The 71,557-nt window shown below is 41.1% G+C and overlaps 4 protein-coding genes across 4 annotated transcripts in view; 2 read left to right on the top strand and 2 right to left on the bottom strand.

Annotated features, from left to right (window-relative positions):
- Positions 1 to 19,076, top strand: part of LOC134193434 (phospholipid-transporting ATPase ABCA3-like) — a 21,053-nt gene extending 1,977 nt beyond the window's left edge. The window contains exons 3-28 of the mRNA XM_062662266.1: positions 1,241 to 1,339; positions 1,397 to 1,493; positions 6,157 to 6,347; positions 6,418 to 6,776; positions 10,480 to 10,664; positions 10,715 to 10,820; positions 10,887 to 11,011; positions 14,849 to 15,111; positions 15,172 to 15,348; positions 15,408 to 15,499; positions 15,570 to 16,014; positions 16,070 to 16,186; positions 16,241 to 16,411; positions 16,480 to 16,691; positions 16,750 to 16,818; positions 16,880 to 17,018; positions 17,102 to 17,185; positions 17,236 to 17,325; positions 17,387 to 17,474; positions 17,537 to 17,828; positions 17,886 to 17,952; positions 18,014 to 18,117; positions 18,187 to 18,279; positions 18,356 to 18,485; positions 18,543 to 18,668; positions 18,734 to 19,076. Of these exons, the coding sequence (XP_062518250.1) occupies positions 1,241 to 1,339; positions 1,397 to 1,493; positions 6,157 to 6,347; positions 6,418 to 6,776; positions 10,480 to 10,664; positions 10,715 to 10,820; positions 10,887 to 11,011; positions 14,849 to 15,111; positions 15,172 to 15,348; positions 15,408 to 15,499; positions 15,570 to 16,014; positions 16,070 to 16,186; positions 16,241 to 16,411; positions 16,480 to 16,691; positions 16,750 to 16,818; positions 16,880 to 17,018; positions 17,102 to 17,185; positions 17,236 to 17,325; positions 17,387 to 17,474; positions 17,537 to 17,828; positions 17,886 to 17,952; positions 18,014 to 18,117; positions 18,187 to 18,279; positions 18,356 to 18,485; positions 18,543 to 18,668; positions 18,734 to 18,778 (3,966 nt within the window). The 3' untranslated portion in view covers positions 18,779 to 19,076. The remainder of the gene's footprint in view (positions 1 to 1,240; positions 1,340 to 1,396; positions 1,494 to 6,156; positions 6,348 to 6,417; positions 6,777 to 10,479; positions 10,665 to 10,714; positions 10,821 to 10,886; positions 11,012 to 14,848; positions 15,112 to 15,171; positions 15,349 to 15,407; positions 15,500 to 15,569; positions 16,015 to 16,069; positions 16,187 to 16,240; positions 16,412 to 16,479; positions 16,692 to 16,749; positions 16,819 to 16,879; positions 17,019 to 17,101; positions 17,186 to 17,235; positions 17,326 to 17,386; positions 17,475 to 17,536; positions 17,829 to 17,885; positions 17,953 to 18,013; positions 18,118 to 18,186; positions 18,280 to 18,355; positions 18,486 to 18,542; positions 18,669 to 18,733) is intronic.
- Positions 19,077 to 22,575: 3,499 nt separating this feature from the next.
- Positions 22,576 to 27,125, top strand: LOC134192979 (delta-like protein 4). The gene is made up of 7 exons (XM_062661740.1): positions 22,576 to 22,706; positions 23,168 to 23,458; positions 25,529 to 25,844; positions 25,904 to 26,017; positions 26,089 to 26,202; positions 26,260 to 26,337; positions 26,393 to 27,125. Exons 1-7 carry the CDS (start codon positions 22,611 to 22,613, stop codon positions 26,887 to 26,889), a joined length of 1,506 nt encoding a protein of 501 aa, XP_062517724.1. The 5' UTR covers positions 22,576 to 22,610; the 3' UTR covers positions 26,890 to 27,125.
- Positions 27,126 to 29,885: 2,760 nt separating this feature from the next.
- LOC134192736 (splicing factor 3B subunit 1-like) lies at positions 29,886 to 55,118 on the bottom strand. Its single transcript, XM_062661480.1, has 23 exons — positions 55,065 to 55,118; positions 54,964 to 55,009; positions 54,805 to 54,903; positions 52,116 to 52,233; positions 51,538 to 51,611; positions 49,926 to 50,001; positions 49,772 to 49,842; positions 44,749 to 45,237; positions 42,804 to 42,998; positions 41,783 to 41,884; positions 41,620 to 41,721; positions 41,250 to 41,414; positions 41,113 to 41,195; positions 38,348 to 38,535; positions 35,313 to 35,458; positions 35,107 to 35,253; positions 34,924 to 35,049; positions 34,479 to 34,604; positions 34,326 to 34,421; positions 32,630 to 32,991; positions 31,823 to 32,281; positions 30,262 to 30,553; positions 29,886 to 30,195 (listed from the first exon to the last, which is right to left on the bottom strand). The coding sequence occupies exons 3-23, from the start codon at positions 54,838 to 54,840 to the stop codon at positions 30,112 to 30,114; spliced, it is 3,537 nt and encodes a 1,178-aa protein (XP_062517464.1). The 5' UTR covers positions 54,841 to 54,903; positions 54,964 to 55,009; positions 55,065 to 55,118; the 3' UTR covers positions 29,886 to 30,111.
- A 6,308-nt stretch (positions 55,119 to 61,426) lies between these two features.
- On the bottom strand, positions 61,427 to 63,398 carry LOC134193495 (uncharacterized). Its single transcript, XM_062662322.1, has 2 exons — positions 61,583 to 63,398; positions 61,427 to 61,521 (listed from the first exon to the last, which is right to left on the bottom strand). The coding sequence occupies exons 1-2, from the start codon at positions 63,015 to 63,017 to the stop codon at positions 61,427 to 61,429; spliced, it is 1,530 nt and encodes a 509-aa protein (XP_062518306.1). The 5' UTR covers positions 63,018 to 63,398.
- Positions 63,399 to 71,557: the final 8,159 nt, after the last annotated feature.

Raw genomic sequence — 71,557 nt, forward strand, 5'->3', positions numbered from 1 at the left:
CGGTACCTTAATCGCTAGCCAAAGCGACTTCGTAAAGGAGAAATTGTATTTCGAATGCTCTCAGACGAGTGCATGCGAGGTATGATGTCACTGGAAAAAGACCTGGATCGTTTTATATTGGAAAAATCTCAAGTAGGACGACACAGCTTGTTTTTGTCGTTTGGTTCAAGCACACTCTGGTATTTTCTGTGGTGTTAGCTGTTGTTTGCAGCTAGCATGGGTCTCTGGATGTCCTCACTCACTGGGATGACTCTTAACACACACACACACACAAACACACATACACACACACACACACACACACACACACACACACACACACACACACACAATTTTATTATATTCTCAAGCTAAAAATCTGACAAGTCGTGTACTTCCAAAGGCAATCTCCCCAGGATCATGCTGTCATTGTGTACCCACAATCTGGCTGGGAGCCACTCTTGGAGGTTAGTTACAACTTTTTTTCAAAATCAGTTCTGTAGAAATAGTCGTTATTCTAACTATGTCTTTCGAATGTTCCAAACTCTTTGGAGACCAGCACCAAGTATTCCACAACCAATGAGAAAACATTCCATCACAATTGCGAACTGGAGTTTCATATAGTTTGGTCTTTGCTGTTCTCGTGCTTCTGCTGCTATGCCTGCACGATTAGCAGCCTCGTTAATGAGAGCAGATTATAGATGATCCCAAACTGAAACATCAAATACCCATCATGAAATCAGGGTGATATACGTCTCCTGGTCTGCTGCTATGTTCACGTTGAGTATGTGAACAACAACGTCTGAACAACAACGTCACATAAGGCATCATGGCATCGTATTTTAGCGTTTCCCTGACCACGACTCAGAGGGGTCACCAATTCATCCTGTACTTGTCTTATAGCTTTTGGGAAACATGGTAATGTACCAAGTCATAGCGTAGAGCAACTATCATCTCTTGTGATGTAATGACGAGGCCTAATTTCAGATTAGGAACTACCTGCAATTATGAACCAACTTTAGCAATAACTGGTCTTTTGAATGAAACTAGAATTGTGCTGGCATTTTGGTAACCTTGACGTTGAGTAACATTTTGGCAAAGATTATATTTGCTAACACAGCACTTGCCTTATTGGCATCATTCGAATGTATTATTTGTTGTCTATGTATTGTTTGTTGTTTATGTATTGTTTGTTGTTTATGTATTGTTTGTTTTCTTATACATGTAGTCTGTAATGAAATGTTTGTTATGTTTACAATAGATTGCAATGAAGGACATGGAGTTAAACTCTTCACATGAAGCTGACCCAACAGATCTGCATGTTGGTATTAGTATCAGACAGCTAACCAAGGTGTATGCGGTAAGTTTCGGTACCTTGTTTTTATCTCTTTTTGGGGCTGTATGTGTATTCCCTTAGAAACATGGTGGTGGAGCTCACAAATTGGCTGTAGATGGGATTTCATTAAACATGTACAAAGGACAGATAACTTCACTATTGGGTCACAATGGAGCAGGCAAGTGGAGCTTGTATTCTGTGTTACATTATGTGTCAAAACGTATTAGAATGTACACGTACTATACTGTATATTTTTATTGATGTTGACCATTTGTTTTTTATTCACTCTTGTTTTGCACACTGAGGCTGCTTGGTTTTCAGCCTGTTTCACAGGTAATAATGCAATGTGATGCTGTGTCTTTCATCCTTGCGTGGAACTCTTGTGTCCTGTTTTGCATACAGAACAGCAAATGACTCACAGCGTTTGAGGCAGTATTGCAAGGAACACGACACAAAAATACAGAACTGTTTTTTTTCTTGCATTTGGGTTTTGTGACTTTCCCCATGCATGCATTGAACTCAATTTATGACCATGGAGGAAGAGGAAGAATGCAACTTTCATTGCAAGAGTCAGTCATTATTGAACAAAGTGCTTCTTCTTCAAACTTGGTAGCGGTGGTATGTTGTTGACATCATTAAAGAAGCTTGCACAGCAACTACAAAGATGCAGAAACTCATGTGTAATGTAATGTAAATGCGTTATGGAAACAATCCAAGACTCAAGACATAGAATGCTGTGTATTTTTAATTTGAAGTCGTCTTTAGCTTGCATATGCACATCGGTGAAGCCCCATGTATCATTTCAACTTAGTTTAAAGGGTAACTCAGTTACTGCAATGCAAAAAAACCTTTTGTGTTTCATTTTTTAACGTTCATATGCCCCCAAGAATAGAATTTTTATTTTAGAAGGTACATTTATGAAGATATGGTGGCACAAAGCTGCTTCCTGTTGTTTGTATCCAGCGTAATAGGCGTACGCACCATGACGTATATTTAGCAGGAACAGAAGTGGTGATAGTGCATGCAAGGCAATAGAAATGTCTTACAAGAAGTAAACCTCTGGTGGCTAGCTGGCTGAAGTAATGTGATCAGAAAGAAAGCGTGCCTTTGATTTGCTTCTCCAATAATGCCAATATGTGAAAGAAATGGGCAGAGCGAGTGAAACAAGCAAGAAATCGGTAGAATGGGGCAACCGCGTGTGCTGACCCTTGTGTGTATATTCAACAACTCCATAGTTAGAGGCAACTCAAAGGCATGCTTTCTTTCTAAGCACATTACTGCAACCAGCAGGCAACCAAAGGTTTACTTCTTGTAAGACATTTCTATTGCCTTGCATGTGCTATAGCCACTTCTGTTCCCACGAATACGTCAAGGTGTGTACATCGGCTGTACCAGATAGAAACAACCAGAAGCAACTTTGCACCTCAATAGCTTCACAAATGTAACTTTGAAATATAAATTAATTATTTTGGGGTCATACGGACGTTAAAGGGGCAGTCCCATGGAAAAAACGCTTTAAAATAGCTTTCAGCAAGAGAATTTGGATGGCATTAGTGTTACGTCTGTATTTGCCTCCGTTGTTAAACTAAAAATGATTGCTTTCTGCAATAAATGACGTCACTGATTTCAAAGTCAACAAAAGGTGTGTCTTCCGCCCAAACTAATGAGAAGCGTTTAGTGGCAAGTGTGGAAAGTGACATCTGTTTGTGTTCTTGACTACCGTCGCTAGAGTCAGACTCGCTGATTTCTCTTCCTTGCTCATACCTAGAGGGTGAGAGCTCTATCTCTTCAAGGCATCAGCAGAGTGGCACAAATGAGATCAGCCATGCTATTGTTCTTTGTTCGGGAAATGCCCACCCCATGCACACAACGCAATAAACTGCTAGCATACATACGATGTACGGTAGCTCGCGTAACTAACTTGTGAACATTGTCTTTCATTGCTTGTGTTTGCATAGTGAGTAGGTAGAATGCATTTTAGATCCTGCCGTGTAGAAGAGATCTGTGCATGAATCATGACTACAGTTTCAGTAGCTTGTTCTGCCTAGAAACCCGAGTCGGAGTGGATACATAAGTACCACTTACCAGTAAACGTTCCCATGCGTCATGTGAAAGACACTCCTTGTTGTTGACTTTGAAACAGGGGTTTCAAAGTCCTTGAAGAGCAATGATTTTTTGTTCAACAATGGAGGCAAACTGGGACGTGTAACTAATGTCATTCAAATTCTCTCACCAAGACCTGTTTTTAAAGCCTAGTGTTGTTTTTCCGTGGGACTGTCCCTTTCAGAACTAACGAAAATGCAATAAAATATCTTTTTGATTTTTGTGTTGCAGGTACCCTTTAAGTTAATATCTGGTGCCACATTAATAGCTTTCTGCTTACAGTGATGCTCTAAAGGATTCCATAAAACTCTTAAGGATTTCCAAACTCCTTAGCCACTAGAAAGTAGTGTGGAAGCTTCAGTTGTCTTCTAGTTGAAAAATCCAAGTTTCACCAATCAGCCTTGTTTGCAGAAGTGTGTGAACACTCTATCAGTATTTGATAACTCTCCACCTTTTGCTGCCAAGTATTTCATCAAAACCAAGTGAACCTCCTACAATTTTATATACTTCCTGCACCTGTTTAAAGTATTCTGTGCCCAGTCTTCAGGAGTGACTGTTTCAAGTTCTGTGAAGCTGTTTGGACTACAAAAATGAACTGTCTGTTTCAGATCTCTGTAAAGCATCTTGATCAGATTTAAGTGTGAGCTCTGGCTTGACCACTCTAAAACAGAGAAGTTATTTTTCTTTATTTAACCTAGAACATGTTGATTTGCTCATATTCTTTGAATCATTGTCTTGCTGGAAGACCCAAATTGGGTCAAGATGAAGCTGATGAACGGACAAAGCAACTTTTGAAGTAGAAACTTTGGTATTGAACAGAATTTATTTTCCCTTCTACTATAGCAAGTTTTCCCCATGCCAGATGCAGTGAAACAGCCTGAAATCACAATGCTGCTGCCTCAGTACTTGGCATTTAGTACCCCGCTTTTTTGCTGAAAAAAGTCCATATATACACAACGGACTTTGTTATGGCCAAATAGTTTAGTTTTTTTGTCTGTCTAAGAACATCCTCCCACAATGATGTTGGTTTATTGACTCGCTTTCTGGCATACAGTACTCAAGACACATTTGATGATGTTTTTCGATAGTAATGGCTTTCGCCTTGTTACCCACTGATTATACCCCTGTATCCAATGCTTGCCTGACTGCAGTTTGATGCACATTGACGCCAGCGGCATTATGGCAATTTTGCATGTCTATTGATGACACTGAGAAGAAATCGTAACTTTGCATAGAATTTTTTGGATGTTTCATAAAGAAATGTTTGATGGAGAACCAGATCAAGAGCGTGTCCCCGTTCCCAGAGCCCACCACTTGTGACCAATTTGTCAAACCAATTTGTCAAACCATTAAACAATGGATCCAAACATGTTTTGCAAGTCTTGTAGCCGTCTCTGTCAATGTGACACTGAACACTGTTTCCGAAGGCAATGCGAGAGCTTCTTTCAAGGCGTTCATGATGGCTGGGACAGGTAGTACGGGACAGGTAGTACAACACACACAATGATTGTGTGTCCCACATGACCTTTCTATAAACTACGTCTTCTCTTTTAGTATTGTAGGCAAGGCGGTAAGACAAACACTAGTAAGCACAAAAATAATTGCTTTTTCTTAATCAGAGTGATGCTCATAAGGGTTAATATACGTACTTTGCTAATGAGGTTGATCACTGAAACTTGATTTTTGTTAACTACAATGGCAAACTAAAGCTTTCATGTTATTTTCCTGAGAGGCTAACGAGTTTGTAAGTCTTTCAGCTTCATGGAATCCTAAGTCTTTGTTTCTGAGCTCTAAAACCCAGCACTTTGTACGTTTTACTAAGGAGTTCACAACCTTTTTGTCATCCCTGTATGTGGACTGCATGAACTTCTAGGTGATGTCTGTCTTTGAGCAGATTATATTTGCTTTATATTCATCGTGTCTGACCATATGCAAAATTGGAATTCTAATGATGGTGCCTCGATTTGTCTTCTCTTAAATCAAGGTAGTGAAAGTGTAAGTTTAATGAATTTGAGCAGTAGAAATGTCAGAAACAAGGGGAAATTGCAGACTTTCTGGAATTTCGTAATATAACTGCAGATAAAATTTAACTGCACATTTGTGGATATTGAAGTGTTACAGCAACAGCAAACTTGGATTTGATATCACTACAATGTCAACAAATGTATTGTTAAGTCTGTAGTTTGGTTTCTTGTGTTGTATCGTATGATTGGCTATGATTATGTAAGAGACTAGCACTTATGTGAGACCTAAATGGAATGATGGCACTACCTTGTTTGGTTATTACTTAATCAAAGCATGACACTAGCTTTAGGTAGTTAACTGCACACTGTTTTGGTCTTGCAGTGACTTTTGAGGAAATGTTTATAGTTGCTACGTTAGACAGAGTAGACTGTGAGCAGTGTTCATACATGTAAATGGCATGTTGAAAGGATAGACTCATTTCTTTTGTATGGTGGAGTTAGCAATATTTTGAATGTATTGAATGTCTGACTACAACTTGAGATGATTGACAAAATTTGATAGTTTAGACAGTGAAATTAGAAGAGAACCGGATGCCTGCTGTAGAGTAAAGGAAGCTAGTAGTTTATGGTTTATGGTTGATGGTTTGTGATTTATGGTTTATGGTGTGTGTGTGTGTGTGTGTGTGTGTGTGTGTGTGTGTGTGTGTGTGTGTGTGTGTGTGTGTGTGTGTGTGTGTGTGTTTGTCTTTTGTACTAGATTTGATGCTGTTATAGGCAAGACAACAACAATGTCAGTCATTACTGGTTTATTTCCTCCTACCAAGGGTGATGTTCTTGTGAATGGTCATTCTGTGTTGACTAACATTGCTCAGGTGAGGGCATCTCTTGGACTCTGCCCTCAACATAATGTCTTGTATGATCAACTTACAGTTAAAGAACATCTTGAGTTCTTCATTCAGTTAAAGGTTTTGCTAATCAAATGGTACATACTCAAAGTTGAATATAATGATTATATCTTGTAATTATTTTATGCAGGGAATCAAGAAGGGACCAGAAATGGATAAAGAAGTTCGGGAGATGATTGAAGACTTAAAGTTAGTTGACAAAACCGACCAACGATCCAGCACTCTCTCTGGAGGAATGAAGCGAAAATTAAGTGTCGGTGTTGCATTAGTTGGTGGTAGCGAAGTCATTGTGCTTGATGAACCAACTGCGGGAATGGATCCATCTGCTCGAAGAGCAACATGGGACTTGCTGTTGAAACACAAGGCTGGAAGAACAGTGCTGCTTACCACTCACTACATGGATGAAGCTGACTTGTTAGGAGATAGAGTTGCAATCATGGCAGAAGGACAGATTCGATGTGTGGGATCTTCTCATTTCCTCAAAGAAAGGTTTGAGGTTTTAGTCATACTACAAGCTATATAGGGTAGCTTCAAATCATGCTAGTGCTTAAAAGCCAGCTGGCTAACTAATATCCCGTTCACACTAGCAGCTGGGTAAAATTCCAACCTTTCTGAAATGATGACGAAGGTGAATAGTATCGACCAGGTGTGGACTATTGTGTTCCCAATTCCTTTCCTCCCATGCACAATCTTGGTTACATCCGGCACTTTCTTAGTACACGGGGGAGGGGGGATGGCAGGGGATGGCAACCTTGTGGTCAGATAACAAGATGCTGCAACTCGTTTACCTGTCCCATTCTTTCCTGGTCCTAATTCTAATACTGTACTCGGAAAGCATCCAATACACAACACGGTTTGCGATGCCATCTTGAAAGCACATCACATGGCTCTATTACGTGTTGTTGTGTTTTGTGACGCCATCTTGGAATCCCTACAGATGTAGAACTGTCGTTTGACTCCTTACCTTCACAAAGCTTTCAACTAGTTGGTCGGCACTCGGTATCCATCACTAGCTGATGGGCGAGAGCAGAGCCTGAGTCTCGGCGCATGCAACAAAACATCAAAACTGCGATTTGGTTTTGTGCTGATAGGCAGGGAGGGTCAAAGACCTGGACTCCGACTCATGGGGGTCCACGTAGTGAGACACCCACCCAAGTACCAAACCAACCACAGCAGGGGTCGGAAACAAACCACACAGCGAGAGCGTAAACAGAACACAACGGCACGTGGTAACCCCGCGGTGCTAATGCAACCTAGGTTCAAGACAACGCAAGTAATGAGGTCTATTACGCTGTAATAGCTAAATGCTATATATGCTGTCTACTTTACTGTGACACGAGTTGGAGAGAAACGCCGGCCAAGTCAAGTGAATATATAGCTGAAATGCGTTACTTTTCCACCGGCCCAAGGTTTTTAGAATTGAGTCAGCAACTGCCTTGGCCTTCGCCGTGGTGGCTACGCCGATGCGAAAGCTGTGACTGGTAAAACCTTCACAACTCATGCTTTCTGAAGCAAGCAAGCACTGAACTTTGGACACTAGCATTTGGTGAGAAAGAGGAGATTTGTCAGAGAATGTAAACAGTAGACCCGACTTTTTCCGCGTTGCATTAGGTAGGAGAGCAAAGCAGATACTGGACAATGTCCTGTTGAGTGCAACCCAAAGTTATGACTGCGCCGTGACAAAACGGATCGGTTTTAGATTGCTTCAGCCGAAGATGAATCATTGTAGGAGAGGTGACGGAGTCGATGCTGATGTCCTGAGGGGTGATATGAACTGCCTCGTGAAAGTTCGCTAATGACTCTTGTGAATTCTCCCACTCGCAATAAAACCAAGAATCCAGTGCAAAACGCGTCCCAGAGCATACTAGCATCTCGTCGAGAACACCACTTAGACCACACTCGTTTTGAGAACGTTGAGTTCAACTGACGTAATGGGCAACCGGGGCTGTCGTGCAGCAGATCCTGCAAGTCGTTGAATGCAGCGAAGGACATATGGCAGCTGGCTGAGCTGAGCAGTGAATGGGTCGCCACCACCCAACTGAATATGGAGATGCCGAACTGCTGACAAGTAGCACTTGATTGTTTTGTGACATATTTTCCGATCTGCTAAGTAAGACACAAAGAGGGAAAGTGCACGCTCAGACACAGGAAGAGGAACATAGACACTTGGTTGCAGAAGTTTAAGTAGCTTGATTGCCCAGATTAATAGACCCGCTTCGTAGAAGGCGCTAGACCCGAGGAAAGATTTGACGAGCAGAGGTCTTCAAGCACGAGAGTTCCAGTCGATTTCCGACGACATGACGGAACCGGGGTGGGAGTGCTTTTGAGCTGTGAACACAAGGAAAGCACTCTTTCAGCACGGTTTCAAGATAGAGCATCCACGATAGTATTAGCATTTCCCGAAATATGAACGGCTTGCCACGTAAAGGAAAATGTGCAGCTAGACAGTGTAAAGCTCGCAGAAGATGCCTAATCAGCAGAATGCGGCTGTTGCGTCTTTCTAGCGCAGAAACCAATATAAATTTGTCACATTCAAACAAGACCCGCTGCCCTCACCATTCCTTACCTCACACTGCCGTGGCCAAGAGCAAAGGAAGAAATTCTTTTTCTACGATTGACCGTGAGCGCCACAGGTTGCTCCACTCCCACTGTAGCCAATTGTTTAACCAAGTTGCACCGCACCCCCACGTGCTCGATGCGTCAGAGCGAACAAAACTGTTGACAATATGTCAGGACAAAGGCAGGCACAAAAAGTAGACTACCACAAACAAGAAAAGAGCAAGAGCATCCACACATGAAATGTGGCCAAGCACTAATGACTTCACAATCAGACGATATAAACCACTTTGGCCACCATTTGTTGCATAATAAATGTGAGAGTTTTCTTCAAGTGCATGTAAGGCAGGCAGACATTACCATTATCAGTGGCAGATCTAGGCATCGGCGCAAAAGGTGCTCCCCCTGTTTTGAAAATGACACGTGACTAAAAGACTAAATTGCGCATGCGTGTTCTATTATACAGCGTACAATGCGGCACGTTTCCTGCCATGAAGAGGAAGAAGCGACAGTTAGAACATTTCTTCGAACGTAAGAGACGTCACATAGATGAAGAACAACAAGATCCAGGAGAGACTAACTCTAGATATACAGATCCCTCTACCAGGTACAGAAGTGTGTGGCTACTGCTATCAATTCTGGGTGACTGAGATTACAGCACCCAGAATGGCTGAGAGCGCTTCTAAAGGAGGAACAATCTCTGCGTCGCCATATAAATTCAGAGCCGCAGTCTTCTGCTCTGGTGCAATACTAACGTCATCACTGTTTTTAACACAACTTGATCTTTTGTTTGAGGGAATGTCACTAACTTCAAGATTGTGAACTGTTACTGGTTCATGTAGCCATCTTTGAGCAAGGATGCTGCTTGACTGTCCTGTGAAGCATGTGTAACAGTCGTGTAATTGATTTGAGTTACCTGGAGATTTTTCAAATATGAGTCAGCTACTTTGATTGATATAGACAAGACTTGACGTAAGCAAATTCTGCTTACTGTTGTCTATTTACACTGTTCCGATTAGCTATCAGGCAGGGGCCATACCGGGAAATTCTGAAACAGCACCCAGCCACAATGGGCGATCTTTGGAAACTGTTCTCATTGACAGCCCATGATCCGTTATTGAGCATCCAAGATTGTGGTTTGTGATTCAATCTCACGGCCTGAAGTTGGTCGATATTTTGAGGCTGGTTGATATTTGAGGCTGCGTAGTAACATGCGTTACTATATTACAGTGTACCAGTATGGCAACTAGACAGTGGTCTTACACTGTGAACCAGAAATTGAGCTTTGTCAGAAGACTGAAAGGAGTATTCAGAAGCAATATCAGCCTTGCATTGCGTGATCTATAGGTATTGATTGGAAGGAGCTATGAGAATGGAGAGATAAAGAAGAAACTTATTTAGAGTTTTTATATAGAGTTTTCTACGAAGCACCTGAGCACTTATTGAGAATGGATTTTCTTCTATAAAAATTCCATTTTCATATTGCTACTGTTTTGGAAATTCCCACTATGCCTGCTTCATGTTATTCAGAAGTTCAGGATAAGCGAGTTTGAGCTATGTGGACTTCCCTGTATTTGCTGTTGTGTTTGTACCAAACATTGTTGATAATTTGTTGCACTTACTTGTTTGCTTGTAGATATGGTGTTGGCTACCATCTGACGGTGGTGAAGGGTGAGCATTGCCAACCAAAACTCGTCACTCAGTACATCCAGAGGAGTTTTCCTTTTGTTAAGAAACACAGTGATGTTGGTCAGGAGCTGTCTTACATCTTACCAAGGGAAGAGTCATCAAGATTTGATGAATTCTTCAAACAGTTTGAAGGTCGAGAGGTAGCCTGTTGGTGTGTCAGATAATCTGTGAAATTGTTTTAGAGGAAATTGGAGCTCTTGGAGTCCAAAGTTTTGGACTGTCTTTGACTACAATGGAAGAAGTGTTTCTCAGAGTGGAGGAAGCAGTTGACGAGTCAGCAGAAGCAAGGTATTAATGACGTGTTGCAGTTAGAGCAGTGCCAATACTAATGTTGTAGTAATGTTTTGATTAAAGAGAAAAGCGAAGAAAGGACATTCTTGTAGCTCGTGAGTCTACTCGTTCATTGAGTGTCAAGGGTAGGCCATCAGGAAGCAGTTATGGAGAAGCTGTGAAAGCTGGCCACCAACAACTGCTATCAGGTAGGTTGAAATATGCAGGTGAGGTGTGCCAACTAACAAGTAATATACAATGTTGGCATGTCATTATGAAAACTAGCAAATTATAGTAATGATCTATGTCAATGAATAATTAGTAAAAATCAGTTGATGGTTTTTCGTAAATGTGGAGCATGACCCAGTGCCACACTAGTGAGCTAATTATCATAGTATGTTAAGGACATGCGAGTACAGTGTCCGGGATAAGAAATCACAAATGGCCGGTCACAGTTTCAGGCCATACTGAAAGAATGGTTGGCACTACCTCAGTGTATGACAAATTGGTTGTGCCCAGAACAACCAAAAATGTGTCAGATGTAGTATGTACGATCATCTAAAGTAAAAGCGACCTTGGTTAGTAAACATGAAATTAGATAAAGACGCTTTGCAGACCTACTGAAAGCCTTTAGGTGTCATTTCATATCAGATATCTCTCATGTGTCGTTTCTTAATTAATTAAGTGCAAGATTAAGCTTGACCTGTACTGTAGTGTCAAGTCATTGCTACTTCAAGCTTGTGCATGCTTGCCTTTAATTAACATAAAGTACCCAAAACTGAAATTGCAAACAAACGTCCTGTCTTTATCTGGGTTACTCTATATCTGATACAAAAAACATACTGTAGCAGGTGATGGAACACAATAATAGTAATACTACTACTACTACTACTACTACTAATAATAATAATAATAATAATAATATTAATAATCAAAGCCAATCGTTCAGACATCTGTCTCAGAAATAGGAAGACAAACACTTGTCTTTGTATTGATATCAGCTGTCCTGCTGATGGCAACATTGGCAAGAAACATGCCGAGAAGTTGGCAAAGTACAGCGACTTACGAGTTGAGATAAGCCGCATGTGGCATTGTCGAACACTGGTGGTTCCAGTGGTCTTGGGAGCTTTGGGCACAGTGCACGCAGGTATTGCACGGTGGCTGGACATTATTCCAGGTCATCACAACCTGCAGCACTTACAGAAAACAGTGCTTCTGGGATCTACTCGGATCCTTTGTAAAGTCATGTCTTCTTTCTAGACAGCCGTGATGGTCTAAGTACTTCTGAAGCAGGGTTTGCTTCCGGTACTTGTAATAGACTTTACAAACCAGACTGATCTGGTTGAGCATGACACAATAATAATAGTCACCGCCGTGGCTTAGTGGTTAGCGACAATGGCTACCTCTCCATGGTTTGGGGGTTCAAACCCCAGTGACGATAGTAAATTATGAAACTTGTCTGTCTTTCTTTCTCATGTTTCTCTAGCTTTATCCACGAGACTATGACTCGTTTCAGTCGTTGGGGAGTTTCTGTGGTCTGGCGAACGGTCCGTTGATGATGACGTTCAGTGCTTTCCTGGTGGTTGTTGATATCCACTAGGCGTGCTGTTCACGAGTTTGCGGTCACCGTAATGCCTGCAATCTATATCGAATTGGCTAGTCATTGATCGCCGTATGGACTACATGGAAACATGTACCCTGCTGGGCTCACCTGCCCGGTTGGTGGGCACCCAGATGGGAGTAAAGACCCCACTTGCCCATTATGGAGGGGCATAACAACACATAATAATAAAGATACTGTGGCTTAGTGGTTAGCAACAATGGCTACCACTCCATGGTTTGGGGGCTTGAACCCCATTTGACGACAGTAAATTATGAAACTTGTCTGTCTTTCTTCTCATGTTTCTCTAGCTTTATCCATGAGACTATGACTCGTTTCAGCAGTTAGGGAGTTTCTGTGGTCTGGCAAACGGTCCGTTGACGATGATGTTCAGTGGTCATTGATATCCACTAGGCATGCTGTATCGAGTTTGCGGTCACCGTAATGCCTGCAATCTATATCGAATTGGCTAGTCATTGATCGCCGTGTGGACTACACAGAAACATGTACTCTGCTGGGCTCACCTGCCGGGTTTGTGGGTGCCCAGATGGGGTAAAGACCACACTTGCTCTCATTATGGAGGGGCATAACGACACACATAATAGGCTCATGTTATGAATTTTGCATAGCTGCTATAATCTACCTGCCACCCTGTTTGGGAAAAAGTAGTAAGCACAGCAAAAGTAGAATTAGTACAATTATGCAGGCCAACATAGGTGAACAGCAAGAATTACAAATTTATTTGTGAATTCTTTGATTTTCTGTACACTTCGGACTTGACTACTGTACAGTACATGTAAGAACTGCCCTTGAGGTTAGCTGGGTATGCAAGATTAGTGGCACACACCCAAATCAACTTGTGACATCTGTCTCAGTTGAATGTGCATATTTGACAACTACCATGCAAATCTCTACTGATCAGACACAATGAAAAAGTGGTGATTTTGTTATTTCTATCTGGAAATTAGCTAAAACTTTGCTTTACCTCTGTTCGAAGAAGCTACATTTGGAGAAGAAATGGAAATTTTTTGAGATGATCCTTAAGGTTCTTTTAAAGAATAGCCTTGCTTTCGAGAAGTTCAACGGTACACCCCAGTCGCTAGCCAAGTGACTCTGTAAGGAGAAATCGCATTTTGAATGCTCCTAGACGAAGAAGGTGTGGGAGGCATGACATCACTGGAGGTCAACCTGGATCGTTTTGTAATGGAAAAATCTTGATTAGTGCAACGCGACTGTCTTCGTCAAATCGCTTGATTGGAAACAACACTTGAACATTCACCTTCACTGTGAAGTAGGTGCAGCTTCGTAGCGATGAGAGGAAACGCTGGAGGCATTTGTTATGACTTCTCATGCACGTAGTAGGTCTGGAACCTCAAGGATAGGATTGCATCAACTTCAGCTTTGACGTGTAGTGCTGTAAAAAGACTGGAACAGGCAGGGTTTTTACAATGATCTTACATCTGTCATAACCCTAACCCTAACCCGCTCACTAGCTCTGCTTTGAAATCTCTCTCAAAGTAATCCAACTGAAAATGATGTACGCTTACTGTGGAATGTGGTCCGACTGCCTCCCTTTTAGCCTCAAATGCAGAATCCACTCTCTCAACCACGCTCGATTGAATGGAAATCTAAACTGACTTCTTTCTTTGTTCTCGGCACGTCTACGACAAACTTTACAAGTCAGCGGCATACTAATGAACCTTAGATATCTCAAATCCTGAGTTAGGAAACTTCAACTCAACTAGAAGAGATGGAAACTAGGGAAACACAGCACAGCGGAAGTTGATGAAGTGTCCCCAGAGTTCCAGATCTATGCGCATGAGAAGTCATAACGAATGCCTCCATCGTTTTCCTCTCATTGCTACAAAACTACACCTACCTCACAGTGAAGGTGAATGTTCAAGTGTTGTCTCCAATCAGGCAATTTGATGTAGAAAGTCTTGTTGCACTATTCGAGATTTTCCAATACAAAACGATCCAGCTCGACCTCCAGTGACGTCTTACCTCGTGCGCATCGTCGTATGGGAGCATTCAAAATGTGATTTCTTCTTTATGCTGTCCCTTTAGCTGGCGACTAGGGTACCATTGAACTTCTCATAGACAAGGCTATTTTTGAAAGCAACTGGTTTTTGTGTGCGAATTCCCCTTTAAATTAATGAACATGAAAGTAATGCACTTACTACAAAGTAGCTTGTGTTACTGTGTGCAGTGTAACGTAATACCGTGTACAGTGTACATGATAATCTGCAACTATTGGCCTTACTTACAACTCACAACTCCGGGTTTTTGATTGACCCTACAACTCATCATCATGCAGTCTCACACTGACATGAGTTTTGTACGATACATTTTCTACATAGTCGATTATGCGTACTGAATTTACAGTAAATATTGACAGTAGATGTAACACTTGTGAATGTTTGATTACATGCTAGTTTGCTTGCAGATCGAAACCAAGGACTGAAGTTGTGGTGGCAACAGTTTGTGGCTATGTACATCAAGCGTTTTATTAACTCTAAGCGTGATATCTATGCTGTCATATGGCAACTTATTTTGCCAGTTATCTTTACTGCTCTGGCGCTAGTAAATGTGCTGTTTATTGATTTTGGAGGAGATGATCCTGCTCGCAAAATGACACTTACTGATCTTGGAAAAACAACAGCATACATAGCTGACTTTCCTCAGCAAGTCAGTGTAGATGCACTTCGAGTAAGCTGTTTGATGAATCTTGTTATGAGAAACAATATTAACTGGATTGTTTGTATATAGTTTGCAAATGACTACTTGGCAAGTGTTGGCGTTGTTGAAACTGTAGATGTTCTCAATCAGACTAGAGAACTGAGGCTACTTGCTTCCCAAAATGCAACCAATATGAAACAGTGTTGTAGAAACAACTTTCTCGTTTTGCAGGATAACTGTATTGAATGGATGCAGGAACAAGGCGAAGTGAGTCTGTTCTGTAATGGCCTTAGTTGTACCATAAGCTCCTTTGTTCTCACTGGCAGAGCTTTATTGATAACAATAAATGTGGTGATGAGTTTGGGTATCGTCTATGTCATGGCTGTAATAACATCGATACACAAAACTGTCTAGATTGGTAAGCTGGGTGATGTGATTGTATATTTTATAGAAATTGAAGCAGGGTGTAACTTGTTGTATTTGAGCAGTGCCAAGTTGGCAGAGAATGGTGCCGTTTTGATAAATCCAGGCTATGGTGATTGCCCACTTCTGCCAAGCAAAAATCACAAGCAGTTTGACGAAACTTTCTTTTTGGAGTACATCTTGCAACAGAGTGATGATGAAGTCTTTTTTGATACCCATGCTAGTGGCTACACTCTGGTTCATCGTCTTCCAGAGTCATTTAAGACATACTATGAATTAAGGGGTATTTACGTCCCAGCTAATGCCTCTGCAGTAGCCACTGTGTGGTTTAGCAACCAAGCAATTCACACATCAGCAGCAGCTCTGAATGCTTTCAGCAATTTTGCAATGCGATTTACATTGTGGCAAGCTCTTGGAGGGTCAAACATCACAAAAGAAAATAATGGCAGAGTGAACATGCAAGAGACTGTAGTCATTAACCATCCACTTCCTAAGACTGCTGACTCTCAGGTGTATACATTGCTTTGGGCTTTCGTGTGACTGCTAACAATCTGTTCTCGTATAGAGTGATGATGCACTAACTGATCCTAGTGGGTTGGTTCTTGCATTTTTTATTTCTCTTGGAGTTGGTTTTCTGGCTTGCAGCTTCATCTTGTTTCCAATTCAGGAACGTGAAAGCAATGTGTGTCTGTTTTGTACTACTGGCACACCATTGCTGATATGATTTGTTTGATAGGCAAAACATCTTCAGTTTTTGAGTGGAGTATCACCTACAAGCTACTGGGCCGGATCATTTTGTTGGGATTTCACAAATTACTTACTTCCTGCTGTTGTTATTCTTATTCTCTTTGCTGCTTTTCAAATTGATGCGTATACTGACAACTTAGGGGCTGTGTTTGTTGTTTTGGTAATGTGGCTTGAAAGAGTAAGGATTTATGGTTTGTGTATGTCTATGTCTATGTGTATTGCATTTAGATTTTCTATGCATTTCCTGTTTTGCCACTTGTGTACTTGCTGTCGTTTCTCTTCAAATCTCCATACACTGGATTTGCTGCGTCTGTTCTCCTGATTGTGCTGACATCATGGATTGGGTTTATCTTTGTCTACGTTTTGGCTCTGCCGGGAATTAATCAGAAATCTTTGTCTGACACCCTTGCCTACATCTTTTATCTACAGCCTAACTTTGCGTATGTTGAAACTGCACTTGTGTTTGGTGATAATTTGCTATGCTCATCTGGTGTGCAGTGTCAGCCAAGCTCTTGCAGATATAAACACTAATGCACTTGTGAAGAAAGTGTGCGCTGTAGATGACCAGTATGTTGTAATGGTGCCGTGCCTATTTTCTTTTTATTTTATGTTTTCTCTCATTGTTTAGCTCCGAGGTTCGTTGTAAAATGAATAACATCAAATATGTTAATAACATATTTAGCATGGACAGACCTGGTATTGGACTTGCTATTCTGTACATGGAATTGGAAGGACTTTTTTTCTATACACTCTTAATCTTGGCAGAGGTGAAGAACTGAGAATCTGATCAGTGATGAGAATGTGTGGTGTTGTAAAATACGTACATAGTATGTACTGTACTTGTGTGTAGTATGGGTTCTTCATCAGCAAGTTAAAGGCACTGTTTTCTGACAAATCAACAACCACAGAGGGTTACCAGCAAGAGGGTGTTGAGGTAAATTGCTTTTTAAAGTTAGGAATTACCTAATTGTTCCCCCCCTGTAGGATAGTGATGTTTTCAATGAGAGACAGCATGTCATGTCAAATGACTTCAATCCTGACGATTTCATTGTTGTTGTTAAGGATCTAGTGAAGGTTGGAAATCTAACTCTAATGTTGTGCAATAGTTGACTATAAGATTGACATCTGTTGGTAGAATTATAAAGGTTCTGCTAGGAATGCTGTTGATCACATGTCATTTTCTATTCCTCGTGGAGAATGTTTTGGCCTACTTGGTCTGAATGGTCTGTTGATCCTTGTTAATGCGTGTCAGATAATGCAATATGGTGATGGGTGGTGTTGTCAGGTGCTGGCAAGACTACTACATTTCGTATGCTGACGGGAGATCTCAGTATGAGTGGTGGAACTGCATTCATTGAGGGACTTGACATCCGAGAAAATCTCCATGAAGTACAAAGACGTATTGGCTACTGTCCTCAGTTTGATGCTCTTATTGAGAAGTTAACTGCACGAGAGCTGCTTACTATGTATGCTCGTCTTCGTGGCTATGTGGAGAGAAAAATACCGGAGTTGGTTGATTCAACTATTAGGCGGCTGGATTTAGGACAATATGCGAATAAACCATGTGGTACCTACAGGTACTGAGAATGGAGCCTGAATCACTCTTGATTTTTGCTGGTATTGTGTTAATATAGTGGTGGAAACATGCGAAAACTAAGCACAGCTGTTGCACTAGTAGGAGAACCGTCTATCATATTCTTGGTTTGTTTATGGAGTGTCTACTATGGGTGGTAACAAACCAACGCTATGTCTTTGTTGTTAGGATGAACCCACTGCTGGCATGGATCCTAAAGCGCGTCGTTTTCTGTGGGATTATCTGGTTGGAATATTAGAAGAAGGTCGCAGTATTGTCTTAACATCCCACAGGTGTACATGTTTGACAACATCCGTGTACAAACTGGTTACTGTTAACTGTGATTCTGTGTAAATCTGTAGCATGGAAGAGTGTGAAGCTCTATGTACTCGCCTTGGTATAATGGTCAATGGGCAATTCAAGTGTCTGGGCAGCACACAACATCTCAAGAACAAGTAAAGGAGATTTGATATGTGCATGTATTGAAGTTTTTGTTGTCACTACTTTTGTCTTTTGTCTTTCACATGAAAGATTTGGTAGTACTTATTCTCTGACCGTGGTAGTGCAAGATGAACCAGACACTGGATATCCACAAATAGCACAATTAACTGAGTTTATTAGCCAAACTTTTCCTGGAGCTCGCTTGGTGGAACAACATCGTGTATTGATACTTAAGATGTGTTTGGCTTAAATTCCTCTAATACGAATGCTGTGTTAGGGTCAACTAGAGTATGAAATTGCTGGTGAGGGCACTGCGTGGTCTAAATTATTTGGACAGTTGGAGAGTGCCCGGGTTCAACTCAACCTTTCTAGTTATTCTGTCAGTCAGACTACCCTGGAGCAGGTATATGTTGATATATCAGTGTACATGGTATCTAGCAATCACAATGCCTACATCGTGCTTGTTAGGTGTTCTTGCACTTTGCAAGGGAACAGCATGACCAACATGCTTGATTGTCACTGTCAAGGATCTTTAATATGTCTGTTGATTGCATTGTTTCTTCTGTGCTGCTGCTAAGTGAGAGGAGTGGGTTGGTGATTTGTTGTGCTTCATTATACACTATGATGACAAGGGCATCACGTATTGGTTTTAATGATGCTAGGGTACATCTTGTTAATTGATGCTTAGAATGACTGGTCAATGTGGAAGATCAAGCATTTCGATTCCCAATCAAAGAAACAGGAATTGCACAATTTAAGAATTATGTGTTTAAAAGATTGTTGAAATAAAGTAGTAATTGTTTACACCGTGGATTACACAGCTATAAGCCTTTATTGTCTAATTATGAAAATCACGATAGGATTGTTCGAAGAAGTGTGAATAGACGCTGTGTCCTTTTAACTTATAGAAGACACATTAAAAACAACTCGACCAATTTCACATCCACTGACCCACGCACCCTGTGGGGTTGTGAACGAAATAGGAGCTGTGAACAAAATACAAAATAGAACAAAATAGGGACTGTGAACAAAATAGGGCTCTGTCTCCACTTGTCCATTTATTCCGGGCTATTAAAAGAATTATCCGGGACTTTGTTGTACCGCGCGAATTCGTTTCTTGTGCACCAGACAGTCGGAGATCGTCTTCTTGTCGTCTGAAGAACAATCACAGACACAAGTCTCTGTCTTCGCCAAAATGGCTCTCTCCTGACACTCTGCATCAGTCTAAGCACTCTCTGACATTGCCTAGTTTTGTCTTCTTCCAATAGTCTCCAAAGAAAGAGAAAGAACAGCGTGAAAGAACTAACATCCACCGTTTTGGAACGCGCGTTTATATCACGTGACTGTTAAACCTAAACCATTTTCGTTAAACTACCTCTAAAACATGTTTAGCAAAAGCTGTTTAGGTTTAGAGTTAAACAGGTTTAACGCCAGTGGAGACGCATTATTCGTAAACATGTTTAGACTTAAACAGGTTGTAAACATGTTTAGGCCCTAGTGGAGACGCGCCCCTAGGAGCTGTGAACAAAATAGGGGCTGCTCTAGCAGCCCCTATTTTGTTCAAGGGCACTATTTTGTTCGCGTGAAAATGGACAAAATAGGCAACTTGCTGCCCAGAACAAGGTTACTTTTCTCTATTTCTATGTAGTTTGACGTGTCTAGAGTACATTTGCTAGGAGAAAAGAAATTTGTGACACCAAAGCGCGAGTAGAGAGGAAGAAATGTGCGTGAACAAAATAGGGGCAGTGAACAAAATAGGAGCTGCTAGGACGGGTTCAGAACGCGTAAACAAAATAGTAACCGGTGAACAAAATAAGAGCAAATATGAACAAAATAGGGGCAAATATGAACAAAATAGAGCCCTGAACAAAATAGGAGCTGTACAGCTTGGCCAGATAATTTCCCCCCCCCCAGTCCAATTGATCTACGCAAAATACTTCATGAGAATTCTGTCCTGCAGCTAATTCTTCAGAAGAGAGTACCCGCACTTCATGACAGATTCTCAGAACGGGATACTCAAGCAGCAACTAATAATCTAATCTGCATGCCCATGGGAAGAACAGGTTATTCAGCTACTAGTAGTGTGTGTGTGCGCGCGCGCGCGCGCGCGCGTGTGTGGTGCGCACGCGCATGTGGTGTGTGTGTGTGTGTGTGTGTGTGTGGTATTGATCACAAAAATTATTGATCACAAAAATTGGGAAATGATAGCATGTGACCGTTCAATGTGGAAGAAAAATATAATATTAGGTTTAGATCGTTAGGAGGAAGGTAGAATTGACCAAATTGAAGAAAAGAGACAAATGCGTCACAACTAGACACCACAAAACTTGACTACTTGTACAAAGAATGTTTGCAATATCTGTCATCGAGTATGTCGTTCCAGAATTGGACTCTGCACATGAACGTGCTCATCAAAGACAAATTGTAAACAACTGCTGAACGGAAGTCGTGAACTCATTGTGGAGTAAGAAGAAAGAAGTGCGTGCTGCGTGTGTGTAAATAATAACTATCTACTAGTAACAACATGTATTTGAATAGATTTGCACTACATCCATCTTGCTACATTTGCAATGAAATACTTAAGTACTATAAAACTTCAGTGTTGTGCTAGAAATTCTAGCATCTACTCTACTACATCTTTGGCAGGTGCAATAAGATACTAATAACTAACTAAAGAATTTAGAGATAACTACTTTGTTAGCAAAGAAAATTACCAATGAGCTAAGCTGCAAAAAATAATATAAAGTCACCACCTTGGCTTAGTGGTTAGCGACAATAGCTACCACTTCATGGTTTGGGGGTTCAAACACCAGTGACGACAATAAATTATGAAACTTGTCTGTCTTTCTTTCTCCATGTTTCTCTAGCTTTGTCCATGAGACTATGACTTGTTTCAGTCGTTGGGGAGTTGCTGTGGTCTGGCAAATGGTCAGTTGACGATGACATTCAGCGCTTTCCTGGTGGTCATTGATATCCACTAAACGTGCCTGCAAATCTGTATCAAATTGGCTAGTCATTGATTGCAGTGTGGAGTGGACTACACAGAAACATGTACCCTGCTGGGCTCACCTGCCATGTTGGTGGGCACCCTGATAGAACCCTATTAGCCCATCATGGAGGGGCATAACCACACAGTGTCTTGCTATCCATAATTTAGTATCATAGGCTGGTCTTGGAGGTATACTTTACCATCCAACCAACTACCATTTTCTTAGTAATCATTTACTATCATCTAATATCTGCAGTCAACACAATCTTCGTACAGCATTAATTAAGATATTCAAGAGACTTACGATCAGTCACTCCAAATTTTGACCTCACTTTAAACTTTAAACTAGTATGAATCAGACCATCGGCACCAGACTCTCTCGAGCCGTCTTGCCTGCTTCCCAATAGCCGGACGTCCTGTTATACGGGAACAGGGCAAGACGGCGGGAGAGGGTCTGGTAGGAGACTACCTTTGGTGTGCCCTAGTATTAAATACCAAAAATATTTCGCATGCATAGACGTTTTGTTATTTACAATACAACGTGTATGATAAAAGAACTAAAATATTGTGTACGCACACACTTTAGTTAGAGATACCAAAGTGCATATTTCAAAACAAGGGCGTGTACATTTTGGCGCAGGTTGTTTAGTCCAGAGCGGTTTGTTTCATTTGCATGCCTATGCCTAAGACGATTTCGTGAATCTTGCTATAGCTGGATGAATGCCTACTAAGCGACAAAGTATCTTACTTAAAAGTTACTGAACTGCAGGAAGAAAGAATCAAATTGTTGCTACCCTGATCCTGCATTTGGATTCAACTTCGTTGTTCTGGTCAGTCTTTAGCTAGGCTTCGACAATTCTGTAACGAAAACAACCTCAGAAATGTACTGCTTGGCAATAATTGCAGAACACAGTCGGAACGTACGTACCTAGATAAGTAATAACCTAATTCCCTATCACAATCACGTCGGATACCGATCACCGAGAAGCAAATTCTAGCAACGGAGGCTTACACGAAAGCAGTTGGTTTCAGTTCGGGGTGTTTTCCAGTAAGATTGCCAAGAATTTAAGTAATGAAAATAACGCAGCCCGGCTAATTAGACCAAATAAGCTCTAGTCTTCCCAACGAAGTTCCCAACACCTTGTTCTTGGCTGTGTACATGTGTAACTGTTCAATCTATTGCGTACGTGTTATCGGCTGGTCTGCAACGTCATCAGAACTAACCTCTGTCCTCATCCGTTCTGTCAGCACCGCCGACGATGGAGGAGTACAGCATACCAAACATTCGATATATCAGATGATACGGGAGCTCAACCTCCCAGTCGCTCCGCGCCAAACGTACTAGACGTTGTCGGAATGTCGCTCCTCACCGAGAAGTTGATGGACATGTTCTGGATTGGATGTAGCTACTTGTTTATAACTTGTGTATTGCTGCTCCTACATCCAATTCAAGTAAGACTTGTTTTTCATTTGTGTACTACTCTAGGTGGAATCGTTCGAACGCTACGTTCTCTCTTTTTACCGTATTGTGTATGCGAACTGCGACAGTGTACCGGTTGTGATAGGCGGCCTTGAATTCTCTCGAATGGGACGAAGAGAAAGTCCATACATATTGGACTGTTTAGTGTCGCTTGTGGCTGCCAACTTATCACTGTCTATGACTATGTGGCAGCTATCAGGATTCTGTACAAACAGTTTAGTCAAACCGCGCTTCCGGTAACACAGATTTGGACAGACTAGCGAGTCAAGTGCGATGTCTACACTGTGGTTACTGCCTCACTCACTTCACTTGTGGGAAGTGAGGTCATGCGCCAGTTTACGAGAGTTGCACGTGCGGTTCTTCAGAATGCTATTTCTGTTCAGCGCGAAATTGCAAAACAATCCAAATTCATTTTGTTTTTATGATGTTGTAGGTGTCAGGAGACGGCAATGTTGAAATTTTGCTACTGACATACAACAACAGTGGCTCACTAGCTGACGATGGGCGTTGCTGTGATCGAGAGCCTTTTTGTGATGTGTGTGAAAACTACTTTGATATCTGCTACCGGGAAGGCACCTCCACACGTTCCCCCTCGCCGTTATGCAATTCCAGAGTAGTGACGCAAACCAGATTCGGCGACAACGTCAATTTTGCGTCTGGCCCAAGTGTGTTTGGAGATGGAATTGGGAATCCTCTCAGATTTCCTTTTGACAGGACATGGACGGTAAACCAAATTGTTGAGCACAAGCTCTTGCACTGTCTTTTCAATTGTAAGAAATTGGAACAGTTAATTGCACCACTGTAGACCTTTCTTTTTAACAGTTGCAAGTGCATGAGGAGAATCCGAATGTGGGACAGTGATTTTATATTGTACATCTATTGTGACACGCTAGAGCTAATAACTTTCAGTAGTGACGTAACAGCCTCAATATCTCTCTGGACACAGCAAAGGGAGCCTGAGACCACCATGGCATGCCACTTCATAAGCTAGCACTTGTTTTTGCACATAATTAGTTCCAACACGTGCTAGGCAGGCTAGGTTTCACGTGCATAACCTACGCATGTCGTCATTGCTCATTGGTTACAGAAACAAGGTAGTGCCTACTAGTAGGTTAGCAGAATGTAATAAATGATGTAATATGTCACATTGCACTTAGTAGGCACTTCCCGCCTGTCTTGTGGTGTAACAGGTCACATGACTTTGACCTACAACTTGGACATGGTTATTATCCGAGGCCCAGATATCTGGGCTAAGGGTACAGTAGTCTGGACCAGTGGTGATGACCGATCCTATTTATACTTAATTAGCTCAGAATCCGATGCACATGAACCTATTCCAACCAATAGACAACGTGATGTCATCATAATTATGGCTCCACCTCTTTGTTTTTTCATGTGTACACTAGAGCAGTAAGGTTAGGATTTTTGTAAAGAAACTTTTGGTGTGATGGCAGCAAAAGCTGTCAAATTTTGGTTGATTACCCTACTACTTCCTATAGAAGAAGGGTATGTTAGTTTAAAGAGACATTTCGGAGATTTGCGTTAACGCAACATTTCAGAGACGCGCGCTAACGTACATTTGTGGTAAAAAACAACAATCAAAGGTGTATGCTGGGCGCAATTACTAGCGCATGTGGCCGAAATGTTCCTTTAAGGGTGTGTTCAATTGGGCTCTTTGGCCTCTTCCAGAAGAGCCTGGAAGAGCACGCCCCTCTTCCAACTTTTTCCAGCTCAGACCTGGTAGAGGATGGAAGAGGGGTGTGCTTTTCCAACCAGCAGCTGAGTCAGTAGAGTTGGCTCTTCTGACTATAGCGGCAGAAATGCAGAAATTGGAAGAGGGGCGTGCACACTGAGCCTCTTCTGGAAGAGCCCAATCGAACGCGCTCCAACTGACTGCCCGTACACACTTACGTATACCATGTACCTGGAGGTACAACAACGACAAATGAAGAAATAAATCATCACAAATCATTGGTAGCCCATTTCTATACTGTAGTAGAAATTTTTTAGTAGTAGAAATTTTGTAGTAGTATAGATGCATAAGTAGATGTAGTATGCAGTGCCCACTAAGACACATCTACTGTGTCAAACTTTTATTTCCTAAAGCTTATGTTTCAATTCACCAAATGCTGTTTGTTGTCTCTTACATTTTCATCACTGTCTTTCTGCCTTTCTGTCAGGGTGTATTGATGTCTTTCATTGCTATAACTTTTATACCTGCACACATTGAAACTTACTGTAGAGTGGCTAGATATTGTTTCTGAAGTTCTTCAAATTATTCTAGAAAATCCAATTCTTTTGCAGACGATGTTGTGTTTATGTTGCTGACTGTACACACACTAAAGTGGTAAAGTGAGTCTGTAATACCTTGTTACATGAGCACTTGTATCCAGGTCAGCTCGGTTTTGAAACGTCATATAAATGCATGCTGAGACATGCTAAGTCATGCTGACTGTCCTGGTAATTCTGTTGAGCCAGCATGCCCAGGCCAGCTGTGTCATGTAAACCCTTACATGTCGGGCTAAGGGCTGCACAATAAAATAGCAGTCTTAGTTACCGACAGTGAACTGCGTGCTTGTGAGCATGTTTTGTTTCATAGGCCAGCTGTTAAGCCTGTTCTGACTTTTAACTATACTGACCTACTTTAGTCATCGTGTATGCACCTTTGTTATTTTATGCCAGTGTTCTTTAATTCATTCTGTAAACAAAATTTTATTAAAGTAATAGTTTGATTAAGAAATAGCTTGTTTTCAGAGATAACTGGATGTGATTTTTGTGTTTGACTACCCATTAGGGTCAATTTAGTTTGGAATTATCTGTTTGGGACGATGATTCAGACCAGTTGGTGTTGGGTCGAGATCCTGATCTTATCGCTTCTGAGACAGTGAACGTTGATAGTCGACAGGGTAACAGCACAAAACCAATGACTGTCATGAGTTCATATGCCATAATGACACTACGGTGGAAAGTCGTCTGTAATGAAAATTTTTATGGAGACTGCACTGTGTACTGCAAAGCAGAAGATTCGGATGCGACGGGACATTACGCTTGCGATGAAGCTGGCAAGAAAGTGTGTATGGCGGGTTGGACTGGAGAAAGTTGCAGAATTAGTGAGACTTTCACTGTTTCACTGATGGATCAGCATTTTTTTATCTCTTGTCTGTGTCAGATGTGTCTGTTTGTAGTACACAACCATGTCAAAATGGTGGGGGGTGTACCGCAACTGAAGGAGGATTCAGTTGTTCTTGTCCAGTTGGCTTTTTGGGAACTCGGTGTGAACACGGTCAGTACAGTGTTGATACTTATTGACTGTTGATGTGTCTATTTACAGCAGACTTGCGTATTTCGTTTCAGATGTAAACACTTGTCGAAGTCAACCATGTCAAAATGGTGGAACATGCCATAGCAAACAGAATGATTATATCTGTGTGTGTGCTGATGGATTTAATGGCAAGCATTGTGAAAACGGTATGTAACAACAGAAGTAGTAATGCTTGGGTTCTAAGTTTGTGCCTGGTGTCTAAGATATTGATGAATGTGAGAACAACCCTTGTGACAGTGGACTGTGTGTTGATGGAATTGCCTCATACTCTTGCAACGAAGGTACATTGGTGTTCTAGTCCTTTGTAAAATGTGGCTAACTGCTATGTCCTGTCAGGGAGCACTGCCGAAGCTGTCAGTAGTAACAAAAGTGATAACAATATTGCTTTGTATGCTGGAGCTGGAGCAGGTGGTGGTTTGGTGCTACTTTTTGTTATTGTGGGTATAGTGATTCTGATTCGGCGATCGCATAGCCCTGTCAAAGCTGAGACTGTTTCTACTGTTTCTGTGTCTCGTGTTAACAATGAGGTCACACCACCAAAGTGGGTGAATCTCGGTGTGGAACCAGTTTACGAAGTAATTGCTGATTTAGAAAATTGTTATGACCAGCCACGTGCATCTGCTCATGTGAATTCGGGTAATCCCAATTATGGAGTGTCGAAAGGATGCGTTGCAAGTCCCATTGAAGGCAACAGTGGAGGCATGGATAATACTGCAACTGGTACTGTACAAGTAGAGAACACATCAGGCAATCAACATTTGGAGGAGTACATGGTAATGAGTGGAAACACTGCAAACGTTGCTTACAATACACCCAAACCAGCTGCAGTCTAGGTTAGTTGGGTTAGTTGCTGGATTTGTTCTAGTGTGATGATGCCATAAGAAACTTTGGTGGCTTTTGTCCAACTGGTCATAATGCTACTATTTAATTCTTGTTGTACAGTAAATGTGTTGACTGCAAATTTACCTCATATTGTATGCCACCTTATTGAACTTATGTATATATACAGACATCTCACATGGATGGTATATTTAGGTTATGAAATATGAAACGTTGTTGGGTTTGACTACATAGAGCACTAGTGGCTTGTATCTCTGATCTTTGTTATTTCCTTGTTAGACTTCACAAGTGATAATTAGACAGGTCCCAACCTACTAGCACATCTGATCATGTAGTTTGTGAAGTTTTTTGCTTTATGCAGAAAGTGTATTATAGAAAAAACATTTGGATACTGATGATATAAAAGGTAATCACTCTTTCCATTTCTAATGTCTGGGTTCTCCCAGAAAATATGAGAAGGGATATATTGATATTATATATTTTATATAGTACTAATATTAAATAATCATGCAACCAAAACAATACTGTCAATGTTGTAAATCTCTTGCACAAAATATATAAATACTACACCCAAAAATGAGTAAGAGCAGCCATATGGCTTATGATGTGAAAATAATGTGGTAGTATGCTGGACAGTTAATGAGTGTTATATGTAGTAAACTCTGTTAAGACAATGGATTTCCTTGTAAGTCTGCTTCTGTCAGTAGATTTGAGTATACATTTGATGAGTACAGTAGTTGTGGAGTTCCATTGACTTGCATTGGTAAAGAATTTTATTACATTAGACACTGCAGATTGACAGTGTATGGTTGAGATGCTACCCCACTACATAAACCAACACCCTATGCCCACACTCTCATCTTCAGCTATACTACTCCTGTTGCTACCTTTCCACATATTGTGTATTTAGTTTTATTCCAACCTGCAAAATCACTTACCTGCAAACCAGTGCTAGTCAACTTTGCTAGCAACTCAACGTGGTGCCTAAGGTGCAGCTGCACAACTGTTTGTTTGTGCAAACAGCTGAATCTGGGTAACGAATCCAATAAATGAATTTAGCTGAATCGTATTGTGACATAGGGGCTCTTGGCCCTGGTTAGTTTCTTGTAGACATATATCTGTTGTGATGGCAATATCTCTCAAGTATATATGAATGAATGATATATTTCTGTTGCACCTAAAAAGGTACAGTTCCCTCTTGGGGCAAACATAAAAACAAGTAAGACATAAAACGTACAGCTAACAGACTACACAATACACCAGCTACAACAGACGGCACAAACTACAATATATCTACACCATTCCTACATGCAACTTTTTATCTGCAGCTAATATAAATAGACCTCTTACTAGATAATTAACCGACTGTCCTGCTATTTGTAAATATTTAATTAAGCTTCATGTCCTTAGCCCTTGTCATAGCTTCTTGGAAACCATCCTTCAGCCTATTATGACTGGATTCATATTTCCTCATCCCAAGCCTGCGTCTGACGCCCTTTGGAAATGCTTGATTAACCATGTATGATACATTAGATCTATCTTAATCCCAAAGATGAGAGCCAAATGCCAGTACCGGAAAAAGTTTCATGTCCATAATTTTTAACCATACTTTGTCAGATCAACACAGACAGCTATGAGTTGGAATGAGAAAAGGCCAACAGCCTGTTTGCCAATTTCACCAATTTGGTCTGGAATACGGACCCACATTTGCAGATGCTTCTACTTCATTGTCAATGTTCTTTAGAATCTTTTATCAGGAGGTCTTGGACTTTGAAGATGGATATAGACACTGTGCTGCTATCATTACTGCAGCAGAGACACAGAAGTACTGGAAACCAATGATGGCAGTGGAAGACATGCTACATGGACATAATCATCGCCATGGTCTTATATTTTAGTAAAATAAATAATAAATTGATATTTATTGGCAACAGAAATATCGATCATTGCCTGTATAGTGTATTGGAGGTCATGTCTACAAAGAGGTTGACAGCTATGCCTTGGTGCCTGCACTTCTGCAATAGACAGAATTGACCATTTATAAAGCAATGAATACACAAGAGATAGCCAACAAAGTGTATCTAGAGGTCTTGACACTCAGAGATGTAGACAGGTTTATCTCTACCAGTCAAGGTTACACTTATAAACTCTCATTGAGCAACAGCAGCGACTTCTTGCTACCGTTCAATGTGAATGCTTCATCATCAATCACATACTTATTTCAGTCACTGTAAGCAGCATCAAAATTTAGTACTCTTTCTTATCGCCAGGAAACAACATTGAGAGTTGTTTGAATGCACTATTGAGTTTATCCAGCTAGTATTTGAATGGCAATATATCATTCAACCACCTACAACATATCAATCTTTCTCAAACGAACAACAATGCGGTGATGTAGAGTGGAGGACACAACAAGTTCGAGTTGTCTTGCAACTGCATGTTCTGAAAAATCTCATAACCTTAAGTAACTCATTGATTTCTACTCAGCTGCTGAACAATTCCTTTGCTCCAAGTCCAGAGCACTTTGCTGATCGACACTGCAAAGTAAAGAGAAACTAAACTGTCTAGTGATGAGTCAACAAGAATTAATGATTTTAGTAGGTACTGTAGATAAGGGACAAGTATGGGTATTGTTAATAGGTCCACATGGAAGTAACTTCTTCAAAAGATACGTAGCCCCCACACATTCACCTCCAACCGGCTATTACCCCACATTCACCTCCAACCGGCTTAGAGACTGGTGAAGAGAAGCAGGCTACTAAATAAAACTCAAATTTGCTACCTAATTTGATACAGACAAGGTGTCCAGAAACATTCCACTGGGCAGGCGCTAACTACAAGGCAGCTCATTATGTCATGAAGTCTTTGACATTCATTTTTCAGGTAATACAGAGCTAATGATCAAGAGACACACATGAGAGTGGTAGAAGTTATTTATTATTCACAGCATTTCTCAGGTACACCACCACATCAGATGTAGGGCAAATACTTCAAACTTCTGCACCTCACAGACTGTCAATAGTTTACTATATATGTAGTACACAAATGCAACACATTCAAATCATTAATCTCGGTAGTCTTAACGTCTGCATGCACATACTGGAAGTTGCAAATGACATAATACCACAACTACTTGACTGACTCTTCAGCACTAACGGAAAAAACAGATATCACACTACAGTGCTATGTCACTGTGTCAATGAAGTACACCACACTTAAAGAAAATAGTCAAGTTCATAGCGTTCAAAGCAGTTCACTCCAGAGATATTGGAACGAGGATAATGTGCTACAAGTGCATCCTACAAATAAATCGACACATAGTCCACCAGAAATGAATCAAAATTGCTACTTTAATTAAGTTATACCTGTGATCCTATGTACAGACCATTGTAAACCTTCCAGTAGACATCTCTCACCTTCCTGGCTGGATGGAACAAGCCCTGCAAAGTGTACTGTAAGACCTTGCATGCTCCAAGTGAAACACGAAAACCATCAGCGGCATCATTGAAAGATTGGACAAGATGAGGAGATGTTTCAAAAATGTTGGGCCAAACAAAGTTGATAAGATGTTGAAGAGCATCTTCACAACCAAACCCATAAACCCCCAAAGCCATGTGCTTTACTGCCCAGCATGCAGTCTGCCGATGAACAAGATCTCTAACAAAAACAACACGAAAATTAAAAAAATGCAATTTCAGCAAAACATTCTGAAAACTACAAAAGCAAAAGCAAAATGCCAACGGCGACTAGTGGGCAACTCAGCTAACCATTCTCTGACAACTACTAATGTCTGTCATACACAGACATCTTCATCTGATTTAACACAAACTCTGAAACTCCTCTGACCTACTCACTTTACTGAAGACTAGCTGTTTCTGTTTGCACAACAAAGTGGAGTACAATGGTTTGACAAGTTACAGTATGTCAGGTTCAATACAATAGCATTTTACTCTCCTGATAACAAGCTTTGTGGCAAGTAAATTAGGAGACATATTTAGTCTAAGGAAACATGTCTGGCGAATGGTGCAACTAATTAAATGTAAGTCTTAACAACGGTCATCCGAGATGATGCTCTTGCTTTCCTAGAATGAAGAAAGCCTTGAAGGCTTAGCTGAATGACACAGTACACCCTAGATTATCCGGACCTTGATTATCCAGACTTTCGAATATCCGGACAAATCCTGTGTCCCCCCTCCCCCCCGGACTTCTTGCATTCCCAGATAAAGGAACTATACATATATTTCACTTCATACTAATAAGCTGTAGATGCGGTCTCTCACAAATAAGCGAAACATAACAGAGTACGTAATACTCTAATAAATAGGCAGCTGTTGCCTACTCTTCTAGTGACACAAATGTACCATACGTGTGGAAACAGAGTGTGATGTGGTAGAGTAGAGGAGATTAGTTGATATTTATCAACTTTTGATTATCCGGACACTCGATGATTTGGACTTCTAACCTGTCTCCGAGAAGTCCGGATAATCGAGGGTGTACTGTGTAGTAATTACCATAATGAACAACCAAAATCTTCTTGTACACAAATGTCTTTGATCATAAATGGCATGGAAATTAAGCAACTCTTGAGTTCATGGTGTATTCTAGGTACTATGTTCTCAAATAATCCCAGTAATGTACCTGCTATCATGACACCACGGTCTTTTTTGTTACGACCAGTGCAAGTAATGAACTAGAAACATCACCTAATCTATCGTTCATGCATACCGTTTTATCTTTCCACTCGTGTCATGCTGCTTTTTACAGAGGCTCAAAACACGTTTCCCTATGGTACATTAATCTCACTAGCAACTTCCTTCAAGCAGCTATTCCATCCTATCTAACTTCACGACACTTGTAACCGTAAAACCATATCACATGTGCGCACACACGACACATAGAAATGACATACAAAAACCAATAACTAACCTGTCCATCAGTGCATCCTCAAGCAATGGTGTAACAGCATATACATAGTCTTTTCCCATCTCTCCAATATATTCAAACATGAATGAAAGTGACTTGAGCACTCCATTCTGTACATTCAATTCAGGTACTCTGTACTCATTCATTAATGCAGGAAGTACAGTGAATGGAGCACATGTCTCGGCAACAATAGCTATAGCGACGGTAGTACAAACACGATTCTGACGCTCTTGGACTTTGAGATTGTTGAGTAATACAGCTAACACATCCTGGGGACCAATTGCTTTAGCAATGTAACCAAACGTGTTAACAGCAGCACGACGAATTGCTTTCTTATGGGCTTTTAGCAGTTCTAGCAGCTCAAAACAAATCCTCATCCACTCACGTGCTGACACGAACTCTGAACCTCGATCAGCAATTCGACCAACTAAATCAATGCAATTTTCTTGAACTTTCTCGTGGCTAAAATTACAAGAAAACATTGAAACAGTTATCAGACAATTTAAAATCTAGTACCACACAGTGCACAAGCAACAGGTGCATGCTACCAATCAAAGTCAATATGAGATAACCTGCCAGCACAGTACTGTTTACATCAGTAAAACAGTCTTGTCATAAAACGTAATAATATTTAGCCTGGCCCTGTTCTAAATTCTGAAATTGGTGTTTCTCAAGTAGACAACGTGTGAACAAATAGACAATTACAAATATTCTTGCATAACTTAAACCACTATCATCCAGTACTCAGCAACTATTGCTTTACCCAGACACATTACAGTAACAGATCCATGTTCAACACACATTACCTACCGATTCTTTAAAATAGGAGTTAGTCGTGGCAATAGGTCTTTGATCGGAGGAGTCATCTTAGTCATTCCAATTACATTCACAATGGCCTTCAGAGCTCCAAGAATACTGCCCAGCACTTCTGGGTATTCTTCTCCCAGATATTCATACAGTACTACACCCAAATGGCCAAGGAGCTTTTCTTCTCCACATGTCATCATCACTTGGGCAATACGTGAGATCAAATCAGCTGCTTGTTGCCGAACTTTTGCGGCTTTGTTATTGAGCCTCCACAAAATTGTTCCACAAATCTGTGGCAGGTACGGTTTGACACGACCACCCAGAGCATTGACAACCACACCAAATCCATTCAACATAACAATGTCCTGAAACAATAAAAATAAAGTCATATAAAGTGCAAATCTAGAACCTACTGAAACGGAATTCAGCTGGGGAACTGAAAAAGCAGATAAAGAAATAAACTACCTCATTCTACAATACGTGTAGAGATGTACCACTTCCAACTACGTGTACACCACACAGAAGTACAGCACTTTCAACTTGCATTCATATGACAAGTATAAACGCAAAAAGGCTATATACAGAACCATACCCATAGCACTTGTCTTACTGACAAGGAACTCCAGCCAATTCAAGTAACATTATGATGGATAGTACTAACTGCCCTAAATTCTTTAGCAGTTTTCTTACTTACTTAACAAAACTCCTGGCTAGAAAATTAAGCGTCTAACTAACGCTACACTCCAAATCAGAAGCTCAATTTCTCCATCCAGAAAGAGTTTATTACTTACCAAAGAAAAGTACTAATAGAATCAAGGCAGTTAGTAATGCCATCAGAACGTCACTTGTATTATTATGAAAGTTCCCCTTTAATTTAGCTACATTTTAAGTCATTAAACCTGGATTACAATAGAAACATATGATGTACGCATGTTAGAAAACTGTGACAAGAATAGCCACAACTTTACAAATAGCCTTAAATTCCAGACCATTTCTTATTGCATGACAAAATGTAAAGATCAAAGCACCACTCTTGAGAGATGAAACAAAGATGCCATTTTGTTATTTGCCTTTAGTAGATCAAATGTTGCATGCAAGCATTGGGTGGTCCAGTTAGGCCAAGCCAAATATTGTGTGGCCGACCCAACTTTTTGGAACATAACACATGTGTCTTGCCTCAGCAGCTAAATAGGTGCAAGAACACACCCTTCAAAGACTGCATGACAAAACTGTCAAACCCAAGATCTTGAGAAGCGTGGTCGTAAACTGGAAAGCAACATGCCAATTGTCACAATGCTTGTTTTGGCTGCTGGATAAGATGACTGGAAAAGTGGACCTCTGTTTAGATTGTATTTTAAAACAAGCTGACTAGTACACGGTACCCAGTATTGTTTTTGGATCAAGCATAGCTTGCATTAAATATGTTGTACTTGGAAAAATATACAGAAAAAGTGGAAAAGTTAATCCGACCGACCCAAATTTAAACAGGCTGTTGATGCAAAACACTAATACATTTGGTGTGGCCTCAACTAGAATAAACATTGCACTAGATGTGAACAAAACCCAGTGCAAAGAAGGTCTAAGAAACAGAACATAGAAGTGATACTTTGTAACAGATAATAAATTAGTGGTTGCTCACTGTTGCGAACATATTATCTACAGCTAGCAACTTACAGTGAAACCACTGTCAGTGCCATACCTCAGTTGTCTGTTCCTGAAAAGCATATAAAATGCCATCAATGAGTTGCTCTTCGAGACGAGAGTCAATCTCTGCTGCTCCTAATGTCCCAAGAATCTACATACAGTAGCATAAATATTCAGTTCACCTTAATGTCAAGTCAGACCGGTTCACCTTCTCTATGGTCTCCATTACCATCTTTCTGTACTGCTCTGATTCATCCTTGAGATCGTCTACCACACGACTGACAATGTCAGCAGCACCAACTTTGCCAGCAATTTCAACTGTTGTGTCAACAAGCTACACCAATACAAATAAGCTCAACTCAAATTTTCCTGTATCTGCTGTCGCATAACAGGATGTGACACAGAATTTTCTTGTTCTAATGGAAAGTACTGCATGAACAACACAGTCAACACTCACAGAGTGAAATGTTAAGTAGGGACACAAAAATTCATCAAACGTGGAATTTGCAAAACCAAGAACATTACAATATACAATATCAAGTCTGTTTGCAGTTCGCATTGGTCTGCATGAATTGACATCACATGAAGATGACATTACAACAATGTCCACGCTGTCAAAACTTACAAAACCCGATACACTTTGTAGCTCTTACCTGTCTATAGTTTCGTCTATCCATTGCCATGCGATGGTTCCAAAAATGCTTGAAAAACTCTGGTAATATCTCACTTCTAATGTAAGCGGGTTCCACTCCATCTGTTGCACAACACTGTTTCACAACCTACCAATACACAGTTACACAAAAGTACAACAGCAGAAACTGTCTCTCTTAGTTTACTTTCAACACAATTTTCTTCATTTCCTCATCAGGGCTCTGAAATTCTCTAATGAGAATGATCATCACTTCCCTTGTGTAGTAGTTGGCATACTCAGCATCCATGAGTGGTATTAGATAACCAATAGCTTTCAAAAATGCAGCCAAACCCTACACAAGAAATTACCAGATGACGACGACTAAACAGACAATATTTTTGTTATTTCTACCTTTCCTCGATGATTTCTGATACCTTTCCAAAGAGGCTTGAGAACACTATCAAATGCTTCAATACCATATGGTGTGGCTGCCTCAGCAAGGGCTGCAAGGGCAAGAGCAGTGATTGTACGAACCTTCTGTTGTTCGTCAATAAGACCTAAAAGGCAAAGCAAATATAAAGTTAGAAAAACAGAAATGCATTTGCAGCTTAGTTGCTGAACTTGATTCTGTCTATAGCTTGACAGCAACGACCACGTGGTGACAGAACAAAGTCTTGAGTGTCATCAACATTACAGTGCAGAGACAGCCAGGTATTAAACCATTAGGTCTGTGCAGAATACATGCAGCACAGTGTTATACTCCCCAAAGAGTCTCTTAGATTAAAACAAAAAAAATCATGGGGTGATGAAGCTTATACTACGTTTCTACTAACGGACTTTAGAGTGCAAGCACAGTATGGCACGATTCAGCTCAGATCTGTTGCATAGTGTCAACAATTTCCATGCTGTGCCAAGAAAGCTGAATGCATGCCGGCCGGCAAGCTTCAATTTGCCGTCCTGACATGGCTTGGCACAGCTTTGCATAGATGTGTTGCGTAGTGTGACCGCTTACCGATCTGCAAGCATGCCAGAGCATGCATAGAGTTTTTCCAAAATGGCATGGTCAGAAGATGAAACATTGTACTTAATTAATAGATTTCCCAAATGTAAGAAGCTGGATACAATCGAACTGGTCAGCAGTGTATAGAGAAAATTAAAAAAATTAAAATTAGAACAAAGAAAAATAAAAGACAGCAACAATGAGACAGGAACATCACGTCGGTCAATGACTATGCAATAAATGTTTGCTGAGATAACATGAATTAACGAGAAACTACCTCTGGCTTGCGATTGGTACATGTAGTGTGAATGGATGCTAGCACGATTTTCATTGTGTGGGCTGGCTCAGTCAAATCTCAGACCTCTTGGGCACAGTTTGTAAACGTGTTAGTGTGAATGTGGTATTAGAGGGAGGTGACAGAAGCAACATCTGTTTCCACTCTTATCCACTATTTAAAAAACCAGAATGAACAAGTCTACAAGCTGTACGCATTCTGATGTGCGAGCTGCAGGCCATTGATGCGGCTGTCTACGAAGTGATTAAATAAAAACTTATTTAATCAGCTTTGCCCTATTCCGGAAGTTGTCGGGAATGGTCCATTGGTAAAGTACAAATGTTGAAAAGTCGTCCGGTTGAAAATGGACCAACCGGACCAATGGATACGTCCCTGAGAGATTTCATAAACTACTATACTCTGCAATGTACACGGTTACTTTGTCTAACTGTAATAGCAGAAGTTCCATCACAGAAACATATTGAGTTCATAACCATTAAAAATACCTGCAGGTGTAGTTAGCAATTAGCAAACTCCCAGTTGCTAAACTTAGTAAAGTTCTAAATAGAAATTCAGTTTGCTATCTTTAGTATTACAAATAACTGCAAACACGGAACACCATACGTGAAGTTTCAGTGCTACAGCATAGTCATTTGTCTGGCACTGTTATAAATACATAAACCAACTGCATGTACTGACATTCAGCTTGTCGACAGTGTGTATTGTTCCAAATTAAACAAAATCAAGTCCCGCTTCCATAAGAGTCAGTACTACTGTACAACATGCTTCGCGTAGCCAAGCACGCATTTCGTCACCTACAATGCCTGTTGCAACCATACGCATAAGTGCAAACAAACGCTTCTGTGTTGGTTGTTCTGGTCAATACTTCTGGTGAATGGCTGGCATCTACACAAAGTTCTGAAGGAGAATGGAGCATGTTCTTTTAGCAACACCTACTCTGCAACCTAATCACCACCATGCTAAAATAACTCCACGTTTTCCTAACTTCTCTTTTCTTGCCGACATCTTTTTCATTGCAGTAGTCTTTGATTTTGACAATGACTTGTGATATGTCGTGCAGATGTGCGCTGCGGGATTTCAAGTTTCAAGTTGACTGTCTTGATAAACACGACTTTCAGGCATTCGTTATTTCATGATCCCTGTGCAAACTGTTGCTCCAAAACTCCACTTACATGAAAGAATTTAGCAAAAATAATATTTTTTCAACTGAACCTAATGTTTGGCTATCAACAACATGAAACACACTGTTTTGATATAGCGTGATATGAAGAATAGGGCTATAACAAGTTACTGTGACAGTGACCGCATGTAAACACTAGAACATAGTTGCTTGCACATATCAAAAATTGAAGTAGACAGCTAAAATAGACAAAAACTTTCATGCCGCTCAGTGTTTTTGCCAAGATATGGTAGCCAGCAATGGTACAGTCAAACTAACATCGTCGATGACATTTCAAAATGATGTCACAAAAAATTTTGACGTCTCTACTGCCTCATCATCATGCAGCAACGTTGCTTTTTCGATGAGGTTTACACACATTTGACACTTGGATCCCCTTGGAAGTGCTGACACTTGATCATTGGATAACCAATTTACTTCTAACACATTGTCAAATAACACAGTCAAGCTGTACTGAGGTCTGATAGCATTTAATTTGCATTTGATCAATGATGTGAGTGAGAGAAAGTCGACAGACAAAGGCAGAGAATAAAGCACGCCTCAAGGGTTATGCTTTCCAGCTGAAGAACTACAAAATGCTAGTTGGCGCAGCTTGCTGTACCTGTGCATCTATAAAGAACTGTAGAACAATACGAGGAAAGCAACAGAGAAAAGACTGAGTGAGAGAAACAGAAGGAGCATCTAGCACTGTAGTCGTATGCTATTGCTGTATTGTAAGTAGCTGTTACCTGTGAACATATCACATGCGGAAAACGGGCACAGCTGCTAGTTCAAATTTTTTTGTAACATTGCAGTGCACTGGCTGTAATAAAAACTTGTGACAAAGTTAACTTGGCATGAAGTGGTAGGCCAAAGGCAAAATTCAATAATTTTACATTCCAACCAGCGGTGAGCCTTCTCTAACTGGCATAATGCTGGCATTGTCACCTCTGGCAAAAACACTGCAGCTTGTATTCTGTCTCTTCACTTACCATGTTCAATGATTTCCACAAGACTCTTAAGATGTGGAAGTACAGCACAGCCCATTAGAATAGAAATCTGCTGCACAATTTTGATTCCAGTGTGGCGAGCTTGCCAAGACTTCTTGCTTCGGCATACAGCCTTCAAAAAGGGAAGTAGAGATGGGATACCAAGAGCAGAAGAAACAACAGCAAAAGCCCTAAACACAAAACCAATGAGCATCACCTCCAGATTGTAATGCTTTTCACCTACAATAATAATTAATACAACTTTCCTGCCTTCTCCTCTAAAGTGGCATAATACAAATCAAAAAAAGTAGAGTGAAGGTTTGCCATGACAAACCTCGACGTACCATACCCTCAATATTACAAAGCTAGTCATGATGTCCCAACTTTACTTACATGGCTTGTATATAATCCATACTACATAAGCAACCTTGTGCTGTTGTTATCGCAGATTGTAGACTGTACTAAGTCGCCTAAATCATATAACATCAAGTAGCTACTTTCTGTGGTCAGAAGCCTTAGACAATAGCCAGCTCTTGTCTGAATCAGTTGTCTCAGGTACAGTGCAGGCAGGCATTAAAGGGGAACTCCAACGGAAATACAGCCTGACCTCAAATGTAGGCTTTACCGTGAAACTTCGTGCTGAACTACTTTTTGGGCCAGCCGTTGCTTTGGTAGCAGAGCAAACATGTGTATGTACAGAGAATGCGCCAGGCTGACACGTCATTGGTGCTAAGCTCATATCTTGCAAGTAAACTACACGCAAACTAAACAGGAATGGTAACTATAGACGGATCTTGTGTTCTTAAGGCCATAGAAGAGCTCTTTGTAACAAAAGTAGGATGCTAGAGGCTGTTTCTCCCAGCAGACTTAACCCTCTCCTCTCACAGAAGATGAGGTTAGCGCAATAAAACTCAACAGTAATTAGCGTCAGCCTTTGCTCTATTGATCTACATGGAGAAACACGCACAAGGTTCAAGTATGTCAAGGAAGCATATACGTTCTCTCGAGAAACCTGTATAGATGGACACGCCCCTTCTTGTTGTTCTCTAGTCCTAAGTCAGTGTCCAATTTAGGCAGCAGTCCGGTGTGATCAGCTTTGACGATCAGCATGGTTTCTAGATGCCTGATGAGCCACGATTGAGTATCTGGGAATGACAAAGGGTCGGTATTTTACCATGGTCACGAGTCTTCACACTGTGCAGGGTGTAAACGACTTACGTACTACAGTACTAGCTACACCGTCTACATCATTGCACTCGGGTTGTAAGTCTAATGCTTAATCAGAGCCATTCTTCACCTGTAACACTCCGCCCACCCGCTGTTTGAAAGGGGCGTGTCTGCTTACTCAGATCTCTCCAAGAGAACCTCCACCCTCTGAGTGTTTCTCTTCGTAGATTAATAGAATGAAGGCTAATGCTAATTACCGTTGAGTTTTATTGCCCTACCCTCATCTTCTGTGAGAGGAGAGGGTCAAGTCTGCTGGAACAAAACAGCATCTCGCATCCTTCTTTCGTTGCAGACAGCTCTCCTAAGGCCTTAAAACACAAGATCCCTCTATAGTTACCATTCCCATTTAGTTTTCGTGTAATTTACTGGCAAGATAACTGAGCTACGTAGGCAATTCATTTGGTGTAGGCAGAACTTAGTGCCAATGACGTGTCAGCATGGCGCATGCTCTGTACCTACCCTGCGTTTTCTCCCGCTACCAAAGCGACTGCTTGCCTGACAGTAGCGGCGCAGCACGAAGATTCATGATAAAGCCTACATTTTGAAAGCAGGTTGTACTTCCGTTGGAGTTCCCCTATATTAAATGAACACATTTACATGTCAACACATATCATCAGATATGGTGAGACGCAAAGGAGTACAAAAAGATGCTCACAAAATTTCTCCATCACCTGTCACGATTTTATCAGCTTCTTGTAGCTAGAGACATTGCTAAAATGGCTTCATAAGACTGTGAGGCCTAGCATTCCCTAACAGCCAACAATGAAGCCCAGAAAGCTCATTTCAAAGAGCCTCAATAGCAAAAGAAATTTTAGTGTTCCTTGTAACTATATATCAAGGACCCACCGTAATTGTAACCTTGCATACTGTAGCTATTGTATCATGCCATTGTAAGCTACTAGTATTTTCAAGCTGTGGAGTAGATATGTATAGAAACAAGACATAAGCTACATGTCTGTACAACTACGCCTGATAACTTAGCTACTAATTCACCAAACAGCTCACAGTGTTATTAATTGTGTTTAAGCTCATTCTTCCACTATAGGCCTTCCGTGCAGGTTGTTTGAATGCAGCCACTGTGAAATTCTTATGTGCCAATTTCATACTAACCTCTGACCTGTACTCACACACCAAAAAGTTCATCTAGATAAAATTGGCAGTGACCAACAGGCACGGCATCTGTCCCACAATGACATAACCAAGAAATTCACGTTAAACTTTGAAAGTACGATCTTCCACCAATCGCAATATCAACAATTAGTGACTCTTAAATCAGTCGCACTCTAAATGTCTGTAAACATCATAATATCATGCATTGTACACTTATGTGAGAAATTATTGTATTGATAAAACGTTCCTGTAACTAAAAATAGTTTTGTACCGTGAAAAGGTCTGTTCTGTATCACTGTTGCGTTCTTGCTATACAAAGCAAAGGTTACTGAAGATCTATTACTTGCCATTAAACTATCATTTGCTAACAGAATAAAGAGGACCCCACTTCCCTACAATTGCATATTATTGCATCAACGCATAAAACTGACCTAGCAGTTGTGTTTCTGACATACTCATCAATATTATCAATGTCAGGTCTCATAGTAGAGATCATAGTAGCCAAACCAGCAGCCTGTCAAACACAAAATAGTTAGCAAACCACCTACAACAACAATATACAACACACCTTTGCCAAGTTAGAAATAATTTCACGACCTTCCACACGAGCGTAATAGTCCTCATCAATCAAAAGAGGTTCAATGACGACAAGAATCTTGTGCACAAATGGACGAACGAGATCATCCAATTTGTAAAGAATTCGATCGATAACTTTAACCAACAAATGACGTTCCTAAAGCACAAAAAAGGTTAGTTTGCAAGACAGAGACAACGGTGACCACTGAACATTATATAAAATACAGTCAACAAAAACTCCTTAAGTCATGTACACAGCACAAAGCAGTTTCAGTACACTACTGGTTAACAAATGTTGTGGCATGAAGAGGAGTTTGCTTAACTCATCTTACAATTCCAATTACACACTTATAATTACACACCTGATCTTCTAATGTAGGTGACATCAGTAGAGGCAATATTTGATTAAACAATGGCCCAGCTCCAAATTCTCTTGCTTTGTCTGTGATTTGCCTCAATGCACTCTTCATAAACAAACAATGATTGAAACATGTGACATGCAGCTATAAAAAAGCTGAAACTTACTTTTCTCATTGGTGGAGTGCCATTCTTGATTTTCAGTAAAAGTTTCATGATCTTCCTCTCTTTTAGTTCCTCTGCACCAAGCTTTGTCTCATCAATATCAACCTTATAAACACAATACTCTTAAGCTGTTTCTCTTGACCAAACAAATACTGTATGTAAATATAAAGCAAATGTTCATTCAAAGTTTCCTAAAAGCCAGAGCAATTTAGTGCTCTGTAAGGTAGTATTAGCAGTGCACTCTAAAGCCAGCTGGGCAGTTCAGAAGGAAAACAACAAATTGCTCACCCAGACTGACAAAAACTGCATTTATCAGTTTGCAATCGCGACAAAAGCACTACACCAGATGACAAACATAGCAGAGAGAAACTAGCAGCAGTGAAATCTAGTATACTTGCTGTTAGCACCACTGCATTGTCGCAACCAATCCTGCCTGCTCATGAAGGCTGACCAACGAGTGCACATGACAAACGGAATGTCTTCAGCAACAATTGCATGTATACTCATTGATGCACTGTTTAAACGTATCTAAAAAGTCAACAATCTCAATAATGTCCAGTGCCTAACAGTTATTCTGAATACTGCATATTAAAAACACAAAACTTGAGCAACTTGTGAGCAGACAAATTTACTGTTGCAACCAGTTACCATGCTCTTGTGGTGACAACTCAGCCCTCCAACAACTGATTCCAAAATGATTTTGTTACTAATTTGCTACGTAAATCATAAACTCCACCTTACTCTTTTACACATCAAGATATATATGTAAAACCACTTTTTACTGTGTCTATAGTATAACAAAAATAGCACCACTCCAAATAGCTAGTCATAGTACTGCTTTACATGTGTGAAAGAGAATACCAATGCTTGCATTTTTAACACATGAACAGAAAGACATCAAGTTAAAGTTCTTAAACAGTACACAAACACAATAGCAAGAAACACACCGCAAATGATTACAAAACACACAGACAAACTTACAGTCTCTTTAATATAATGAATACTTACTTATCTAAGAACTTACCAACAGCTTGTCAAAATACTGAGCATCTTCTGGTTTTATAAAAGGAAGACCTCCACCTGCTTGATCATCCATTTGTTTAACAGAGCGATCATCTGCCTGGATGGTGAAACCAGTCATGCCAACTGGCGTTGGAGTAGCTGTTAGCTTCCTTGCTGGAGTGCGAATAGGATGGTAGTTGGCTGGAGGGTCCAATACCTAGCATATAGCAACTGCGCATTACAAATCTCACCATGATGACCCAAAAAAGACACTGTCAATATGACACGATCAAAGACAGACTACAAACTAACAAAGGCAAACACAACATAAACTGAGAAACTGGCAGGTACACAAACAAATCAACAGCAGATTATCACAAAGTCTCTACAGCTACAGTGCTCCTACATACACAATAATCACACAAACAGACACACAAACAAAGAATACATACACAGACACAGGAAAACACAATCAAACAGACACACACACACACACACACACACACACACACACACACACACACACACACACACACAAACTTACTGACAAACAGACAGTTCACTTGTATGACAATCAAACAAACACAAGTTTTTATAAGTACACAAGTACTCTCCAGAATTATCAATACATTTGGCGTGATAAAAACAATCGACAATTAGTATTGCTGGCTGAAAAGTAGTGCGCCAACACACTTCTGGGACTTTTGCAGAAAAACGGGTGTCAGTTCCAGCTCCTTGGATGGAACTGCCGGAACGAGTTGGAACAGTTTCAGAACTAAATTGAACAAAAAAGTTCCAGAACTTCACATCAAATGTGCCCATAAAGTACTCTGATCACAAGGAAGCCATAACACAAGTGACAGATTCCAGTTATCAACTAGACAACTCAGCAAACAACACAAACAGATACAATCAACCCTGGTCACTCATGCACTAAAGAGAATGTCCTAAAATATTGTGTATATATGGACCTCAGACTCTGCAATAAAGTGCAAAATGCAGATAAAACAACAAACAATCGCCACAAACACTGAACACTGCTATAAAAAGACTTGGGTGCATACAAACACCCGATTTGTGATGAAGCAACCACAGCAAGCAGTAACTGTGACTAAAAGAAATGCTGCAAACAAGTTGAAACAAGAAACACAGAAAAATGCAACTCATAAAAAGCAAAACTGACAAAACAGTGCAAAATGTTCAGTCTAGTCGAGTACTCCAGCAGCTACAAAAATGACACGAATGGTGACAGAGAAAAAATGTGTCAAGCTCTGCTTGTGCTTTGACTTGCTTTACAGGTTGTTCAAAATTGTCGACAATTTCATATGCATACAAAGCACAAGCTTTCTTGTTAACTTCTCCTCCTTCCTAAAGGGGAAGCTACAATGCTGACATGCAAAAACCACATGCATACTACCAAGTAAAATTCAACGTGTAGACCATAGAAGCCATACAGTTTGATACAAACACAAACTGCATACAGCATCAGCACATGGCCTTGGTCTGGAATCAACACAAAGACCTTGGTATATGTTCTGATAGAGGCGACCTTACTTGGAGCTCTTACGTTCTGTAGACCGTAAGAGTTCTGCAGGAAAAATAGAATATGCTGTCGTAACCTCCCATGTTCAAGTGTCCTTAAGTGCTGGTCAGCTGACATGTGAACAATGCTTGATATTGCTTCTTGCAATGACAACAAAGTGGTTAGATCAAAACACACCCAAAAGCCATTTCTACATATGGAAAGCTCAACAGCATGCAAAAGCCTCTGACCCCTTCGTACGCTCATAAAACTGTCAATAAATTCTGAATGACCCCTTACACAAAAACACAGTTAACAGTTCTTGTGGTGCACTGCCACACATCCAAAACAAACAAATAAACAAACACATACACAACAATGATATAAAAACAACACGAAATAAAAAATGACTACACTTAAAACGGCAAAACTTGTCAGATATTACCTTGTAACCTTCTGTAGGTAGCATTGTGTCTAGCTCTTCATCAGACAATGGTCTATTTCTATAATCAATTTCTTGTTCCCATCTATATGCTTGCAGCTGCTCGGGTGTCATTGTTCCAAGATGACCAGGTGTTGGTGTAGCCATCTGCATTGCCATAGCTCCAGCAGGTGTAGGTCCTGTAGATAAAGGCGTGGCACCTCCAAATGAAGGTGTGCTAGGTGTAGCTGCTCCTAGCTGTCCCTGTGGTGTCTCATCCCATCGAGAACGTCTTCTGCTTCCAGGAGTGGCACTAACGTCTGTGTCTGCACGTGGAGTCTCAGCCCAACCACTTGTCTCTTCACGTTCTACCTTCGGAGTTTCGTCCCATCGATTACGACGAGGAGTTGTATGCGTTGGTGTAGCCTCCCATATCTTTGGAGTTGCTTCTCCTTGTTCTGCCTTAGATCTGGCAGGAGTTTCTCCCCAGTGGCCAGCAGAAGGAGTAGAAATCTACCATAAACAAAATCAAATACAAACAAATTGTAAAACAAGTTAACAGAGATCTGCAAACACATAACCACCCCAATTACTTACAACTACTCTGGTGAAACAGTAAGGCATCTCAATAATTGAGATGTCTATAATGAAACTCTCATATATTCATGCACCAAACATCAGATTAACCAGCGTTCTGTAAACTCTAAAAATCAAATTAATGTTAATGTATTTGTTTAAAAACAAGGTTCACCACAATTGAAGCCTCAGGGTTTCAATTCAAACCACTTTGAAACTTTCTGTAATAGTGTTGTAATAAAAGACCATGACTAAATAGAAGACCCACCCATCTTCCTATCAATTATTCTAGAAGTGAATTACTATAGTGTGTTCAACAAAGGCATCAGACAGTATGAGTGCATGCTGGTATTAGAGTAAATTGACAAGTGATGCCAAGTGAAACAACTTGCCACCATCTAGTGAGTGTGTAGTCAAGGGTATAAAACAGATGGATGGTAAACCCTTCTTATAAGCCTCTCCCCCTACACTAACTCTGGGCAGGGTTTTCCCAGGCCCTTTTAGCAGGGCGAGTCGCCCTGTTTGATTCTGAGGGTGTGGCCTTAAATAAATTTGAATGTGTCAATCTTTAAAATTAGAATACTTGTAACTTGCGCATAAATGTGTAAATTCCTCTTTGCGTTCCTTTGGTTTGCATTCTTTGGGTTCTCCAAAGATAGCAGGATAGGCGCTAGTAGTGTGAGTGGCAAAGCCGAGTATATCTCTATACATGGCTCTGGTGATTATTACAACATCTGTATCATGATCATGGCATCTTCCACCAATTAGTCAACCAGTTTCCGTAGGCAGAGGACCACTAATTTCTTGCAACATGTAACTATCGTTGTCTCCAAAAGTGTCTGAGGAAGCTGAACACCAAGACATGGACTGTGAAGCGCCACCTGCAAAGGAAAGGATACATCATTATTCTGGGTTTGCAACACCTGGCTGGAAGAATTTGGATGGCTTCAAAGGTAGTCCCGTATACCTACAGTACTGTGTGCTCTGCAGAAAACACAGTAAGTCAACGAAGATGATGTGATCAGCATTCCTTCCTGACAGTTTCGGCAAGACAAGTTTATCGAACATCAACCACACAGACTGTATTGAAGGTGCACGCTCATGAATTCATGCACATGCGCAGGCACACCCACGATATGCAAAACAAACCGTTTAGGAACGCCTTAATTTGAAGTATTGGGCTGCTCTGTCGCCGAGTTGGAGCAACTGTTGGTTATCACTGATTTCAGGATCTGCTGGTAATGATGACCAAGGACACCATCTCTCTCTCCGTAGCTGCTGATTTCTTTTCTTTAGTTAACAGCACTTACATCTTTTAATGCAGTCCTATCCCAGCAAATAGTCAATATCATCAAAATGATGTTGTCAGAAGTCATCTAACAAACGCGCTACTGTCATGTGACAGCTAAACCTAAACCACTTGCTAAACCTACCACAAAACAGCTTTATGAAATTGTCTAAGTTTAGAATATACCGAAGGTGGAAACAGGTCAATCCTTAACCCTTCAGCTCCGTCACCATGATCACTAACAGCCCACGTAGGCTAAGTAAAGGTACGTCACATCACATGGTTACCTTTACTCCGCCTTCGTTTAGTACCCGGGTGGCCGTTTGCCATCTCCCCGAAAATGGAGCCTTGCTTTCGCTCGACAAAAACTATAGTTCAAAAGAATCGCTAATAAATTTCCTTTCGAATGAGCCTACTTTCAGCAGTCTATGTTGTAGCAATCACCAGATATCGAATTTTCTATGATTCCATGCCCCTGTCTAACTTCCGGACACATGATTCTGACGTTGAATATCCAGCGTCATGGGCTTCGTTAACCAATCCAAATATTTTTAGCCATTAGACACACCCTTGGGGCGTGCCTATACATATGGGCCAAATTTTAGCGGTGCATGCGGCTTCATCACAATTTTTGTCAACACGGTGCATGACAGTCTGGATGTACTTTGTTCTTCGAGGGGATTTCGCCAAGACTTTGGAGGCAAAAACAATGCATTCAGACGTTTCTTAATTAAAGTGTGTTTCGCTTCGGATGCATCATTTGAGGCCGATGCGACGGAGAACGAGTGAGATATTCCATTTGTGAAGACAGACAGCAATGACGCAGCGCACAGTAAGTACATCATTTTCATGTCTAAACGTTTCGTTGTTCGTGATGTCTATTCAGTAAGCGTTTCAGTAGCTGTTTTGCAAGTTTGGCCATTAATCATTGGTGATAATTTGAATTATGCCCATAGTAACAGCATGTTCTCTGTTGCTATGGCTATGTACCCATATGTTTTGGTTAGAGAAGGCGGTATAGAACAATCATTCAAACCGTTTTCTAATATTCTATATGTTTATTAGCTCTCCGGACGACGAAGCGAAGCACCAGAAAGCAGATCTTCTCAATGATGAAGACAGCGGCGACTCAATTAGTGTAGCGTAGACAGGAAGTCGACATGAACGTTTCGAAACAGTCACCAATAGCTATGAGAATTGTATCATTCGAAAGCGCAATTAACAGGCTTTTCAACTGTGTATGTATAGTAATTTTTGTGTCTATGTGGCCACAGTTGCAAATAATAGGTAATCGACTGTAGTTACATGCACGCGCTAGGTAATTAGTACATTTGTGTAGACACGTGACAGCGTTTAGTGTCATGTGATCACGTTAAAAACAACAAATGAAGGCGGAAGGAGTAAACCAGTTTAGCCTAACCACCTGCTAAACCAGTTTAGGCGCTAGTGGAAACATACCCTCAATGTCCCAGCTCATATGCATTTGGCCTAAGACATTGCCACACTGTGTCTGGTACCGTCACTATCTAACAAAGCTAGTAATAGCCCTCTGTGTACAACATTCTAATGCTGACAAAACATAGTATAAGTGTATCACAGAAATTGCACAATTGCCTTAGCAAAAAGAAAGAGAACAAAACAGTCCAGTGCTAACAAAGCAATCACTCTAACTACAAACACATACTGTAAATCTATTTTATGCAACCACCACAGCAGGCTTCAAGTTGTGGTGGCTACTCCCGGAGCACTAACCTTTCCATCAACTTGCCTGATCTACACGTTACCTTTGAGTAAACTCTACAATTCATAAAGGCTGCATAGGATAAATATAAACTCGTGCATGTCATATCAGCCTGAAGTTGGTAAAGCAGTGCCAGTTGCCAAAATCTACTTGCTAAGACTATTAAAAAGCATCCAGCAAAGAGTATTCTATAAAGACACTAAAACGCCTTGAGTCTCAGATAACGGCCCATCTAGCATAGAATGCCTACATAATTAACATGCTACATACGCTATGCCTACTGTCTTACACATTTTAGATTGCACAATGTACATATTGGCAGTCAATCTGAGAAGAATACAAGTTTGCTACATAGCATCTTAACTTCTTCACCACCCCAAGCTCCTTGCTATCGGTGACATATAGTACCAATAGGCTGCCAAAGGTACCAATTCCAAGTCATGAAATTAAGACAACTTTACTGCCTATGCTTCAAGCCTTTATACAACCATTCTAACTATGCCTGTCTCAAATAAATTGTTACTTGTCCGGGCTTTGGTTTTTGCACGCGTGCCCGTGAAACATCGTCAAAAATGGCCCCTAGACGAAGTGTGTAGCTTACAGGTGCAGGGTCATGGTCGGACATGTGCACTTGAGCCGATCTCAAGTGAGATAGCTTTTGCGTCGTAGCTATTGTACGTAACATATGCTGCTCATATGTTGCGCATGCGCAAAGGTCAATAGACGAAACTACTGCGAAACTGGCTATTTAGATGTCGATTGACGGGTAAGGCAACAGTGTAAGCTTTAAACAATACAACTCTTTGGTGCTCACTGTGAACTGAGTGCACTTGTTTACTCTGAGAGAAAGATGTGACTACGGCAGATGCAACATAAGGGAACATGACGTGTGCTATCTGGTCATGTGCAGAGCATAAGGATCTCTAACCTGGCTCCAAGTGCAAGGGTGCTTGTCGAATTTTACCAAAACTGCAGTGTAGCAACCTCAGTTTGAAGTTTTAAAAGAAACTCCGAGAACTACATCTAAAAACCCTAGAATATAGCTACCAGGGTCATGGCCTAATGCAACGTCATACTGCAACGTCTTGATCGTTCCAATTCAGGCTATAGAGACTTCAGTCAGCGTTGCCTTCACTGTAAATGAGAGCGTCTAAGTCCTCGCGGTTACTGAGTGTTTGAAAAAGTGCACCCTTTTCAACAGGATGCAGTGCACATGTCCGACCGTGACCATGAACCTTTAGAATGCCAACTAGAAAAATGTTTAAAGAATTGAATCGTTGGAAAGAATAAATAAACAAATAATAGAAAAATGACTAATACTGCACATCAAGGCCTCAAAATTAGGATCTGTAAAAAATTCTAACTTATTCTTGGAGTCTCAAAAAGACTTAGTCTCGAAAAACATTAGTAGCAGAGGGTACATCAAACAACATGCAACTCACATCTGCCTGATCCCATGCTGACTTCTTTTTCGGTGGCTCTTCCTCCATCTTGTCCCACCGGTTGCGTTTTGCTACCAAATAGAAAAAGAGTACACAGTACAAAACACAATTCTACAATGATCGGTATGTCAAGAATCTACAAAATTAAACAGACCAGGTTTTGCCTTCTGACTACTGGTGGACAATTCATTAGCCTTTTTCTTCTCCTGAATACTCTTTCTTACATCAGCCTAAATGAAATGACATGAAACATAGCTAAACACATGCATACAAGTACACATGCATGCACATCCAAACTATGGCCTAATGCAAAGCTTACAGTTGTAACTGTGACTTCCACTTGTATTCAACTTTCTAACTACCAAGAAACAAGTTATGACCATAAAAGGGCTTACTCAGAAATGCAACGTGCACTGGAGCCGATCTCAACTGGGGTAGCTCAACTGGAGTAGCTCGTGCATCGTAACTAAGTGTTCAAGTTAACTGGTAAGAAAGTCAATTTCAATTGTCAGGAGGCGCTTCCAAGTGCTGTTCATATGTTGCACATGTGCAAAGATCAATAGATGAAATTCCTACACAGGTATCCAGGCGTCAATTGATGGGGACAGCAGCAGTGTAAGCCTTAAACGAACTTCTTGGTGCTCACTGTGAACTGAGTGCACTTGCAGCAATGCTTCCTCACAGGAAGCGGTGACTAGAGTGCCACGTCCTGGAAAGAGACAAGTGCTTCCTGGGTAAGACACCCAGATGACAGGGTCTGGCTTAAAGTGCCAAAGTGCTTTTCTAATCTTACCAAACTTGCAGTGTAGCAACCTTAATTTTGCAAAATTGAGATTTTAGACAAAAAATTCTGAAAACTATACTTATAAAGCCTAACTACTAGACATGGTCTAACACAACCTGTTACTGCAACGTCTTGATCCTTCCAGTTCAGGCTATAGAAAGACTTCACTCAGCTTTGCCTTCAGTGCAAATTAGAGCCCCAAGACTTCACGGTTACTGAGTGTTTGAATTAGTACTACAGTGTTCTCGCCAGCACCGTCAGTACTGTCAAATGATGGTTGGGAGAGGGAAGGGACGTTTGGAGTGGGGAAAACAGCATTTATTGACGGTTGGAACAGAATTGGAAAGCCTTAGCATGCATAGTGTGGGATCATTAGACAGTAGTGGTCTTGATGGTCCCAAAGTTGCTACAGAACAATACATATTCTCATGTCAGACATCTGGTAATCTCAGGGAGTGCATGGTCTCCTTGTGGTGTTTGAGGTGAATTCCTGTTGACCTTTCACACAAGAAGTGCTAATGAGTGACTATGGTTGCAGCAGGTGCTCTACTAATTACTGTTATCTTCAATCTCATGTTTTGTACTCTACACCCTTACTCTTTTACGCCAGCTCATAATTCCAGTTCCAAGTCAACTTGTCATTGTAATAATACTGTACTATCTGTCTGTGTTATGTTGCACTTGACTCTAATACAACTAGAGAACAGTAAAGTAATTTTATGATGTCATTACCAAATATGTCAACATCAAATATTTGATGATGTCATTAATGACATCATTATATTTAATGACGTCATATTGACGGTTGGCAAAAAATCCTGGCTAGAACACTGTACTATACCTAATTCAAATGCAATGCATCCACTAGCGTGCCCCCTTTAATCCCTACATACAACACATCTTGTGCATTTTAGGCACTGAAAATTGTGACATGGAGACACTAAAGAGTGTTGCACAACTGATTGTGGTTCAATATGTTTACCTCTTCTTTCCGTAAGTTTTGTTCAATCATAACATCAGCATATGTCCTGACACTTGGATCAGGCGTCTTTCCCCCTAAACAGTACGAAAACATCACACATGTTTACAGACTAGCTAAAACACAGTAACATGGTCAGATGGGCCAACTCAAAGTGACACCCAGGTGCCATTCAATGGACATTTTGTAATGGCAGAAAGAGGACACTCCAAGCCGAGGCTCACCATCTGCCTTCTAAGACGAACACAGCAAACAACTGACCAACTACATAATCAGCCAATTACACACACAAACACAGGGTACTGCCTTGAAAGGCATGGATCTTGAGTGACGATGAGATTCATTGACATCATGCTGTACACGAAACAGCCAACACTGAGGAAGAATCAGGCCCACCTGAGTATCACACTAAAGTGCCTTGAGATATAGTACTTACCTTTCAGTCTTCAGTGACTGACGCAAGGAAGAAAAGACAGACTATTAGTATTTCACAATAAAGATACCTACTACCTACCCTAATTGATGTGTGTATACCTCCCTGTTCATGCCAGTAAGCATGCTTGGTGTAGGGTGTGGCTCACCATCTGCAAATGGATCTGCCCTGGCTGGTGAAATAATAGCAAGGCGGCGGCGTGACTGGTATTCATTTTCTCGATCAGCAATACGGCGAGCTCGTGTGTCGGCAAATGGATCTCGGTCCTATAAGTACATAGTAAAATGACATTTACTTATCTGGCCATTTTTTCATGTGTATAATCAATCACACAGCAAAGTGACACTCAGTCTATCTGCCCATATTCTACATTATCATAATAATATATCTCTAAAAGAGAAGGCATTGCCACATACATATGCAAAACTCAGTGTGTCTGTGCAAAAGATTCAAAGCAGCCAAGATAATTAAAGTGAGGAAGTCAAGATAGCACTGAGACACACCTTAGTAGGAGCTCCTTTCCCTTGTTAATTAAGACCAGAAGCAGCAGCAACTTTACAAGACGAATTGACAATCAAGTCAGCACTCTCAACACTTCATTCAATGTTAGCATCTGTATGTGTGTCCATACCAGTCAGAGCCACAGTATAACACACAAACACAGACACACTCTCTCTTTGATTCTACTATTAATTAATCAACTTAATTAATTAAAGGGAGGGTGCAATGCTAAATATCGGCATTAAATTTTTTCAAGTAGAAATGTTGCTCTGACAGTAAAATACACGATTAAAAATATTTCAGATTTTTAGTCAACATTTCAGTGGCTAACACGAGCGTAGTTATTGACTAATCGTCAAATTCCGGTGAATTTGAGGTGTGGTTCATGTGACGTCAAGGGCAACGAAAGTTACTCACGTCACCTGGAATGAAGGAATCTCGGCAAAGTGCAAACTATTCTAGCACTGAATCCACATGCATGACTCTGCATTGCACCAAGTTGCCCTCAGCACAAGGTTTCAATTCTTTGAAGCAGGAATAGCAAGCGGAGAGATTACAGAGCCGACGGCTAAGAGCAAGCAAAAAGTGAAGAATGCTCATCTCCTCAAAGTCCAACTAAAAACAGTGATGTACAGAACGATTGGTGAATTCACGGTAAGCATGATTGCGCTCTCCTGGCTCTCGTTTTCTGCTAGTTTGGGAAGCATCTCCACATAACGCAAATCGCTATCAGATACTGTTCTGATTCGTGGTGAGTATTAGAGGAAGCAGCTGGAACGCAACTCCTCACTCTTTCAAAGTGGATTGCGCTCATGCTCGACACTTCCGTCCTCTTGTGACGTTACTGAGCACAATGACCGGAAGCTCTGTGAACATCAGCGTAGGTTTCATTGAAAAAATATAGCATGGTGTTGCGGCTGCTTCCTCTAATACTCACCACTAAACATAACAGTACATGATAGCGATTTTGTGTTCCTGGTATACAGCTACGTTCGACGTACAACAAGTGAAAATGCTTCCCAAACTATGTGGAAAACGAGCCAGTAGAGTGCAATCAAGCTTACCCGTCTAAATTGTGAATTCACCCATTGTTTGGTACGTCATCGTTTTAGTTGGACTTTGAGAAGATGCGCATTCTTTTAGCCGACTCCTACAGCCATCGTCTCTGTAATATCTCTGCTTGCTATTTCTGCTTCAAAAGAATTAAAACCATGTGCTGATGACAACTTGGAGCAATGCAAACTCATGCTCACAGATTCAATGCTAGAAAAGTTGCACTATGCCGAGATTCCTTCATTTGAGGTGACGTAACTTCCGTTCCCCTTGTGATGTCACAAGAACCAAACCTCAAATTCAACAGAATTCGACGGCTAGTCAATAGCTAACCATTGAAGCTTGACCAAAAATCTGAAATATTTTTATACGTGTATTTTACTGTCAGAGCAACATTTCTACTTGAAAAAATTTAATCCCGATATTTAGTGTGGCACCCTCTCTTTAAACTATAGCATTATTGACACTCATCACATAAGGAGTCATCCATAATTGTCGACATTTACTCAAGCATACAAAGTATACGCTAGGGGGAGGGGGTAAGTGTAGTTGTACACTTTGTGGTGGAGTATGAAATGTTGATGATTTCTTTGTTCCAGAATTAGATAGGTAGTGATACTAATGTCAGGGTATTGCATTTATGCTTACGCTAAGTATTTGTCGCACATGCTTGAAGTGTACACGGTGTGGGACTGTAGGCAGTGCCGTACTCTGCTGTAGGTACACTAACAGACCTGTCTAAGAGACCTTGCGCTGTTCATACAACGCCGACAAACAGGTGCCAGCAGTTTGTGAATGCTTCTGTCTTTGCCAGCCCATCTTTGTCTCGCTTGGAAGCTGCGCAGAAATTGCAACAACAATAGAAGACTGCTGGCCAGAACAATGAAATGTACATATCAATCTTCGAAAGGGCTTCTAATTATTGTAATACCATGGTACATTAGAAATACATGACCAACATTTGTATGTAGGCTTGGGGGGGAGGTATGCAGAAAAGAGTATACTTTGTATGCTTGAGTAAATGTCGACAATGATGGATGACCTCTAATTCACACTAAAATGCAAATCTCAGTAAACCCTAACTAGGCCAAACAACCAAAACCAAACCTGACCAGGCCACAAACTAACAAAACCCCAACACTTTATTAGCACAGTCATTATAAGATGTAATTGACCAATAACAATTAGTCATTGTATTAATTAAAGCCTAGTCATGTGTCTGTGTATGCACAGGCTACATTTCTACCAACAAGCTGGAATGATACGTTAAATACACATGTTACCTCTCCCCCAGGTGGCAGCTCATTTAGAACTGCCATTGGAGCAGTGAATGTACTTCTCTGCTGAGCTGCAGCTGCTGGCACATATTCATCCTCATCATCCTACAAACAATCAACATCACAATATAATTTATGGCCATATGCTTGTTATATCTAAATAACTTCTTCAGCTTCATTTGTAGCTATTGAAGTAACATATCTGGAAAACCTGAACAACAAAGAACATATCAATCAACATGCAATCTAATAACAAGTCTACTCACTTGTCATCTGAAGCTCCATAAATATCAAGATCAAAATGTCCTTTAGATGCAAATCCAATCTAGAAAAACCATTTCACATTTAATTCAAGCCTCTTCCCAATGAATTTCAGAGATATCAGCAATAAGTACACAAAGATCTTGAAAGAACACTGTCCCAATTGGCCTTGGACTCCATCGTGCCATGCTCAACTTGTGTTAGTGTGTACATTATTCAAGATTAAGAAAACCCTAGTAAAATTTAATAATCCTTGCTCACCTAACTACAAAAAGTAGTTTTCAGTTAGTTTTGTAAGCTACAACCAAGTTGTTTGAGTCGTGTGTGCACCAAATCATATGACTTTAAAGTTATCCTGGAAGTAAACTTTGAGAATTTGAAGACCTTGCCAAAATCTCAGATGAGTTAAGAATGAGCACCACTCTGAACAGAAAAGGAATCAGCAAAAACTAACATGTGGGTTGTATAATCTCACTGTAGTTTCGAATTAAATTTACCCAACTTCATCACTTAACCCCTAACCAGCAGCGACATGTTTTCACGTCACCTAACACGTGAAGGAACACGTGGTAGAAATCCCTTAGGCATGGCAATATCGTAAAAGCACGCTAGGGCTGTATACGGGAGACGTAGAGCTTGCCACAGCTGTTCTTTGATTGGTTGTAGAGCCTGCATTGCTATGAACGCCTAAGGCATGTAGGTTGACCGCACCTAGGCCACCATTTTGTTGCATCATGGCGTCAACTAGGAATTGTGCATCCTTGGCGAGTGCTAGAATGATTTCCTGGCTAGATGAAAGTGACAATGACGGTGATGACGACGTAACAGAACCTTCAAGAGGTAGATGTGGTGAGATTTCAAATTCGTAGGCCATTGGTCTTTGCACGTGGGAAAGTAGTCTTTCTGTAGACATAGCTGACCCCTTTATCGATGCAAGAGTGCACACAGTACAGGAACAGAATTCTGACGACGATCTCAGCTCAGATCAAGAAAGAAGAACAACGTCTTCGTCGACAAGAGGCGACGCAAGTTCCAGGAGAACGCGAAAACAACGAAGACCTGCTTGAGATGATGATAGTGATGAAGGCGGCAATGAGAATGACAATCGCGGATGGACAGAGGAGTGGGAATTGCAGTTTATGACTGAGTTTACTATGCAATCAGGATCCACAGGTGATTTTAGAGGTGATGAGAGAGCACTGAGGTACTTCTGGGTTACTTGAATCTGTCTACTCTGATGTAGTGATTGCTTTTTTATTTTTTAGTTGCTTTTCCTTGCTCTTTACTGACAAAGTATAGGACATGCTAGCAGAGAACAGCAACAAGTATGCTGATCTAAAGGAAGATATGCCAGATGACGGTTGACATTGGGAGCCTGTGACGAAGCAGGATCTGAAAGCTTTTCTTGGTTGCCTACTTTTCATGAGTATCATGAACTTACCTAGAATTGAAGATTATTAGTCGACAAAGTGTTTCTATCTTCACACCAACATATCTCATGTTTTTCTTTGAAGCGATACAATACTTATAAAGACAGTTCTAAATGACACTGTGTGATAACCGGTTTTGGTACTCCAGCTTTGAACAAATTATGTGATACCTCCCCTCCGTGTCAGTGATCCACACTTTGAGCTAGAATTTGGTGATGAAAATTATGACAAGCTACAGAAGGTGAGGCCACTGATCACGTCCTTGTCAGCAGCATTCAAAGCACAGTAAGTATAGCCTAAAAACATCACCATCGACAAAGCCACGATCCCATACAAAGGCAGATTGAGCTACAAGCAATATATAAAAGCAAAGCCACATAAGTGGGGAATTAAAAGGCCTGTCCACACTGGCAACTGGATCGCGATCCAACCGCAACGCTGTCCACACTTGCAACTCGATTGCGGTCCGTCCGATCCACATCGCGAGGTGGTTTCGATCGCAATCCGATCACGATCGGTTGAATCCAATTATAAATAGTGAGCGTTACCTTCATGTACGCTACACGTGTAGTCGGAACATCTAGTACTCCTCGAGGGCCTTTGTTCTTGCTCACCTCACGTCGCTGTATCAGCGCTTTCCACAAGCAAAGAAGCCACACGTACACATCGATTATCAGGCAAGTGATATCGAAATGAGGCGGAGGTATCGTTTTCAAAGTGCAGTGTGGACACTCGCTATCCCGATCGGATCGCGATCCATTCTGGTCTAGTGTGGACAGGCCTTAAGTGTTTGTTTTGTCGGATTCTGTTACGAGCTACATCAGCAAGTTTACCATTTACACAGGAAAGGATACCATTGAGAAGGAAGCAGAATTTGGTCTTTGTTCACAAGTTATTGTTGATCTTCTTGAGGGGCTCGAGTATCGTGGACACCTGTTGTTCACCGATAATTACTACACAAGCCCAGAATTATACATGTACCTTTACGAGAGAGAAGTCTATGCCTGTGGAACCTTGAGGTGCAACAGAAAAGGAGTGTCACCTTTGCTGAAGAAGATGAACTTGCCCAAAGAAGCGGATGTTGACAGAGAATATTATGTTCATTTCTCTAAGGAGCCATTATTGTGCTGTGTTTGAAAGGACAAAAAATTGTTCATGTTCTCTCCACTGCTCATATCCCTCTGATAAACGGAGAAATGGACTATACAGATAGAAGACATGGCGCTGACAAAATTAGAATTCCTTGTCCCCCTCTTCTAGAAGACTATATACCAAATATGAGAGTCGACCGTGGTGACCAGCGTGTAGCTCTCTATAATGCTGGACGCCGTGGTGTCAAGGCTTGGCGAAGAATTTTCTATTACCTGATTGAATGTTGCGTTCTAAATGCATGCGTTATTGAAGGTTACAACGACCTACGACATCGTCTATGCGGCAGGAAGAAAAGAGATCATCATCCATTCAAGGTGGCACTGTGAGAGCAGCTAATTGGTGGCCACTCCACAAGAAAGGCACCAGGTCCAAAGAGAGATTTTAGTGTAGACAGGCTAAATCCAGAGATGGGTCATCTTGCATTTACGGAAAGTGTAAATAGAGAATGTAAGTTATGTTCAATTAGGGGTCAGAGTCATGAAAGTAGAGTCAAATGTGTTAGTTGTGACGTCTTTTGTGTATTTCTGGTGAGAGAAACTGTCTTTATGATTTTCACCCTGTGAAGAACTTGTAGTTTACCGTATTAGATTTTACTGGGTGTTTTATAAGATCACATACTGGTGTTTGCTCGCTTTTAGTGTATCCATAGCAATAAAGTTGCTATCATGGCAATTATGTTGCTAAGATTTTTGTGTCAAAGTCAGATGTATTTTTACTGAATTTCGGTAATTTTTTTGGGATGCCGTTTATAGATTGTAGTTGAAAAGTTTAGAATTTAACAATTTTAGAAATAAATAGCAGGGTTCTCGCTACAGCGTGGCAGTGTGGTACTGCGCCACACTCAGAAACGGTAGATAGAAGTCCAAAGTCTTACAGCTAACGAATGTTTGAGAATTCCATAATTCTGACACACAATACTAAAGGTGACAACAGCCACAAATCTAGGCTCTTGCAAAATAATATGGGATGATGCTCCAGATGTATGCACAGGTGTTAATTGCAGTCCCAGATGCGGTGCCTCTGATTCTAGTACAGAATGCCCTTCCAGTGACATGGAAAGTACACCTCTTCAGGCTCTTGTCTGGGAAGTGTACATCTAGAATCTACTCTGGCTTCATGGGGAGCAACAACAATGGTCCACGTCAATCAACGTCTGACTAGACAAACTTCCTGTAGTTCTACAAAACTTGCGCATGCACAATCGACAAACATCGCTAAGAAGGGCTTACTGGCGACTGAAGTTGATTTCCTTGCCAGAGCACTTGAACGTACGTTACATGCAATAGCTACAACACAAAGTCTACCTCACTTGAGATCGGCTCCAGTGTGCATGTCCGACTGTAAACACTCCCAAAAATCTCTAGCAAAAACCCTGAAAGTGTTTCCATGGAGATAAATACGTCCATGTTTATAATACATTCACCAACTCTGGCTGATTCTGCCAGTATATGGTTGCTAGGTGGTTTGAGAGATTAGAGTACTGTAAATCAACAAAATTTCGTAAGCGGAAAACTCGGAAGTGACCAAATTTGCCATTTCGTAAGTAGCCAACTTTCATGAGCGTTGATGAACACACTGTAGCCGCTTCTCTGTGTAGAACATCAACATGAAATCAACAGAAAATCAAAACCACAGAACCACGCATAAGTACATCTGCTAAGCGGCACGCATGCATGTGTACTTCCTAGCAGTATGTATCTCACAGGTGTCCACGTGCAGACATGTCAAAACAACAGAACCCTTCATAAATATCTGCTATTGCCTAGGCATGTGTCCTGCCTCACATGTACAAGTGTCAGTCTGTCTGGCACAGGTGACGTGATGATTACTATGGAATGTGTCGCTAAAATTTATTAGTAAGCATTTAACTTTCGTAAATCTGAAATCGCTTACAAAATTTACGAAAGTTAGATGCTTACAAAATTTTGTTGATTTACAGTAATACAAGCATCTTACAGAATTGCGCACGTTAGGGTGAAAGGGTTAATTAATATCAACCAGTAATCAATTAATGTCAACCAGTCCAACTCAATTTCTCCTTAGCTTGCAGTCTAGTTTTACCAATACATTCGCCTGACATTTTGTCTGTGGCAGTGTCAGGTGTCGAATCCCGTATGAGCAACCCACATCCTCACATCTCACTGTCGTGTCAACAAACGCTGTTTCCAAAGCTTGCCCACGAAACAAATGCAGACAGCCATGCACCATACATGTTCTAGTAGAGCATCAAGTGTCAAATCCCATATGTGTGCACACATACACACGCTGGGACTCTGAGGGTTGCGTGTGCAACCAATGCAGTGCACAGCCACGTGCCATGATACATGTACACCGTGAATGTGGCAGAATAGGAAAATGCAGCAATAGTTGCATGCAATGTTCTGTAGTGATTATAAGAACTTGAAGACAATTAGGTTGACAGGATAGCACAAAGTCACTGAACTATAGTAAACTGCCAGTAGCGTAGCGTAGTTTTCTTGGAACGATTGCAGTTTCAACGTCTAGAGGTATGGTGCATATGCAAACGAAGACAATGTTTCCAAAACTAACTGGGTATGACAGCTGAAGAACTGAACGAGCATGCAGATTATACGTGGACCGGATTTGTAGCCAGGGGAGGAGTCTGTCAAAGAAATTAAAAGTCTGTCTCTCTTCATTGCTATCTTAAAGGGGAACTCCCATGAAAATAGAAGTAACGTTCTCATGATAGTACTAAGTGGCCTGATTCTATTGGTACCTTTCTTTCTTAATAGAACTCTTTCTGAACGGAGAAATTGAGCTTCCAACGTGGGGGCGTAACCCTATGGTAGTCGCCATTTTGAGATGATGACGTACGAATATCTTACCGATTGCGCATGTGTTGTCATCAGAGTATATGGCGTAGCTTCCGTACAGTTTTGAGCCCGAATGTGATGACACTGAGAGCAGTTCGAGTTCGGGAAACTCTCATGAAATTGATTCGGACACAGAGGACGAAATCCCCGAGCGCTTGGTCAACTCAGACTGGTGCACATGCGGTCAGTGTGTCGTCATACCCACTGCCTTTGCTGCCAAGAGTTTGACGCGCTAAGTTAGAGACTCTGTGGTTTACGGTGTGTGGTAGAACACGCAACTTTTGAGCTTGTCTGCCTCAACTATGACGTTCTGCACACTGCTGTGTCCGCAGTGGTAGATGTCACTGAAGATTCCTTCACAGAACCTCTGAATCACAGGTTTCTTGACACAAGTGCGTACGGTATTGCCATTTTGTTTATTGTCTTTCACTTTACAGGCTTTTGAGGTCGACAGCATACAGGCAGTTCACACATTGGGCTCCTACAAGACTGGGCAGGCGTGCTAAAATGGTCATACCATCATGTGTAGTTTTGCTATTAGAAGACCTTTCCCAGAAGAAGGCGAAGTGTACGTGGGGTTTAGGGAGCATCATGATTAGACATGATTTTGACAAGAATGCTTGTAACTACCTAATTCTAAGAATCTGTGTCAACTAATGTCCCATCTTATACATGCTATAGCGTTTATATGCCATAGTTGTATGTTCTATGTAAATCTTGTTTTACGAGCTCTAACAACAGTTTCCTTGAGTGGTCTTTCACAGGTGGCAATGTTGGCTGGTAAAGTCACTGGAGGTTGTCTGGCTTTGTGTTTTCGAAGAGGTTGTGGATTCAGCTGTCGTTTATTTAAAACTGCTTTAAGGATTCCTTGCAGATAGCCGTAGCTCTTTGATTCAGTGATGGGCTTTGCAACCCAGATCTTGGTAGGTTTGGGAAAAACCACCTTGTATCTCACTTCTCCACTGCTAGTGGTAGCTTGCCTTCTTCCTGTGTTGTGATTATGATCAAGTGCAGCCAGCTGTGTTCTTGCAAGCATCCCCTTGTAGCTGAAATGTTGCCTCTTAGGACAATATTTAGTGAGAAGAGCATGGTAAACTTCCAAATTACCAGTGTGGCTGAAGTCCGTTAGCTTGTCAAGGTCTTTCAAAAGCTTCTTGTTTAGGACTACCGACTTCAGTGCATCATGTGCAGGAGAACATTTCTTTAACCACTGCTTTCGTTGGCTCTCTTCAAGTGACAATTCGTTGTGTTCACACTTGCCAAAAGATGTAGCATTCTCCCATGAATGGACATTGATTGTATGGTAAATAATAGAAATCCATTTCTCTCTTAGATTTTCAGCCTGTCTATTACATGATTTTGATGACCACCACAAGTGATTTGCCACAGATCTTATCCATGGAAGAAGGTTACTACAGCCCTTTGCCTTACCCAGTTGGGTTAACTTTTTGATAACACTTTTTGAAACGTGCCAAACATCATACTGATGATCTATATCTGGGAACTGCTTTTTCATGACAGATGTTATCTGCAGGTGTCTATCAGTAGCAATTTGAGCCACAGTTAATCCTTTAGTTACTAGCTCATTGACTGATCGTAGAAACCCCTCTTTTTCCATCCCAACAGAATTGGAAACTTCGCTGACCTGCACCAACTGAAAATCAACAATAAGCCCTGTATCTTGCTCCACTAGAGTATATGTACAATATTTAGCGGAATATCCAGGGCTGTCACATCGTCCATCTCCCAGTAGGTGTAAAGGGTTGTCTTTGAAGTTTTCTAGTATAGATTCCTGGTGACTTTTCCACGTTTCATTAACCACAGGACACAGGTATTCATCTTGCAATCGATAAAATGATGATTCCGAGATGAATTGCAATTTTATGATTTGAGCAAAGTGGCTGAATTTGCTGAATGTTCCTCCTGACAACAGAATCCCTGCTGCGGTTATAAGATTTCCGGCAGGTAGACCAGCAACAAGTGGTTGGGACTGCCAGTTTACATTATGCCCTTTTGAGCACTCCATTTTTACTACTAACATCGTTCCACTTGTTGATTCTGATTGGCTGACTACAGAAGAGCCACATGTTGGGCAGAATCGGAACAGTTCACTCAAGGAATTTCTGAAAACAATGAATTTTTGGTCCTCTTGACCACCCATTTCGATATCCGAATCTTGTGAAGTACAAGATGTGTCAAAGACGCAGTATTTCTCTGTTTCACTGTCTGTATTAGGAGAATGTGCCTCTTCATCAGACTCTGTGGACTGACAACTGTCAGTTACTGGTGTTACTAACCATGGGGCAATTTGTGGTGGCTGAAGTTGACTAGAATGCATGTCCTCGGGAATTGGTGAAGATTCTCTCACACAGTATGAATGTTCCTTTGTTTCAGCCAGGTCTCTAAGATCATATTGTGTTGAAGCATCACAAAATTCACGTGCTTTGGTTCCAGGAGAATTGTTTTCTTTGTCGATTTCTTGGTGGTGCTCATAATCATCATCAGAGTTAGGCACTCTAGCAACCTTAGCATGTTGTTTCATTACTTCAGTAAGGGCCTACATCAACAGGGTCTGCTCTAAGTGACAGGTTGATTGAAACATACAGTAAATAGTAACCTGATTGTGTCTTCGTTTCTGTCCTGTTGATCGTTGTTTTCGTTTGGAGGTGAAAGTGAAAATTGTTGGGACAGCATCTGGCTTGAGGTGAATTCGTGGTTTTGTTCCCAGTAATTCTGCTTGCAAATCTCGTTGAAAACAGTCCGGTTCGAAGTGTTCACTGCAGACCAAGCTACTACGTCTAACAGGAGGATTCTGTAATCGAAGCTTTGTCAGCCATTGTTTCAGCAGAGGCTTGTTCCTAAGAGGTAAGTGATGAAAGCGCACACCACGTTTGTGATCTCCGTCCTTGTTGTTGCAACCGAACGCAATACAGTAAACCATTCTTTGTAATGTAATGGACAACTCACAAGTCAACGGCAGTAGACTAGCTGCAATATTACTTCTACGTAGTGAAATTATAGTCTCTACTTGCACATTACAACATGCCCTATTCAGTCAGCGTGACCGTATCAGGTCGTTTTCAGTCATGGCATTTGTTCCGCCTAGTCAACCTTGTACGCGTATGGCCTGAGGTAATAGTAAATGACATTACCACGCATCATAGACGACTCACACCCAAGGACGTTCTTAGTGAGCATCCAAGATACTGTGTTATTAGATGCTACATCCTTTCAAATTCTGACTGACCCTCGATATATCCTCGCTACACAGAGCAACATACGCGAGTAAGATATTGCTACGTCATCATTTCAAAATGGCGACTGCCATAAGGTTACGCCCCCATGTTCGAAGCTCAATTTCTCCATTCAGAAAGAGTTGTATTAAGAAAGAAAGGTACCAATAGAGTCAGGGCACTTAGTACTATCGTGAGAACGTTACTTGTAATTTCGTGGGAGTTCCCCTTTAAACAATGAGCATGGCCACTAGTCAGACTTTCTTAGTAATTTGTCAAGTGGGTTCACCGTTGTAGTTCTATTAGTGGCGTGATTCTTTTATCAAAGGCGTTATAGAACATCAGAGTGACATAGCCATGAAACCTAGGGCGCATTTCTTTATTCTTCACAACCTAATCCGGTTGAGGCTATGGACCTCTACCGAGTTTCTCTATTTCCACAACCTAATCCGACTGAGCTCACCCAAACTCCACAAACTAATCCAGTATGACAGCTCATCCTAACTCCACAAACTAATCCACCGTCCCACTGGATTAGTTTGTGGAGTTTGGGTGAGCTCAACCGGATTAGGTGGAGAATAAAGAAATACGCCCCAATCTTCAAGCTATAGGTGCAGTGGCAAGTGTCTTGTTGACCTGTTCGTGCACTGTATCCCAAGTTTTGGTTGGCAACACAGAAATACATCGACATTGTGTACATGTACCAACCTCAAATCGCTGAGGCAACCCAAGATTGTCATGAATCCATTACAGTAATCAAGTGAGCCACAACTAGATCTGAATGAGAAAACACCTCCACCCAAACCACTTTGTTCCTTGTGCTTGTATACCTTTACTGTGGTGGGCTCTAATGTTGGAAAAAAGATATGGTAAGCCTATTAATATACACATGCTCGCTCGCACGTGTCATACTGCTATACACTTCTCGAAGTGTTGCGAGGTCTTTGCTCTCAACCAGTTGTCCACAGGGCCCAGCAAAAATGTACGTTACAGTATATGCAGGGTTCTCGCTATAGCGTGGCAGTGTGGTGCCGCGCCACGCTCCAGTAGGAGTGCGCCACACTCAGAAATGGTAGATAGGAGTCCAAGTTTGACAGCTAACTAGAGAATATATAAGATTTCCATACTACAAAAACTGAAACCCAATACTATATTACTTAGTAAGGTGACATTGGCCACAAATCCAGGCTCTTACAAACCAGGATAATAGCCTCACTCCAGACATGTACACTGTATTTGTGTTGATTGCAGTCCCAGATGCGCTGCCATTGATAGTACTCCTGGATGCTCTTCCCTGACACGGAAAGCTCACCTCTTGTTCGAGAAGTGTAACACCTAAAGTCTACTCTAGACTAGTCATGGCTTCTTGCGAATCAACAACATTGGTCCATGCATGTCAATCAACGCCTGACTAGACAAGACTTTCTGTAGTTTCATCCATGGAACTTGTGCTCCCACAACCTATGAACACTGCTTAGAAGGGCTTAGTGGCGATTGAAGTTGATTTCCTTGCCGGGGGGGGGGGGGGGGGGAGGGGGCACTTGAGCATACGTTACACGCAATAGCTACGACGCAAAATATACCTCGCTTAGGATCCGTTCAAGTGGGCATGTCTGACTTTGACTGTGCAACTGTAGAGATCTCTACAAACAGCAGACCGCATGCATCGTAGACCTGCCCATCCCACCACACTCCCAAAAATCTCTAGGGAGAACCCTGATATAATATATATTAATTGTAAGTGATAAGCGGTATTTTTCATGACTAGAATGTCGGACCAGATGTTTTTAATGTCCGGCAAATCTTAAATTGACAGGATATGATGTCCGGTGGTCAGTCAAAGACTATTTTCGCACACTGAATCTCATGCATTTGTTGACATCAAAGCTAATCCAACATGGTTAGCAAAACTCTTGCAAACTAAACTGATTAGTCTTTCCTATTGCTAAATAAGTAGTCAAGTAAAAACACACCTCTGAAACGTAGCAAAAACGTGCAACACCACAACCCTCAAAGGAGGCCCCAATTTGTCAACGCCTGTAAGAATTCATGAGTCTACAATCTACAAAGCTTACCCTCTCTCCATCGTTCTCCTTGTCTAGTGAACGTTTCTGGGCTTGTATGTCCTTTATCTGCCGTTCTACTTCTGAAACACACCAACGAGCACTGATAGGCACACTTACTTGCACGTAGCTAATAACTTACCTTCGTGCGTTGTCGCCGCCATTTCGCAAACGAAGGCCTCCACAACGGTGACAAGCAAAACACGCACTTTCCGCGTGCGAGATAGGAACGCGCGCTACCAGGCAACGCACGTGCACGTTGTAGTCCTAGCTAGCACTTGTGAATATGACCAATGTGTACATGTACTGTGCCGCACTCGAATGGCAAGTACGGTGCATGCTCTCTAACTCAGCCAGTGTATCGCCTTCAACTGCTTGAGAAACAGTCCATTCGTGTTCTAGCTGGTCTTCGATCGCCGCTGCGACCCCGCAACTTCAACTTGGAGGAAGTTCGACGCAAGTTTTAGTATACTAAGTTCAATATTTCTTCTTTCACTCTTCGGCACAACAAACAACTTGGGACTTTAGTTTTTCTAACTGTAGGTTTTAACAAATGGTCTAGCTCCGCAGACTAGATCAGCTACCGTTTTCGTCTTCGTCTTTACTTTGACCCGTCTTTCGTAAGGAGGTGGTCAAGTCGACTCTCCCCAGACCAACGCTCTAAAAAGGTCAGCAGCTGTGGAACTCACTCCCATCATCTCTTGACGTCTCCTCTAACCACATGCGCTTTCTATTTCTAATCAAAGTTACCTGTAACTCTTACCAACCGATCCAACACGGTATGGAAATGTTAATTTTCTTGTAAATACGTATATACATGTTTCGACTCCATATTTAGTAGTTCTTCGTGTATACGTAGATGTATCCTTTTGAGTATCCTTTTGAATATACCTCTTGTATCCTCTTGTATCTTCGTATACATAGTTAACTACTCTATATGTCCTCTTTTTTACCCTACTATACAGGGTGTCTGGTGCACGTGGATTCGCCATAATGGATGTAGGGGGAGGGGGGATAGATCGAAGTATCCAGGCTCTGCAGAAAGAGGCAGACATGATCTAGGAACTGGTGGCCGGGATAAAGGTAAACAGCGACATGTAATGGAGAAGTTTTCAATCTTATGAAGAGGTGGCGTTTTGCAGAGAATTTAGAAACTAAAAAGAGCAACTGAGGAGCGGCATGGTCTGGGAAAGCTATCCAATAATCAAATGGACTTTTGTGAAATACCAACGCAAAACCTTTTCTTCAAACACATGTATTCGGTTTGGTCAGGCAATTATATATATATATATATATATATATATATATATATATATATCAGACAAAGAGATTTGCAACTCATGGAGAGACCATTTTCAAGGTATATTGAACTCTCATCAGACTAATGACCCAGTGATAATTAAGTGTTCTTTTAACAAACAACTGGATCATATGATCAATCAGTGTATAGTGAAGCTGCCTTGTCATCTAGATTGCAGTATTATCACTGTGTAGGAATGTAGTAGACAGTAATATATACTTTCACGATACATGGTGTCAAGAGTGGATGAACTAAACTACGTGTGAACTATCAAAGATTTATAGGAGTCGGAGGGAACAAATATCGAAGACGAATGGAACCCCAAGACAGAGCAGATCTCATAGTAGAGGCAGCACTAAACGCATCACCTCCAGCGGTGTCACCATTCCTGCTGCAGGGCAGCGTACTAATGCGACAGAAGAGGAGGACGGGAGGAGATCTTGGTCAAAACTGGAAGCAGTGGTGACAAGTATGGGAATCATACATAATCGTGTATCGGTTCTGAGGCATTGGAGATCTATCATGCATTACCCTTCGAGACAGAAGACAACAAGAAATGTATGAGCAAAGTCATAGAATTAATGGAATGTCATTGTGTAGGTAACATAAATGTTATCTAGGAGCGCTTCCAATTTTAGCGACGACAACAGGAGCCTGATGAAACTGTTGATCAGTATGTGACTGCCTACGTGGTTAGCGAAGACATGCAAATTTGAGGACAAGTTAGATGAACAAGTTCGTGACCAAATCGTATTTGGAGTACACGAGAATTCTCTGAGGAAACAGCTGCTACAACAGCAAGACATGACTCTGCAAGAATGTGTGAACACATGTCGAGCATACGAAGTGACGTCACACCAGATGAAAGTCATGACAAGTGAGTCTAGTCCAGCGATTCATGCAGTAAGGAAACGCGGAAGCCAGAAGAAATTGCAAGAATGCAAAAACAAACAAACGAAAAGTGGTCCCACGAGAGAAGCACATAAATTGCATTGCAAGTAGTGCGGCTTGCAACATGAGAGAGCTGTAGTGAAATGCCCAGGGTTTGTGGATTATGTGGCAAGGAGAATCATTTTGCACAGAAGCAAGCAAATGAGCAAAAGAAGAGACAGAGTACGCACCACGCATGATGAGGTAACAAGCTGTGATGGTGAGTGTATGCTTACTAATGGAGACATCAGAAAAAGTAAACAGTGTAGGAGACAAGTACCACAGGAGAATTATGGCAAACATGCTGGTACAAGGCAAACCCATACAGTTTCAAATTGACACAGGCGCTACCTGTAACGTTCTGAGAGAGAAAGATATGCCATCAAACCGCAAGCTTGAGCGTTGTCAGACAGAGTTAACCATGTTTAACCAGTCAAAGGTGAGAGTTCTTGGAAAATGCAGAGTGAATGTCAAGAACCCCAACAACAGAAAGAAGTACAAGGCTGACTTTATTGTTGTGAAACAAGCGCCAAATTCAGTGCTAGGAGCACCTACTGAACAGCAAATGGAACTAGTCATGATTCAATATGATCAGATTCAAACAATTGAAGATGAAAGCAACCTGCATTACAGAGAATGACACAGTATAGTCAACACAAACATGTGTTCGATGCTGAGTTTGGCACACTGGGAGAACCACTTCACATGGATATTGACAACAGTGTCACACCAGTACAACAACCAGTGAGACGGCTACCGATTGCAATGAAACATAAACTAAAGCTTGAGCTAGACCGCTTGGAGAAGCTAAATGTAGTACAGAGAACAAACAAACTGATAGACTGGATGTCAAGTTTGGTAATAGTACACAAACCCAATGGAATGCTGAGAATACGTTTGGACCTGAAACCTCTAAACAAGAACGCAGTATCAAAGTCTAACTTTGGATGACATAGTACCAGAATTGTTAAATGCAAAAGTATCTAGTGTAGCTGACGTCAAGAATGGCTACTGGCACGTACCGTTTGATGAATAATCACAGCCACTGACCACATTTGACACGCCATTTGGTGCATATTCCTGGAAAAGGATGCCTTTTGGGTTAACGATAACTCCAGAGATTTTCCAGAAGAGGTTACATGATGCTATAGCCGATCAACCAGGAACATTTGCAATTGCTGATGATATTCTTATCATGGGAGATGGAGATACATATGATGTGACAATCATTGATCATGACCAGAAGATAGAAAGACTACTTCATCAATGCCAGAAATGAGCCATATGTCTGAATCTAGCAAAGTTACGATTGAGATTACAGAATGTATTGTCATCTATCGACAAATTAAGGTCTCAAACCTGACCCGAAGAAAATAGAAGCAATACAGAAGATGAAAAGCCCAAACGATGTAGTGGGAGTAAGAAGAATCATTGGCATGGTGAACTATCTAGCCAAATTTTTGCCAAATCTAGCCAAAATGTGCGAGCCTCTCAGACAGCTCACCAAACAGAATGTATAGTGGTGTTGGTCAAGAAATCATGAGAGAGCCCTTACAGCCATCAAAGAAGCAATCACAAAAACATCTGTTTTGAGATATTTTAATGACAAACTCAATGTTATGCTACAGTGTGATGCTTCAAGCATGGGTTTAGGAGCAGCAATTTTACAAAATGGGCAACCCATTGGATATGCAAGTCGAGGCTTGACTGAGACTGAGTCTCGTTATGCACAAATCGAAAAAGAACTATTAGCCATCATGTTTGGACTGGAGGGATTTGATACATATACGTATGGACGACACATAATTGTGGAATCAGACCACAAACCTCTTGAAACGATTCATAAGAAACCGTTAAGATCAGCACCAAAGAGACTACAGAGAATACTTCTGAGACTGCAGAGGTATGACATCACAGTTCAATACAAGAAAGGAAAGGAAATGGTCTTAGCAGATACTCCGTCCAGAGCATGGCATGAATACAACGAGCCATTAACAGTGAATTCAGAAGAAGTGTGCAGTTTAGAAACAGTTAATGCAGCGCAATTCTTGCTTGTGACAAAGGAAAGCATTGAGAAACTTCAACAAGCAACAACAGAAGACGAAGTTATGTCACAGCTAAAACTAGCAATTCAACAAGGCTGGCCAGACAACAAGAAGGATGCACATCCATTAGTTGTGCCCTACTACAACGTCAGAGATAAATTACTAACACAGAATGGACTTGTATTCAAAGGTGAACGAGTAGTAATTTTGACGGAATTACGAAAAATGATGTTGGAGAGGATTCACTACTCACATATTGGTACGAATGGATGCATCAGGAGAGCCAAAGAATGTGTTTATTGGCCAGGAATGACACTATCAATCAGAAACAGAGTGGAGAAGTGTGAAACCTGTCGTATGTTTGAGAGACGACAGGAGAAAGAAAGTTGACAAATCATGAAGTACCAACCAGACCATGGTCCAAAATTGGAATGATTTGTTTCAATTTCATGGTAAGCAATATTTGGTTGTTGTGGACTACTATAGCTCCTTCATAGAAGTTGATCGATTTGAGGAGACGACGGCATCAACCGTAATAAAAGCAATGAAACGTCAGTTTGCAAGGTATGGAATTCCAGAGGAAGTGGTATCAAACCAAAGACCACAATACACATCAAGAGAGTTCAAACAATTTTCAAGAACCTGGGATTTTTGACACACAATGTCTAGCCCATATCACCATCAGAGAAATGGAAAGGCGGAAAACGCGGTAAAGACTATCAAAAGAATTATGATAAGATCCAAAGAAACAGGGACAGATCAGTGGCTTTCTCTTTTGGATAATCACAACACTCCAACGGAAGGCGTGGTAACAAGTCCATCACAGCGTATGCTGTCAAGGAGAAGTAGAAGTATACTACCCATTACAGCAAAGCTAATGCAGCGACAAATGACGGAGTTGGCTTAGACAAGAACAAAATGAAACAGTCAAAGTCCTACAACTGAGGAGCCAAAGACTTGAAGAAACTTTATTCAGAAGGTACTGTAAGAATTCAACCAATTTACACTGGGAAACAATGGGCTAAAGCAACAGCAAAACGGCAAATACGACCAAAATCCTATGAAGTGGAAACTGAGGATGGGAAAATGCTAATTCAAAACAGAAGGCATCTGATACAGACAAAAGAGACCAAAACAGTTAATGAACGACAACAACACAAAGAAATAATCAACAACAAGCCTACCAAGGAAGTCAAGACACCAAGTGGCAGAGTAGTAAAGACGCCTAGATACTTATCTGACTATGACACTGCTTATGTTTGTATTCATGAAAAGTAGATAACAAATTAGTAGTCTAAGACAGACAAGTTGCAGCTAAGGGTACTGTAGTGTTGTGTTGGGCAATTAAGTTTTTGTTTTAAAGAAGGAAGGGTGTGTAGGAATGTAGTAGGTATTAATATATACTTTCACGATACAATCACAGATAAGGACAGTAAACAGTAAAAGGACAGTATACAGCTATAGCTATATAGGGGAATTGCCCTGTCATCTGTCATCTGTGTTGGAGAAGC

This window comes from Corticium candelabrum, chromosome 17, assembly GCF_963422355.1.
Source record: "Corticium candelabrum chromosome 17, ooCorCand1.1, whole genome shotgun sequence".
Classification (NCBI taxonomy): Eukaryota; Metazoa; Porifera; class Homoscleromorpha; order Homosclerophorida; family Plakinidae; genus Corticium; species Corticium candelabrum.

Excerpts from the sequence above, each read along its gene's own strand:
- LOC134192979 (XM_062661740.1), top strand. The coding sequence starts at position 22,611 with ATGTCGCTCCTCACCGAGAAGTTGATGGACATGTTCTGGATTGGATGT. Across the intron at positions 25,845-25,903 it reads TGGAGAAAGTTGCAGAATTA|ATGTGTCTGTTTGTAGTACA; the intron begins GTGAGACTTTCA and ends TGTCTGTGTCAG. Across the intron at positions 26,018-26,088 it reads GGGAACTCGGTGTGAACACG|ATGTAAACACTTGTCGAAGT; the intron begins GTCAGTACAGTG and ends ATTTCGTTTCAG.
- LOC134192736 (XM_062661480.1), bottom strand. The coding sequence starts at position 54,840 with ATGGCAGTTCTAAATGAGCTGCCACCTGGGGGAGAG. Across the intron at positions 41,196-41,249 it reads TTATTTCTAACTTGGCAAAG|GCTGCTGGTTTGGCTACTAT; the intron begins GTGTGTTGTATA and ends TGTGTTTGACAG. Across the intron at positions 34,605-34,923 it reads ATAGACGAAACTATAGACAG|CTTGTTGACACAACAGTTGA; the intron begins GTAAGAGCTACA and ends GTATTGGTGTAG.
- LOC134193495 (XM_062662322.1), bottom strand. The coding sequence starts at position 63,017 with ATGAAACAACATGCTAAGGTTGCTAGAGTGCCTAACTCTGATGATGAT. Across the intron at positions 61,522-61,582 it reads AACGGACTTCAGCCACACTG|CTACAAGGGGATGCTTGCAA; the intron begins GTAATTTGGAAG and ends GCAACATTTCAG.